Genomic DNA, 72,089 nt, shown 5'->3' with positions numbered 1-72,089 from the left:
GGATATGGTCGCCTTTTCGATGTGCTATATATAGCTGATGCAGCTCGCTCCAATGTTCATATATGTATACCAACATGAAAACCTTCTCTCTAGCATCATCGTTCTTCCTGGTTTTAATTTTATTCGTTTCAGTTGGTAAGCTTATTTCTTTGCTATTTGCTTGTGTAATTTAGTAATAAGTTGCCTCATTATATGAGACCTCTTGGTTTCCTCGTTTAACACTCATACGCTACCAGACTCAATAACCTTTCACATTAAACCTTATTTTTCATCTGTTTAGGTAGGTCATTTTTCTCTTGGGAACGGTTGGTCGGGTCAGGTCAGGTTAGGTCAGGTCAGTTACGGTTTGCATATTATGCGGGCTCAATCAGACCGGGTTAGATTGTGCCAACCCTAATATGTATGAGACCAGTAGTGTATAAGTAACTTGGAGAATTTGTGTGTGAAAACAAATTATAAACTCAGTTTGATGAACTTCAATGAAATATCCTTGACTGATATTTTTTTTTTTTTTTTTTTTTTTTTTTTTTTTTTTTTTTTTTTTGCGATTTCTAAAAGGGATAAAGAGAGGTGAAGCACAATACCAAGTATGCTCATACGGAACAGTGGAAATGGAGAGATGCTCAATATCCGAATGTATGTCACAATGCCATGACAAAGTTCCGCGCTCAACTGGCAAATGCATCGCTATTGACACTTGCTGTTGTGTTACTAGAGGCCCTAAATTACGTCACTGATTCTCGTTGTTTTTTCTCATATCAGCAACTTACTTCTTTGTATTGATGTAATGCCGTGGCCCAAAGTTGAAGAGACTGAATAAATGATTTACCCTTCTGTTTTTCTTTTTCATGTCATTAGTATCCTGTGTTTTCGGTTCCTGTTAAGAGACGAGAAGTCGAGAATGTACTGCTACAACCTGACTTGCGCCATGGTCTTGTGCCTGCATGTCTGCAATTATGCCAAAGAGGCAACAAACTTGCATTAATTTGGTTTTATTTTTACCAATTTTACGGTCAAGCTATACCGTGGGCGGTCAGCCTTAGGTTTGAGGCAAAATTTTTGACGGACTTTCGAGGCAAAACTAAGAATTTGAATTAATCATAAACATAAGTGTGTACCTTATAAAACTCATTTTGTTAGTGTTAGTCATAAAATTATGATGTAGGGTAATATGGTACACCGATTACATTTACCAATCCTACAATTCTTTTCTCATATCACACACATAAAAAGAAATTTATTCCCCGTTTAGATAAGGTTGAGGATTCTCTCTGATACCTTAAAGAGTGATTTTATTCCAAAAAAATCTAGGAAATTGAGATTCCAAATCAAATCTTAATCCACCTACAGTATAGGTAGGTACTCACTTCGTCCAAGTCATCTGTAGGTTTGGCACAAATACTTGTTTTTAGTTGATAAGTGGATCATAATGTTTATAGATGATCAAATTGTCCTAGAAATTATTCAAGTTAATAGATATCTGAGATACCACAGAGTAATAACAGTATAGTTTAACGAATAACCGGGAGTCCGGGACGAGAGGAGCACCTTTTTAAATATTTTTCTTTTAGTTAACTGTTAAAAGAACCGATGGTCTCTCTCAAAAGTCAAGACAGATCCGTCATAAAATTAAAATGGATCAAGTCGGTCTCTCTCAAAAGTCAAGACAAATCCGTCATAAAATTAAAATGGATCAAGTCGGGTGGGCTCGGGCTCGGCTCGAATTTTTTAGCTCGAACTCGGCTCGGGAAAAGCTCGAGCTCAGCTCGAGTTCTAATCAAGCTCATTTTGTCATTATATATTTTCACTTTCTCACCTTTTAAATCTAACTGATGGGGCATATTCTGCACCCGCTGACCAAGTCAACATATTGAGCAAGGTCAAAGATATCCACAGCAAGTCAACGACTTAGACAGCCTAACCGACGCAGCCCGTCGGCCTGTCACTTGGGCCTCGGCTGGGACAACTAGCCAGCCGGGGCACATATCCGCGAACTCATATCCAAGACCCCTCGGCGGCGAGTCAACAGGGCCCGCCGGCCTGCCATGGGTCCCTCGGCCGAGGGTAGAACAGTCTTTCCACCTGCTAGCCACTTGGCCACTTGGCCACTACGTGACAAAAGGTGAAAGTCTATAAATACTCCTCAACCCTCATTGAGGAAAGGATCCGAAAAATAACCTAAACATCTCATAATCTGGTAATATCTTCCTTATCTCTCTACAATACATACTTCGCCAAGTAACACATAACTTAATCCTTTTAAGTTTACTGACTTGAGCGTCGGAGTGAGTTCGCTCGGTACAAAGCCGAGCCCTCGTTTGTTCAATGTTTCAGGAGACCGAAAGGGGGATTCAATCAAAGACGTCATTCAACAAGCACGGGTGGTAACAAGTAACTGCTCTGGAATTACACCCGGAACAATTGGCGCCGTCTGTGGGGAAAGATACTAGAAGCTAGTCACATTCATTCCCAAACAAAAAAAAACACACAAAACAAAAACCCACCCAAAAAGCTAAGAAGATGTCGAAACAACAAGAAGTATTCGTGACCGACGAAACCGACCTCGCCAAGATGATACCGTCCACAATTGAGTTGTGAACCCCCACCTACGCCGAGTAACCCAACCGAGTACGGATGCCAATAATACCGAGATCGCCACGCCGCCCCCGCGACCAAGTCACCATCATGGGACATGTGGTTGGTGCAAAAATAAACCGAAACTACTCCCGGACCTAATAGGTAGCACGCCGCTCACACCGTCACTCGACAAGAGCGGCGGCACCCGTCCAGGAGACCAGGGCCCAGAATGTGACTCCGAGAGACTTGAACGGAGCATTGGAGGAAGCCGCCCTGTCAAGACGCCGGGAGCCCAGTGCTAGTGGTAGACCTGAGTCCTTCCCGCACTCGCGGGAGGACGCCGTCGCCGCAGCACCGACGAGGCATGTCCCAGAGGAGTGAAAGAAGTCCGACTCACCAGAGTGGAAGAAGGAGTCCGACTCACCAGAGTCGGAGAAGTAGCCCGACTCACCAGAGTCGGAGAAGAAGCCCCTCCCTCCACGGGGAGAGGAGCCGGACTAGGGATGCGAGGAGCCGATCGCCGCGTGTCATTCGACACGTGGTCAGACAGCCCCTCAACCCCTACGTCCTAGAGGTCCCGGTGCCGACTAAGCTAAAGTTGCCACCCATATCATACAAAGGAGAAAGCGACCCAACCGACCATGCTGAGGCTTTCGAGTCTTACATGTCGGTGTGGGAACAGCCGGATGAGATTTGGTGCCGAGTCTTCCCAACAACCCTGCATGGGATGGCACAAAGCTGGTACAAGGGACTACCCAATGGGTCGATATACTGCTACGGCGACCTAAGGGACATATTTTTGGCCCAGTATTCTTGCAACAAGAGGAGAGCCGTCGAGACATCGGATCTCCTAACTATCAAGCAGGAGGGAGGCGAGTCTCTCCGAAGTTATGTGAAGAGGTTCGACGCCAAGGTTCAGCAGATTCGTGAGCCGAACAATGAGCCGGCGCCTTCGCGATGAAAGGCCTCCCAAGAGGGGACTTAAAAAACGAGCTCATCAAGTGCGGAGGCCTGAATTTAGACTCCGCCAGGAAGATGGCAAACCAAGCCATAAAGGTGGAGGACTACCACAAAACCTGGGTAGGCCCCAGCGAGGCCGGGCACACAGAGAGTAAGAGCGCCGGAGGACAACCCGGATGAAAGACGCCGTGACAATAATAGGTCACGGTCGACGATCCGCCAGAAACGAACTCGGTGGGTGCCGGGGGGGGTTCGGGATCGTACTACCAAAAGCGGTACAATGATCACACACCCCTGGTCGTATCTGCCGCCGAGGTTTTTGCCCCGAGCAAGAACGAGGTCGAGAAGTGGGAAAGGCCCTCCGTGCCAAGGGGGACGGTGACACGAGCCAAGATCTTGAGAGTACCACGCCACACACCGGTCACCTAATCGACAACCGCCGCATCTCGAAGAATGCCATTGAAGAGCGATCCGAAGGGGAGCCTCGGCAAGTATGTTGCCAAAGGCCAAAAAACCGATGCCGGCGGTTCAAATAAGAAATCCGTCTTTGAACGGATAGGAGTGATCCATGTTGTCATCGGGGCAACGAGAACGGTGGGTCCGCTCATGGGCACAAACGGCACTGAACGAGCTATATCAGGCCATCAACTTTGTGCCCAAAACAGCGATCCCCGCTTCCAACATCCCCGATATGACTATTGGGAAGAAGGACTACGAGGGAGTCATCGCCCCTCACAACGACCCACTCGTAGTCCACTTGGACATAGCCAACCACCTGGTCAAGAGGTGCCGATTGACACAGCGCCTACACGAACATCATGTTCAGAGAGTGCTTTCTCAACCTCGGTTTGAAGGTTGAGGACTTGAGCCCCCGCACCAATCCGTTGTACGCTTTTTCCGGGGCCGGCCTGGTACCCCAGGGTAAATCAGATCAGGTGATGTTCGGCGAAGGGAATGCGGCTAAGAATGTCCTAGCTGAGTTCGTGGTCATTGACGGCTCGTCCGCCTACAACGTTCTCATAGGCCGAGTCACTCGAGCGAGGCCGATGCGAAGAATGTCCATCCGGGCCCGACACCGATGTATGTCTCGGACCGAGGGGAAGCGCATAAGCTCGTCTCAAAGGACGAGAAGGACGAGGTGGTCAACGTCCCGGATATCCGCCGAGAGGGTGCAACATGCAATCCCTTAAAGTGGCAAAGAAGTCCGAGAAGGGGAAGAGCCCATCCTTACAACGGGAGGGCGACCACATGGATGCAATCGTCGGCATGGTCGAGGGAGCCGAGATTGAAGAGGTGGAAATTGACCCAGGGCGCACCGTAACTATTGGTGTCAACCTGGAGCCAAAATTCGGGGCCGCTCTCCTGACTGGCCGAGGAGGAACAAAGACGTCTTCGCCTACTCGGCCGAGATGCCGGGCGTGGCCGGGAGGTAATTGTTCACAAGTGAACGTACTCCCCACCGCCGCCCTGTCAAGCAAAGGATGAGGAACTCCTCGACCGAGAAGGATGAGGCCATCAAAGCCGAGGTAGATAAATTACTAGCGGCGGGCTTTATCATGCCTTGTACTTATCCTGAGTGGTTAGCTAATGTTGTAATGGTGAGGAAGTCATCGGGGGCGTGGAGGATGTGTGTAGATTTTACCAATCTTAATAAAGCGTGCCCCAAAGATTGTTATCCCTTGCCTCGAATAGATAGTTTAATCGACGCGACGGCAGCTACACTATCTTGAGCTGCTGGACGCCTTCTCGAGTATCATCGGTATTCATGACCGAGGAAGACATGCCTAAATGCACATTCATCACTGCTAACGGCACATACATGTATAAAATGATGCCGTTTGGTTTGAAGAACGTCGGCGCAACTTACACAAGACTGGTGGACAAAGTGTTCCAAAATCAAAAAGGGCGAAACATTGAGGCTTACGTCGACGATGCTATTGTAAAAAGCAAGTCTGACAGCGAGCACTTGGCCGATTTACACGAGACATTTTGTTCACTAAGGAAATACAAGATGAAGCTCAACCCAATGAAATGCAACTTCGGTGTCCGGGCAGGTAAGTTCCTCGGCGTACTTGTCAGCGCCAGGGGAATTGATGCCAATCCGGACAAAGTCCAAGCAATCCCGGACTGCCGGAGCCGAGGAATCGAAAAGAGGTTATGATGTTGACCGGGAGGATGGCGGCTCTAGCCCGTTTCATCTCTCGGTCAACCGACAAGAGCACCCCATTCTTCAAAGTGTTGAAGGGGAATAAGGACTTCACCGGGGGGAGGAGCGAGCACGCTTTCAAGCAACCGAAAGCTCATCTTGACTCTCCCAACCCCGTCCGTGCCGATCTTTGGGGAGACGCTATATCTCAGTACATAGCGATTACCTCGGCCACGGTCGATCCGTGATCATCGGGGAAGAAGACAAACAAGAACACCCAATCTACTTTGTCACCATACGTTGTTGCCCGCCGAGAAAATTACCCGCTTATTGAAAAAGCGCCTTTCTTTGTCGTCGCGCGCAAGGAAACAAACCCTACTTCGACGCACATCCCGTGACGGTCTTAACCGACCAACCATTGGAGAAAGCATTGGAAAAATTTGAGCAATCCGGCTCATCAAATGGGCGAGAGAGCTATCCTGGCCGGCATTCAATACAAGCCGAGGCCCTCGATAAAGGGGCGAGCACTTGCGACTTCCTTGCCGAGTGCACTTACCAAGAAGAATCACACCCCGGGGTATGGGAAGTATACACCGACGGGTCCTCCACGGCGAACAGCTCAGGAGCCGGCATCCTTATCATCAGCCCAAACGGGGATGAGTTTGAGTATGCCTTGAAATTTACCTTCTCGGCCTCAAACAACGAATCCGAGTACGAGGCGGTGTGATAGGCTTTATCGCGTACCTATGCAAAGATAATATTTATACCCTAGGCAACAAATTAATGTAGTACTTAGGGGTCGAACCCAAAGGAGACGGGAGTTATTGATTAATTGTTATGGAGCGAATTTTATCTTTAGTCGATGCGGTTGATTGATTGATTGGTTGATTATGCAAATAAAATGAAAACAACAATAAAAAGAAATTGTCTAGGGAGGTCGGGTCACACATGCTAATTACGTAAATGTTTATGTCAAGTTAGGAAGTTGATTTTGCGGTAAATGTTTAGGCTTAGAGATACCCACCTTACGGCATTAGTATCAACCATAGACCGGGTCCTAGAGAAACTCTCGTCCATGACTAGGTCGTCCTACTACAAATGCTTAGTCTAATTCGATTCCGTGCCTCTCGACTTTAGAACGAACGAACAAACTTAATCAATGAATAAGGCCTTTAATCATAGATTAAACATTAAGGTGCAAACATGTGATAGAAACAATTTATCAATTTAACTTAGCCTCATTTCAACATTTACAATTTACTTAGTCATGCATGGTTTCCCTTACTCCTTAGACAAAAGTAACTACTCAAACATAATGAAAATGTAAACTATACTAATGATAATTAAAATGATATATAACATAGTGCAAATAAGAAATAGAATTACCTTGAATGGAAATAGAAATGAAGAACAAATGCAAATGGAAATAACTTGAAATAAAGCTTGAATATAACTTGAACTTGATAATAGAAATGTTGTAACAAACTAATATAAACTAAAACTAAACTAAACTAAACTACCTACTAAGATTTAGAGAGAATTTAGATGGAAAAATATATGTAAGAGATTGTAAGAGATGCCCAAGAAGTGTCGACCAAAGCACCTATTTATAGGAGTGAAGGGAGTAACGGAAATAATCTACAGGGGGCTAACCCCGATCGGGGCCACCCAACCCCGATCGGGGCCATGGTGTTTCTCAAATTCCACTTAATTCCGTGCTTGATTGCGTGAGGGATCTCTATGCTTCTTTCGGTAGTGCTCAATTCCTAGCATCCTAAGCTCTTCTTGGCATCCTATGCTTTCATGGCATCCTAAGCTTGACCTTAATATGGACCTTGAAGTTGGGCTTGACTTTGATTGTTGGCAATATTTGTAATTCTCATTTCAATCCAACAATTCTTCATGCAAACACCCAATCCAATGCTCCATGCTTAGTCCAATGCTTGGCTTTGTTTAGCTTAGTGAACTTGGTGTACAAAATCATAGGAAAAAGCCTCTAAATGCTTAGATTCCTACAAAACCGTAACAAACACAACAATACACCTAGAACACAAAATTAGCTCAAAAGTATACTAATTAAAGTATGATAATCAATAGAAACCGAGCTAAAATGAGGGGTAAAAGTGTATATAAAATGAACATATCAAACTCCCCCAAGCTAAACCCTTGCTTGTCCTCAAGCAAGAAACCAAATCCATCAAATGCTATATCCTAAACAAGCTAAGCATAACGATTTAAAAACCCGAAACAACATGGGCAAGGAATAAAGCAAGACATGGTTGAGATTTATACGACGGCGTAGCATAGAAAATTTTGAATGAACCTTTGAGCTCTTGAATGATCTTTTGACTTTTGGACTCTCACGGGGCACTCAACTCTTTTTATGTGAAAGGACAATTTTGTGAATAAACACTCGACTATCCTCGACCTATAATAATGTGCCCGCAATCTAATATGGTAAACATGTCAAAACTAGTAAGCAAGGATAATCATATGTAAGCATGATAAAGAAGCCAAATGGGTAGGAAGAAGGCAATAATGTAATGGGTAAGAAGGGGGAACAAATGAATTATGGTAATGTGGAGCTAAGTCAAGCTAGCAACTACCAAATTGTAAAGGTGCTCAAACCTATTTCTAACCCAATTTTGCAATGCAAACCATGAGAAAATCCTCCAAAATATATGAATAATGCATGAGAATTTCTCACATCAACTTCTTCTTCTCTTTTTTCTATTTTTTTTTCTTTTTCAATTTATTCATCTCTTTTTTTTCATTTTCTTTCATGTTTATTAATTTCTTTTTCTTCTTGATTTTTTCAATTCAATTCATCATCACTTTTTCTTCTTTTCTTTCTTGAGCATTAAGACCAAGCTTACATGATTGTCCAAACTTTGAAATAAATCCCAATTGAGCACCCGAACAAGGACAAACAAAGCTACTAGCTCAACAAGGGTAGGCAATTTATAATGTAGCTAGGGAAAATTGTTTGTGAAAGGAAAATTCTCCAAAATGCTATAACAAATGAATGAATGCTTACCAAGAGATGACATGAGAACCATACTTGTGCGTTTTGATAAAACACATATCATAAGGAGACCTACACTCACCTAAGAGAGACCGGATATGGATGCATCGGTCAAAAAGAGGTTCTACCTTACCATTTTGTAGCTTGCCAAAAGTCAAGACCAAGCCCATTCGATTCATTCTATATCTCCCGCCTACTATGTCAAGACATCCCCATGTAGCTAATATCCCATCATTATAGAATAAATCATTAGCAACAAGCTATTAATAGGATAAGCAAAGAGGAAAGTAGGCTAAGCAAAGAATTAGAGCAAAAACAACACAAATTTTTCAAAAATTCTCACTAAATCTACGAAAAACTAAAAGCAAACCAACACAAATTGAAAAAATGTTGATTTTTTCAATTTATTTGAAAGCAATAAAATAACTAGACACACTAAATCCCTCCCCCAAGCTAGAACATCACATTGTCCTCAATGTAAAAAACGGGGTTGACCACAAAAGAAAGACAAGTAAAGCCAACAAGGGGAGACGGAAATGACACATGCGGAAAATAAAGAAAATAAATGCATACTAAATTTTAGAAGCCTCCCCCAAGTTAGCTTGAGAAAGGGCTTGGGAAGAAAGGACTTTTGTTTCTTAAAAATCTTGTCAAAGCCCTTAGAAGTTGATCATATTCCTGCGCATGAGCAATACACAAGCATATGTAAGCAATTGATAAGATATAAGCATGAAAGATCAAAGGAAAGAAAGGATTAATCTTATCAAATTGCTCATGAGAGATTTCATATAGAACCACCGTACTCCCCTCGTCAGCAAGAGTAGGAGCATCATGCTTAAGACCATAAAAATAATCGTTAGTGCACAAATTATAATTATAATCGGTCTCAAATTGGTGGTATGAAAACTCTAAGTGGTAGGACTCGTCAAAAATGGGGGGTTCATCCCACTTAACCTTTATATTAGCATCACTAAGTCCTTCACCAACCTTAAAAAGGTCAACCACATCCTCCACGAAAGGATTTTCAAAGGGGTCTAAGGTCTCGTGTAAAACCTCATCCTTTTCATTACATTGGGGCCCAACATCGTCCATGGTGAGTGTCTTATCTACTACAAGGACAATGTCGAAAACATGAGTCTCTAAATTATCAATAGGAATGACATTAGGGGGACTTTTAGAAGAAAAAGTCGGACTATCATCATCGTCATCTAATAATTCAAAATCATTAGGTTTAAAAGACTCACATTGGGGAGGTAAAAAGGCAAAATGAGAAAAGATAGGCTCACGTGGTCTCGGTTTCTCTTGAGAATTTTTTTCCAAACAAGCCTGTAACACTTTAAGCTCCTCTTCGATACGCCAATAATGAAATTGGCGTGATACCTCCCGCAATTGACTTTGGCTAGCCATGAAATCAAAGAAATTCCAAAGTTCTAACCCCATCATGTAGTAGACACTCCCATTACTCAAGTTTAGAGCTATTTCTCGGTTCTCAAAATTCATGCCATTAAGAGCGAATTGAACCATGTAATCCCCATCAAGGACATGTCCAAGAGAGAGGAGACTATCGCAAAAATGGTTGAATCGGGCAAGATAGTCATGAAAAGGCTCATCTTTGAGTTGTGGGACGAATTCGTAATTCATTATGAAAGGCCAATAGCTTTATCACCTACAAAAATAGGCACTAAAACTGCAAAGAAACCGTGAGAAGATCCCAAGGAACAAGTGTTCCTTGAGACAAAATAAAATAAGATAAAATTCAACAACTAATTAGCAAACAAAACCGTCTCCCCGGCAACGGCGCCAAAATTTGATAGGCTTTATCGCGTACCTATGCAAAGATAATATTTATACCCTAGGCAACAAATTAATGTAGTACTTAGGGGTCGAACCCAAAGGAGACGGGAGTTATTGATTAATTGTTATGGAGCGAATTTTATCTTTAGTCGATGCGGTTGATTGATTGATTGGTTGATTATGCAAATAAAATGAAAACAACAATAAAAAGAAATTGTCTAGGGAGGTCGGGTCACACATGCTAATTACGTAAATGTTTATGTCAAGTTAGGAAGTTGATTTTGCGGTAAATGTTTAGGCTTAGAGATACCCACCTTACGGCATTAGTATCAACCATAGACCGGGTCCTAGAGAAACTCTCGTCCATGACTAGGTCGTCCTACTACAAATGCTTAGTCTAATTCGATTCCGTGCCTCTCGACTTTAGAACGAACGAACAAACTTAATCAATGAATAAGGCCTTTAATCATAGATTAAACATTAAGGTGCAAACATGTGATAGAAACAATTTATCAATTTAACTTAGCCTCATTTCAACATTTACAATTTACTTAGTCATGCATGGTTTCCCTTACTCCTTAGACAAAAGTAACTACTCAAACATAATGAAAATGTAAACTATACTAATGATAATTAAAATGATATATAACATAGTGCAAATAAGAAATAGAATTACCTTGAATGGAAATAGAAATGAAGAACAAATGCAAATGGAAATAACTTGAAATAAAGCTTGAATATAACTTGAACTTGATAATAGAAATGTTGTAACAAACTAATATAAACTAAAACTAAACTAAACTAAACTACCTACTAAGATTTAGAGAGAATTTAGATGGAAAAATATATGTAAGAGATTGTAAGAGATGCCCAAGAAGTGTCGACCAAAGCACCTATTTATAGGAGTGAAGGGAGTAACGGAAATAATCTACAGGGGGCTAACCCCGATCGGGGCCACCCAACCCCGATCGGGGCCATGGTGTTTCTCAAATTCCACTTAATTCCGTGCTTGATTGCGTGAGGGATCTCTATGCTTCTTTCGGTAGTGCTCAATTCCTAGCATCCTAAGCTCTTCTTGGCATCCTATGCTTTCATGGCATCCTAAGCTTGACCTTAATATGGACCTTGAAGTTGGGCTTGACTTTGATTGTTGGCAATATTTGTAATTCTCATTTCAATCCAACAATTCTTCATGCAAACACCCAATCCAATGCTCCATGCTTAGTCCAATGCTTGGCTTTGTTTAGCTTAGTGAACTTGGTGTACAAAATCATAGGAAAAAGCCTCTAAATGCTTAGATTCCTACAAAACCGTAACAAACACAACAATACACCTAGAACACAAAATTAGCTCAAAAGTATACTAATTAAAGTATGATAATCAATAGAAACCGAGCTAAAATGAGGGGTAAAAGTGTATATAAAATGAACATATCACGGTGATAACCGGAGTCGAGCTAGCTAGGGCTGCCGGGGCGGAGCACATCATTTTGAGAACAGATTCACTTTTAGTGACTAATCAAATCAGGGGAGAGTACGAGACTCGAGACGACGGAATGGTAAGATACCTGGAAAGGGTAAAAGCTGACACCTCAAAGTTGAAATCTTTTCAGATACAATGCATTCCCAGGTCTGAGAACAACCGAGTCGACGCTCTCTCAAAGCTTGCCAGTTCAACCATCAAGAATGTCACCAAACCGTCTTTGGTGGACATCGGAATGCCAAGAGCATTACTGAGGCCGTCGGCATGGTGGGTAACATAGAGACCGAGACGACGTGGATGACTCCGATAATGAAATACAAATTGACAAATGAATTACCGGAGGACCGCAGCTCTCGCGAGAAGATAAAGAGGATCGCAAAGAAAGGTACTTGGTGTTTGAAGGGGAATTGTACGGAGGTCCGTGATAAGGCCACTCTTGAAATGTGTCGGCCCGGTAGACGCGAGCTAATCTTGTGACAAATTCACGAAGGCATCTGCGGCCATCACATGGGGGCAAGAACACTAGCCCACAAAGCTCTCCGAGCCGGCTACTTCTGGCCCACCATGCTTGCGGATTCAAGAGCCAAAACCAAAAAGTGCAACAACTGTCAAATGCATGCTCCGGTGATACATGCACCTTCCCGAGACTCCGCAGCCGTGATACTTAGTCCCCTTCCTTTTGCACAATGGGGGGATGGATCTACTAGGGCCATTTCCAACGGCATCCGGAGTAAGAAAGTACTTGATTGTCGCCGTTGACTATTTCACCAAATGGGTTGAAGTCGTAGCAAGATGCAATGAAGACGACAAAGAAAGTAAGTAAGAAAGGTAATCTGGGAAAATGTCATAACTCGTTTTGGGTTACCCCAAGTCATGGTATTTGACCACGACCGAGAGTTTTGGAGCGACACAATAATGAACTGGTTGGAGGAACTTGGCATCAAATTTGCATACTCTTCCGTCTCGCCACCCACGAGCAACGGACAAAGTGAGAGCGACCAATAAAACAATCCTCAACGGTTTGAAGAAGACAGTTGAAGACCTAAAGGGAAGATGGGCCGATGAACTACCCGGCGTCCTGGTCGAAGAAAGTCGAAATACAGCACGCCTCAACTTAGCAGTATATCAAAACCGAATGAGAAGAGCCTACAACCGAAGAGTCCACAAAAGGGACTTAAAAGTAGGAGATCTAGTCCTAAGAAAGTCGGCCGCCACCAACAAAGGAAACATTCATGGTAAATTGACGGCCAACTGGGAGGGTCCCTACAAAGTGGTTGAAAAAATGAGGCCGGGTACATACCGGCTGACAGACATGGAGGGTATGCCTTTGATGAGCCATTGGAACACTGATAATCTCAGGAAATACTTTGTATAGCGGCGGAGGTGTCCAAAACAATTGTTGGCACCCCAACGCGTTTATTTCTAATTAAGAATCATCCAAGTTTTCCATCAAAGTGTGTATCCCCCTTCATAGTCATATCGAGGTAGACGCCACGGCCCAAGCCGGCAATCCACAAGAAGCGACGCCACGGCGATCACTACCAGCGATTGGTACTCGCGAAAGCGACCAACATGCCTTAGGAACGTATAAGTACACTTGAGACGCAATTCTAGCCGCCTCGGCCAACCGAAGGCCTCAGAGCGGAGGAAGCGATCAATATATCTACAGATACGAACGCTGTCGAGCCGTAACCTCTAGCCGCCTCGGCCAACCGAAGGTCTGGCAGAGGACACAACGGTCGATACGCTAACATGTTCACAGCGGCGGTTGGGAAGCGCAATTCCGACGCCTCGGCTATACCGAGAGTGAAAGAGGAAGCGACCAACATGCCAACATGTTTAAAAAGACGTTAAACACAGTTGAGTTATGCATTCTAACTGCCTCGGCCAGGCCGAAGGTAAAAACGAAAAAGCGCTCAATTAATAACGCAAGAAGACAAGTGAAGGATTGTGATCAAAGCCCCGGCCAAAGCCGAGGGCCCAAAAAGATAACAAGTTTTATTAAAAATGATTACAAGTGAGGAGAATACATACGACGGCCGTCCCCATAGGGATAAGCCAAAACACAACCTACCAAAGTTTTACAAAAAACAAGGAAAAGAAGAGCAAAAGGTTACAGACATATCATTTAAGCGCCAAAAGATGGCGGGGAGGAAAGGCTTAATAATTGGCCCCGAACAGTGAAGCTATCCGAGATGCCGGGGAACCCGGTGACAACCGCCCGTCTCCCTATGCTCGTCTGTTGCCGTTGCTCGCCATCGCGACGTTAGCGAATCATCCTTGGTAGGCGACCCAGAAGCCGTCTTGGAAGCTTCAGCCTCAGCTGCCTTCAGTCTCTCAGCCTCCTCCTTGGTCGCCTTCGCAATTTCAGCACGGGCCGCCTTCTCCGCGGCCACCTCTTCCTCCTTCTTCACCCTTGCCTCCTCCTTGACCTTCTCCTCCGCGGCCTTCTCCTTAGCTTCGAGCTTGTCATCAAGCAGCTCGTCAAATCTTTGCCACGGAAAGGAGCCATGAAGAGGAAAGAGCTCCCCAATCACTTCCCCGGCGGCTTCTTCGGCCAGTCCCGTGTTGGGCGCACATGTTAGGGAGGATAACGGTTTGGAGCGTCTCAATGTCCTCCTCCCTTTGGGCGATGATAGCATCCTTATTCCGAACCACCTTCCCCGGGACCGAAACATGCCCCTCCATTCGTCCCTCGCTTAGCATGAAAGTCGGCGACTTTCGAAGGTGGTCACGCCCCTCCGGCGCCTTAGCGGCTTCAGCCGCAGCCTCGGCCTTGGCTCTCTCGGCGAGACTTCCTTTTCAGCGTCCTCCCTAAGTTTTCTCTCGACGGACGCCTCTTCACCTCAACCTTGGCCCTCTCGGCTTCCTTGTTCGCAGCGTCGAGTTCAAGCCTGAGCCGCTCGAGCTGTAGGGCAGCTTCAGCAATGGCCTTCTCTTGCTCCACAATAAGAGCACCGGCCGTATCAGCCCACTTCGACTGCAACTTAGCCAAACTTAGGCCCTCCGACTTAATCTTGAAGGGGGTAGGCTTCGGGAAGGAGGTGACGACGGTGTCATTATTACCACCTGCCTGCGCAGATCGCTTCTCAGGACGCCGTTCAACATTGTGTCCGGTAGACGGCAGCGGTTGATCTACAAAAAATTCAATCAAAGCATCCGTGTCAACATACATGGACATACCAGAGAGCCTGTCATCAGGGACACCTAATGAACCGGCTAAGTCTGAGCCACAGGATAGATCTGTACCATGCTTGGCCTTCTTGGTCGGAGGACGCATTTCCTTGCCGGCAGCGAGTAGAGCGAGAGAGAAAGCGAAGCATCGGCGGCGGCGAGGCTCTTTCCTCTTACGGAAGAGAGGAGTTTCCATCGCCAAGGTGACCACCTCCTCGGCGGTAATATCAACGACCTCCACCGTCTCTTTTCGGGTCGAAGGGATGGGAGGTGGAACCGATGTCGACGCCGTCGCCGCCGAAGACTTTGTTTTCCGCGTTCGGCGCGGCATGTTACCAAAACCTTCGCCTGGGCCGCCTCCACATTTAAGCCCTTCACCGCCGATCCATGAGATCATTCGGCGCCATTCTGCGATCACGGGTCTGAGCCTTAGGGTGCATATCAACAACTGTCTTGTCCTTGGCAAGCCCTATTCTCCGGAGGATATCTTCTGACAGATCTGGGCCAAAATGGCCTGCAAAGGAAACGAAGCAAGAGTTAAGTGAAAGAAATAAATCAAAATTCAAAAAACGGAAACATTGAGAGCAGAGATGGGCCTCACACCGACCCCACTCACCCTGTGTTAGGGCCGGTATGAGGCCGACATGGCGAGCTCATCCTCGAAGAATGATCTGCGTCGGGGGAATCCATCTCTTCGGCAACCCATTCTTCTCCGCCTCAAAAAGCCTCATCGCCAGCTTCTCATCCGCATTAAGAGGGACCTTGCTGGCATCCATCGTAAGCTTACTCCGGGTGACCCATTTGTCATGCTCTGCCTTACTCTCGCACCGCAAATTAACTTGGTCTTTGGAAGGACCGGCGGCGGATAATCCTCCGGAACCTCAACGTACACCCACCGATCTTTCCAGGTCCTTGCGGAAGAAAGCTTATCAACGGAGACGTAACCCGGCTCCGTCTGCACGCTATACCACCCGACGCGACCAGGAAACGACGGCCGAAGGTGGTGAAGCCGACGGAATAAATTAACCGTTGGGACCTCCCCCTTGAAGAGACAGAGCCAGACAAAGCCGACTATGGTCCTAATAGCCAACGGATGCAGTTGGGCCACGGCGACGTTCATGGCTCTAATGATGGCCATAACGTATTCATTCGGCGGAAACCGGAGCCCGTACTCCAGTGTGGGATGTATACGCCGGTGCAACCCGGGGAGGGCAACAGACGGCTGACCCTCCTCGGGGATAACAATTTCGTATCCCTTGCCGAAGTAGAAATGGCCCTCGAAAAGTGTTTCGCCGAACAACGGCGAACTTATGGGTCCAAGCACGGTCGGGCGGACCTTACAGCGCGCCGTGATCCATGATGTACTGCCTCCCCTCATTAGGACGAGTCCTTCCAACATCATCATCGTCATCATCACCGTCATCATCAACATCATCATCATCCTCCCAATCCTCCAAAGCTTTTGGATCAACTTCGGGAGAAGGAGACCTAGGGCCCCCAGACCTTATCGGGACGGCGTCTAGTATCTCCTCCTCATCAAGACGCGACGGGGAACCCCCCGGCGCACGGTTACTAGGACCGGCATCAGTAGAAGACATGTTCACAACAAAAACTTAAAAGTTAAAAGTTGAAAAATTTGTTTGTTTACCTTGAAGAAAAGTGCTGCGCCGAAGTAACAATTCGATAACTAGAGAGAAGTTTTCACAAAGAGGGCTAGAAAGAAGAAATTTTTTGAGAAAATGAATTTGGAAGGCCAAATTCAAGGGCTAACTCTCCTATTTATAGGGCAAAGCCCACTCAATCCGACCAATCAGGGCAAAGCCCATGAAGCGTCAACCAATCAGCAACGGGACACATGTCAAGCATGCAGCCATGGAAGGTCAATCGACAAACAGTTACAAAACTTCTTCAACACGCTCCTTTACAGAATGTCAATCGACGTATCTTCTTCAACACACCCCTTGGTATCTACTTGCCAAACGGCCCGCTGATTCAACCAAGCTTGGCAGCACCGGCTGGGGGCAATCAAAAGCACACGGCACTCACAACCTCGGTCTCGGCCAGCGCCACTTTCTTTTCCACATCTGATGTCCATTACACATCCATGTGGAGGGGGGATATGGTACGGCCTAAGCAGAACCAAGCCGAGGTAGAAGAAGCCGGGCGAAAAAATTTTTACTTGCGCAGAATACGCTCAACACTCATCGAAGGTCCATACCACGGCATAGACTACGGCGGGGCAAATTGATGGGGCATATTCTCGCACCCGCCGACCAAGTCAACATATTGAGCAAGGTCAAAGATATCCACAAAGAAGTCAACGACTTAGACAAATTAACCGACGCAGCCCGTCGGCTGTCACTGGGCCTCGAGTACTGGGACAACTAGCCATCCGGGGCACATATCCGCGAACTCATATCCAAGACCCCTCGGCAAGTCAACAGGGCCCGCCGGCTGGGGTCCCTCGGCCGAGGGTAGAACAGTCTTTCCACCTGCTAGCCACTTGGCCACTTGGCCACTACGTGACAAAAGGTGAAAGTCTATAAATACTCCTCAACCCTCATTGAGGAAAGGATCCGAAAAATAACCTAAACATCTCATAATCTGGTAATATCTTCCTTATCTCTCTACAATACATACTTCGCCAAGTAACACATAACTTAATCCTTTTAAGTTTACTGACTTGAGCGTCGGAGTGAGTTCGCTCGGTACAAAGCCGAGCCCTCAGTTTGTTCAATGTTTCAGGAGACCGAAAGGGGGATTCAATCAAAGACGTCATTCAACAAGCACGGGTGGTAACAAGTAACTGCTCTGGAATTACACCCGGAACACTAACTAAATATATATTTTTAAAAAACAAATAAAATTATAAAATACTAAAAAAAATTATATTATAACATGCTTATATAAATGCCTAAATAAAATATAATTTGAAATAATAATAATATTACAATATAAATATTATACAAAAAAATTATAAACGAGCCCAAACGAGCTTTCGAGCAGAGCCTTGCTGAGCTCGGGTTTGGCTCGTATTTAACCGAGCTCGAGCTCGGTTTGACCGAGCACGAGCCGAGCTTTGACCGAACCGAATCCGAGGGCTCGACAAGTCGGGTCATATCATTAACAGCCCTAAATATAATGCAACGCCTCACTTCAATAGATGAAAACAATTTTTTTTTTATTAGGACTCATTTTAAGCTTAAAACCGATAATGTGGTTTTAAACCGAATTTTGCACAAAACTATAAAGAAAGTAGAGTTCATAAAATCACTCGAGTAGAGTTCGCCGGAGCAAACTGTTTTATGCTAATCACTTCCTTCTCCATCTCTCTCAAATACCAATCCAAGATATTGTTATGATTGTTAAAATCTCAAATTAGGGTTCCATAACTCAATTACACTGCCATTTTTCATCACATTTGCTAGAAAAACCCCAAATTATCTTTTGTTTTCTGTAAAAAGATGAGATTTTGAGAGATACCCAGTTCAATTAAGCAGGTTTTCTAAAATGGGTCGACCTCCAAGCAATGGTGCTCCTTCCTTTCGGTTCTATCCAGCTGAGGTCTCTTGTTTTCCCTCTTTTTATTACTTTGATTTGATTTATTTGATGAAATTGACTTTGTTGGATTTGATTGTTTCGTAACGAAGAATTTAAAGTTTATTAATAAAAAAAAAGCATTAATTAGTTCGGGTTTGCATGCAAAATGGTGATCAGTGGCGGAATTAAGGGGCTAGCAGGCAAAATGGTGATCAGTGGCGGAACTAAGGGGTTAGCAGGGGCGCTAGGCGATAAAAAGTTTGAAATTTTTAGTTTGATTTTTGATTTTTTTTTTCTGGTTTAAACTGTTGCATTAGTAATTCGTCGTTCTGATTATAAATCCCGGTTCCGCCACTGATGCCAATCTGAGAAGGTTTTGATATGTTTGAACTTGGACTGTATGAATTGTTGAATTATATTTGCTCTTGGTTGGGAATGTAGGATTGAATGCAAATTTATGATGAGTTGGTTCATTGATTGGCGAATTGGATTTCCGTCACTGTTCTTTGATTTATCATGTCATTTCTATTTTTTGTGTTTTAGCGGAGTTGGTTATGATTAATTGACTGTTTATGGTCAATTCTAGTGTTACTGACTCAGGGTTTATCTCATTGGAGTTCTTCTGATTTCAACATCTTTTTTCATGCTTGTTTGATCAACTATGGGACTCGGAATCTTTAATCTAATGTTTATACTGTAGTAGCATCGAAGCCAACAACTTGGTTGTGAATTCTCTTATAGGGACCGGACACTTTACTTTCTTAGAGCTCGCACACAACCTATGACTATTTATACGGTTGTTTTGGCATCCTTTAGCTGTGAGGTTTGAATTTATTCCCTTTTTTCTATGCTCTCTAAGGGAAACATTGTCCGTCCTACCATATATGTCGTAGTTATTGTAAAAAAAGTATTATGCTTGGTGGTGAGACACTTAGCTTTTAGCATTTTGAGAATATATGTTATGAATCTTGAGACTTGAGTACTTGTTTGTACGTGTTGCGGTGTATTCATGGGTTTTTTCTCCACTTCTCAGGTTGGGAGAGAGTTCGGAGGTATGACTAATACGAGTGCTATCCTTTCTGTCTCTCTTTTTTAGGTTGCTCAAATGGATGCCATTTTACAAAAACATGAAGGTCACGTGCCACCTCGTGATTTTCTTGTGGCTTTGGCTCACAGATTCAGGTTTGTTTCCAATGTTAACTTAGATAAGCTGTTGTACCCACTTTTGATGAGTATCAAACTCACCTTGAGTTAATTTGTGACTCTAGTCAATCGCCAGAGCGAGCTGGGAAAATAGATGTGCAAATGAAGCAGGTAGCTTGAGCCTTTAGGTCTAAACATCTTTAATTCCTATAATCTTAAAAAATGTGATAAATCTCTTTGAGCTTCTTCTTGTTGTTAGGTTTGGAACTGGTTCCAAAATAGAAGGTATGCATTGAGGGCAAAATTGGTGAAGTCACCTGTAAAGCATAGCGCTTCATTTGTTACTCGAAATGAAGTTACTCCATTGAGAAATTTAAATCTTGGTCCCCAACAGATGTCTACTTCTTCAGGTAGGGTCAGTTATGCTCGTCAAGCATTCCTGTTATTGTTTCCCTGGTGTCAAATATTTGTGTCGGTTTAATATGATTATATACTCCTTTTTTTCTTTGTATGTATTTGTCGTTTTTTTGTCTTTGACTCTTGCACCTTTTTGTGTACATTATGAATATGCCTTCTGACAGCTTAGTACAATGACAACAATCTAACTGAATATTTTACACCAAACATCTAGAACACTAGAACTAGACTTGTAGAGAATCTTTACTTATCTTTTGATGTGTGAGCTATGAAGTCGATTTCAGAAAGTTATTAGGATTGTCTGTGCATGAAGGTAATGTATGAGTGTATGGCTGTATGAGGGAGTCCGTACGTAGACGTAATAGGTCCTATCACAATTGGAATCATAAAGTCACAGACTCTTTGCCCCTTTCTCTCTTCCTTAGCCATGGTTGAATTGACTAAATCAAGTTAAGACGGTATACTATCTGTATCATCTTTGCCGATAATAATGTGTTGATTTATGAGACGACAAGTTGGAGGCAAAACTTGAAAGATGGAGGCTTCAGGTTTAAAAAAAAATTAAGACTAAAGAGTTATTGTGTAATTTTGATGAAGTGGAGACAGTGAGGCAAAAACAGTCATCTTAGCTGTGACGATGTTCAGGATTCCTACGTTTTTGGGTTATTTAACATCTACTTTATATTAGCTAAGGAAATGCAGCTTATAGAATAAAATCTAGTTAATTGAACTGAAAGAGGGTATTGCAAATTCTATGTGATTCGGGTGTGCTTCTTAGAGTTTGAATAAAGGTAAACTATACTGTTTGATAATCAAGTGTGCACTGTTATATAGGCAGTGAAACAGTGGCATGTCAAAAAGACGTGACTGGTATGTGGATGCTGAGGTGAGGTGAATGTGGAAATACAGAAAAAAAAAAAAAAAAAAAAAAAAAAAAAAAAAAAAAAAAAAGTAGATTGAAATAAGAGGTGACTAGAGAGAAACTATGAGTCATGCCTATTAAAGATAATATGATGGACAATCTGAATTGGCAGATCGAATTGTGTGGACTTGTAAAGGTGTGATGTCTGCCTTTGTTGTTAAAGTTCGACGTTGTATGAAATTTTGTTGGTCCAATTTTTTCTTCCATGCTTCTCAATTGCATGCTTAGATATTGCTCCATCGTCATACTTTCATGATGTACTCGTCTGTAATTGTTTTTGCTGATGAGCATGTCCCTATATTGTTTGATTATGTAGAGCTTTGGCCTTTGTTTGTATGGAACAAAAGGGAGGAAAATTAATATCCTTCCATTATACAAAAGATTTGGAGCGAAATCACCTTTGTTCCATTCTCTCTCCCCTTCCCTCCTCCTCTTTTCATTCCCCTCCCTTCCCTTTCCCTCCTACATTTGTATTTAAACGAAGTATTAATCTGTTTCCCGCTCTGTTTTTGGAGTAGCACTTTCTGTTCTGACATGACTGACATGCATTCCTAGTTTTCACATTTGTGTCAATTGTGTTAATGAGTCTGATCATTCAATGTTAGGTCCTCATAGTCTTAGAAATGCATCCGCACTTCCTTCAATGGAATTTGAAGCCAAATCTGCTAGGGATGGTGCATGGTAAATAACTTCTGCTACTCAGCTTATGTTATCTTTATTCTGTTGGTAATGTTATAATAGTATAAATTCTTCATTTAATTTTCATCTTCAGTTGTTTGTTTATTGTCGTTCTTTTTTCAGGTATGATGTTCATGAATTTCTTTCCCATAGATATATTGACACTGGTAATCCGGTGAGTGTCATAGTGACTATTGTTCTTTCTTTCGCCTAAAAAAAATGCTTCTTTTACCGAATCGTTCTGGTAGTCAAAGACTCAGAGGTGATTTTTGGTCCTTTCGGCAATCTTTAACTTGTCTTGATTTCAATAGACCTTTTCATAACTATTATTTCTGTCCTGCTCTCCCTTCACTAGTTCACTCAATTAAAGCGGACTTGCAATAAAAGTTGTCCTGGTATTACTGTTTTTTTTGTTAAGGTAAGAAAACTAGATTGATCCTCTAGGATAGGACCAACCTATCTCACCCTTTCGAATCATCATGGTATTTTTTCATACACAAATGTTTTTAAATCGCCGCTTTGTCTCTTTTAACTTTTTCAATTAATTATGTAATGTTTTTATAACAGAAGGTCTCACTTGTGACCGTCACAAGCTCTCCCACTTGCAGCTTGTGAGAGGTCACAAGCTTGTGACGAAAAGTGCCCGTCACAAATCTGCTGGTTTACTTTGCTCCTTTACTTTTCAGGATATTTTGTACTTCTGCCGTTTTTAGCTACTTATATCTTTAACCACCATCCTTTGGTACGACAGTCTGACTTGTATCATTTTGCAAATTCATGATATTTCAGGAAGTTCTAGTGTGTTTTGCTGGATTCAGTCCAGGTGAGGATGAGTGGGTTAACATTCGCAAGCATGTCAGACAACGATCTCTCCCGTGCGAAACATCAGAGTGTATTGTGGTGCTTCCTGGGGATCTCATACTCTGCTTTCAGGTTGAAGTTGCTCATTCTCAAGTTTTGTAGCTTTTAGATAAGAATCAAGTGACGGACTTAAAAATCACATTATATATTGCATTGGATGCTTTCGTCTGTCTAAACTTCACGCTCATACTCCTTTCCATGAGTTTCTTCCATTGACATAAAATGCACTCCAATTGGGTATTACTGCCGTAAATTTATCCTTACACTCAACATGTGTGTATATATATATAATCAGGAAGGTAAAGAGCAAGCTCTATACTTTGATGCCCATGTCCTGGATGCTCAAAGGAGGACACATGATATAAGAGGCTGTCGATGTCGGTTTCTGGTCCGTTTTGATCATGACCAGTCTGAGGTACCCCGTACCCCCACCTCCGCTTTTCTTCTACTTAATTTTTTTTTTTTTTTTTTTTAAACAACGTCTTCTACTTAATTGTTTCCATATTTCCAATGGAGCCAAAGACTCATTACTCTTTGGTTATGGATTATAATGGAATAAATCAAAATGGCTCAATAAAGTGGCCACGCTTCTTTCTTTTGTGAAGTAGCGGTCCTTCGATGCAGTTCTCGGCGCAATTTTCATCACGGGTCATTCAGAAACAGCTTCTTTGTGTTGCTAACACAAGGGTAAGGCTGCGTAAATCCGACCCCCTTACCCCGCAATTTGCGGGAGCCATTGAGGCACTGGTGTAATGTTGTTGTTGTAACGTCTTCTACTTCATTATAATATCAAAGACAAGTTCTAAAGCCACTAATCCTAGACCTTATATGCATTAACTTCTGTAATAAAGTAATTTTATTGCTCGCAAATTCTTATGTCAGACGTCTTATGATTAGCTTCTCACTCAGAAATTGACCCTTTTACGGGCCTGACTTGTAGGAAATAGTACCGCTAAGAAAAATATGTCGAAGACCAGAGACAGATTACAGGCTACAACAGCTGCATGCTACAAATGAAGCATCTACATCTGTGACCGTGCAGCGTCCTATACCTGTAGTTGACCTCACTGATGGCAGCCCTGTCGAGCTGACAACTTCTGATCCCTGTACTGCTGCTACTACTACTACTACTGTTTCTCCGCCCCCAGTTGTCATTGCTGGGCCTCAAGCTCCAATTCCACCTCCACCCGGTTATTCAACTCCGTCCCCAATTGGGTTTCCAGACCCAAAGTCAACACCAATTCCACCTCCACCCGGTTATTCAACTCCGTCCCCAATTGGGGTTCCAGGCCCACCAATTCCACCTCCACCCGGTTTTTCAACTCCGTCCCCAATTGGGTTTCCAGGCTCAAAGTCAACATCAATTCCACCTCCACCCGGTTTTTCAACTCCGTCCCCAATTGGGTTTCCAGGCCCACCAATTCCACCTCCACCCGGTTTTTCAACTACGTCCCCAATTGGGTTTCCAGGCCCAAAGTCAACTCCAGTTCCTGAACAACAGAATCTAGTGTCTCCACTGAAGGTTGAGAATGACAACCCGGCAAAAATTCCAGATCCAGTAACTGATTCAAACAAGAATGAGACTGACAACTCACATTTAGTACCGGGACTTGATAAGGTTGCATCAAATAGTCCAGATCCAGTCTCAGTTCCAATCAAGGTTGAGAACGAGAATTCCGACCCAGTTCCCAAACCAAACAATGTTGAAAGCATCAATTCCGGAATATCAGATGGCTTTGCTGGTGCACAGGCAAATTTTACTGTGCCTGTTGAAGCAATCAAGGTGAAGGCCGAGAGGATGGAAAGCAGTGTCGCAGAAACAGTTGCATTGACAGGAAGCAGCGCTTCCCATGTTGATTCTGCAAAGACCCAACCCAGATGACCCGTTTACCAGCCTAGTGATTTAGCAAATATGGAGTAATCTGTAGCAATCTGTGATAGTACTCGGTAGTTATTAACTAATGATTAACCGATATTTGTAGTCAATCTCGTGTAGTTATAGTTGTACTAATATGAATTAGCAGCAAAATTAGCAACTAATTAGTGATGGACTTACAGGTGAATGGTTTTTTTTTTTTTTTTTAACAAATACCGAACAGGTTGGTTCAAGTGAGAAAGACATTCTGAATGTAATCGATCGCATGTTCAAATCCGTGTCCGAGCTTATTAAAACTCGTGAGTATACCTTTTTTCGAGTTAAAACCGTTACAATTATTAGAATTGACCTATTATTTCTACTTTGTAAGCTATTCCATATGCTCATCATATTCACATTTATCTCCTCCATTGTTGCCAATTATCATTTCCACAGCCTTATTCACTTGTAAGTTGTACCTAATACACAAAACTATATGAAAGGCGTGTGTATTCCACGCGCCTCTTACAAAACTCCACGCATTAGCCACACAGCCATAACATTGTATTGGCCCTTTATAAAGGGTACTGATAATGCCACTCGAAAATCAACCACGCTCCTCAACATATGTGAAACTAGGATTTAGTAACTTCAATTTTCAATGGAGAAATAGAGTGACAACAACTTTGCTAGTTGCGTTATGTATACTTGTTAATACTCCGTAAGTTAGGTTTAAGAAAATAAATCTCCTCATATTTGGGAATTGATATGAATAACCTAACTTACTCAACATTTCTTTACTAGTAAAATATACTCAACGATATAATAACGCGCATTACAGAGGCTTATTGTAAGCAAAGCGTCTTGTAACCATTTTACCTAAAAATGTAACCATTTTACCTAAAAAGTTACCAAACAATTTCCCAAGTTATACTCCCTCCTATTCTAAATAACTGTCTATTTGTCATTTTCGTCTATTCACATAACTGTCCCATTTGTCATATTTAGACATGATTTTTTACTTTCCTACCCTTGACTTTTTTCTTTATTTACCACCTCAACCACCCCTAACCCATCATATTCAATACTTTTCATTATTTAACTCCTATATTCTTACCCCTATACAATAATTTTCATTATTTTAACTATATTCCTTAATTTTCGTGTCATTGGCCAAATGAGACACTTATTCGGAATAGAAGGGAGTAATAATTTGTCACATTTTATCATTAAAATGGTGACATTTAGCCTGTCTTCAGCTTGTAACGAAACTGCAAGAAAGATTTTTATAACTACCTTTGCCAACTAACTAGTTGGTTGCACGGCGCGCGATGCGCGCCGTCCCCCAAGTTAGTTTAATCGTTTATTTTCAAATGCGTAGTATCGAGTCTTGATTTCGTTTAATTTTTTTGTTTGTTCGAATAGATTGCAAACAAGATCACATTCGTAAATATTTGCTATCTAACTTTGTTGGTAACATCAATATACGATTTGGTTCGGTTGACTCTACATGTTGAGTGTTGATCACAATGAAACTCTTGTTGTTATGTTATTTTGATGGCTGAATCAATTGCAAACAAAATTATAACCATTCGTAAGTATTTAACTTTGATGGTAACATGAATATCCGAATATAACTACACTTTTTCCTTAGATAGTTTAATTGTTAAAGAACACGATTACATGGAATACATAAGACATTAGTATTATATTGTACTTTGTTGCGAAGTAACGTAAACATCACATCTCCTCCTCCCCTTCCTTCTCATAGTAATCGCTCCTCCCCTTAGCCCTCCTTACTCCTCCACTCCCTTCTCCTTTTCCCCAACCTTCCTCACCCACTACTTCGTCATCCTCTTTATCTCCCTCTTTTCTCTTCAACACTGTCGCATCCTAAACCACCTTCTCTTCTTCAACTTTGTAATCCTACTTCCCTTTCCCCTTTTTGTCCTTGTCCTTCCCTATACCTTCTTTGTTCTCTATCATCTTCTTATATATTCTTTATTTTCCTTTCTCCTCCACTTGCTCTCATATTATTTCTCCCATTTTTCCAAGTACTCCTCCATATCTTTCACTTACTCCTCTCCTTTCCTTCCTCTTTCCCTTTTTTCTTATCGTCCGTATTCTTTCATTTACCCCTCTCTACCTCCTCTTCTTTACCCTTACTCTCTTTCTCGACCTTCATCCCTTCCCCCTGCCTCCTCTTTTATACCTTCCATTTTCCCTCCTCTTCTACTTGCTCTCATATTATTACTCTCCAATTAGCACAAGTATTACTCCTCCTCCCTCATCCCTCTTATCGTCCACATTCTTCCATTTTCCTCTCCTTGACTCCTATTAACTTATAGGTCTTTCTTATGAGTTTTTTTAAGTTAAGACCTCTCACAATCCTCTTGTCATGTTTAACATTATTTAAATAGGTTGTGAGTGTCTTCTTAAATTTAAGAGTGTCTTAAATAAGAATTTGTGTTAAAGCAATGGTAGCTCCAAAACAAATTGTAGTTAATCCATTTAAGCACGTTTTTACATAGAATTAAATCCCAAACCATCATAGATAAAAGCAAATCCCAAGGCTTACACTAACATGTACAGAAGGATGGTCATCATTTCGTATCTCTTGGCAAGCTACATTGCGTCCCTGCCTATAATGACAATTAAGTGCCTGTGCAAAAGGGTATACCAATTTCCTGCTTAAACCTTTACAATATTAGTTGCTACAACACTAAACTTCCTTACTAAACACATCTTCTATTGATGCATTAACGTAAACTACCCTCGAGTCCTGTAAGAGTATGATTCTGAGTAAGAGTACGATTCTATATAATATCAATAAATAGAGTCATTGCTATTAATCTTTCACAAAATAAATCAACGACAACCACTATGATCTTCCATTCCTAAACCTATGGAAGATAAAAAGCTGGATGTATGACGTACGGGTGCAGCGATCCATGTTATAACATCAATCTGCAATAAAACATAAAGGGAAAAAAAACAATAAAAATGTAAGCAAGGTAGAAACCAGGTATACACTATGATAAAGCCACAATACTTTCTTAATCACGATGCTCTACCAGCTCCTCACTCAGAAGCTTGCAAATAGAGCAATAAGCCAGTAACAAATTTGAAGGCTATAGTAGGCTAGTAGCCTTAGCACGTGACTTATACACAAAATACACACAGTTTTTGATTTCGATCTTAGTAACAGGTTTGACATTTTCCCACTTCTTCCCTCATTCCTTACCTAAAGAAACCAAACATAGAGTCTCATCTCCTCCTCTCCCTCTCAATCTTAGCTAAACCAAGCATAAACTCTTTTTTGCCTCTATCGTTCTCCCCCTTCCTTCTCCTCTCCTCCCTCCTCGCATAAGTTTGACACTAAATTACAAATTTCGTGAATCTAAATGATTTAGGCAAGACGATATCTAAGTTTTTCAAAAGGGAATTAAAAATACCAACATAAACGATACCAATCTCTGCAAAAACAGAGGTCCCTAACACGACGTTGGAACATGGAAGTTAAATATCAAAGAGACAATCGCCGTATCCTATTGCATTTTTCTAAATAGGTTCATCCTTGTCGACTATATATTAACTCTTAACATGAACATCACTCTTTAAATAAGGGTATGAAGCTTGTCCTATATAAGCACGTCATTTCGTTGTTATGATAGATATGCAGGTAGTCCTATATAAAGTAGAATCAATTATGGATACATCACACATGTGAAGGCAATCTATTCTTGATAAGCATGCAGCTAGTTGCAATTTAAGCAAGAATCAATACGGGTACACCACATGCGGAGATGGTGTGAAAAGCATATTTGCTCACCAGCCCTCTACTTCCCTCCCTCTCAATGCTCTCATCTCTCCTTCACCATCTAAACAAAACCAAACACCAATTTTTTTCCCCCTTCCCATATACCTCTTAATCCAAGAAAAAATAAACACTAACTGTTATTCCATCCATCTTTCTCCTACTCACTTCATCTCTCCTCCCCCCTCCCTCCTCCCTCCATCCTCGAACCCTCGCTCTCCCCCTCCGTCATATGGTCATGTCGCAAAAGTGCGAATTACATGAATCAATATGATTTGAGGAAGGCAAGATTCCAATTGTACCCAAAGCGAAGAAATATATCTCACATATAAATACCAACACTAACAGTAACAATAAACTGAGGATCCTAACATGACCTAGAAAGTCATAGATCAAAGTGATAACTACCATACTAATGGAAGCTTAGTTTTAAAAATGCAAATATAAAACTCTTGAAATGGATAGCTTTTGCTATAACAAAAAATAGAGAAAACAAAGTAACACACACTGGTTTGTCGAAAGATGGTCTGTAAAAAAAGAATGCAGAGTTATCATTTGTTGTCATCCAAAAGAAAGGATGTTCATGTCCTGCAAGACATACCAAACATAAAATTAGTCGTACGAGAGGAAGAGAAAGGAGATTACACTAACATTCCATAATCATCCAACAACAGACCCAAATTAAAACAAAAATCATAATATTTGACAAAAAGTCCACAACTATATACTCGCTCCCATCCAGACCTATGGTAACATGGACCCACTTTATGTGAGGTGAAAAGTGGGTTCATGTTACCTCTGGTCTGGATGAGAGGGAGTGTGAGAATTACGATTGATATGCATATGCTTAACGTGGACTTTGCTAGTGAATTGTTAAAGGTTGAAAAGCAAAAAAAAATCCATTTGCAGGTCGTGCAACAACTGTTTACTCAACAACTACAACACTATCCCATTCCCTGGAAGGCTCCCGCAAATTGCGGGATCGAGTGGTTGGATGTAAACAACATTCTCCTTGTGTTAGCAACGTAGAGTGCCTGTCTCATGATGCCCAAAAATGAAAATAAGCACGAGAATAGCATCCAAGTGCATCGAGAAAAGTTTATTCAACCTTACCCTATTCCAACTTCTGATAAGAGCAAGCAATAATTCGATTTAGATCAAAATAAGTTCCATCAAATTTTCATAGATATGCAGAGATATCCAATAAATGAATCTTTTAATTCCTTAAAATATCAACAAACAAACAAACAAACAATACAATACCTAAAACACAAATTTGAAGCTCCAGTGCCCAAAAACACCTTTTATTTTGTAGAAATTGGTTAAAGTGAGTTCTCCTTGACTTTTGTTTGTTAATATATGCATTCCTTTCCTTCATATATGACTCCCTCCCCCTCCCTCCTTCCTCGAGTTCCATCCTTCTCTCTCTTTTGCTTTTGTTTACATTCACTCATTATGAAAGTATGGTCTCTGAAATTGTAAAATCAAAGTACAAATAAGAGGTACAAGCTCTGAGGAGATATAAGGAAAAAAGAAGGGGGAACATGATGATCACAAGATATATAAGGGAAAACACACAACAATTCATTACTAATATACTAATAAATCATACTTGAGTGGGTCCGCAAACTGATCTACTTTCAATATGCTGGAACTCATATATCAATTTACTGATCTTCATTTCTCGCAGATCAAGTTGAACAGAAATACTCGAGACTATCTAGGGCAATATGGAGTATAGTAAAATGGTTTCCCAACTTCAGGCGAAAATTTAGGTCCAGCTCCCTCTGAACGTTTGACATCCTTATAATCCCATAATAAAGGCTTGAATCGAATTTTAGGGACACTAAAACGACCTGACAACCTGAGCATGGTTCTAGCATGACCCACAACATTTTATCTCTAACTAATACGGAGTCACTCGCACTATCTCCCACGCCCTTTTTATTCCACAAAAATGGATCTCAGAACTTTCAAGAGCTTGGTCTCTTTAGTTAATGAATTACATGTTTTTCATGAGTTGGGGAGAAACTTTAGGTCTAACTATCACATCTAACATTCCGCAACTCAGATTCAACCCAGCGCAACTTTAATAAAAACTAAACTACCAGACAAACTGAACATGGTCTTATCCAATGACCCATTTCCCATCCCAGTAATTTTATATCTTAATATCTTCCGGCCTCCTTCCTTTTTAGTTCCACAAATCCGGATCTAAGAACTTTCAAGATCTTGGTATCACAGTGAAGGAAGGATCCTTTAATCGTGTCTTTCAAGGAGTATAGGAATTCATTAAAGGTCAACCAACCCGAGAAGAATCCGATACTATTAGTCTTTTCTCAATTCTAAGCCCTTATAAGGTCCAAATTCCAGGCCAACACACAACAATGAATATGGGATTTCACATGTCAGAATGCATGCGTGGGGATGGTTAATAAAGCAAGATTATAAACTAATTTCCTTTTTTTTGTCATTTACCTGGCTGCATTATTTATGTTAATTAACAAGAAAGATGATTATTGAAATAAAGCAAGGTTAGACTAATTGAGATCAACCTATTTGTCATTTAGCAAAAAGAAAGTTGATAGTATAATAATGTCATTTAGTCGATTATGCCTAAACAATTTAACATGAACAAAAAGCAAGTTACATCCAAAACCACATACCAACCTCGGATAAAATAGGTCACAAGTTCCCTAGACTATGGCCCAATATCTTGTTATTTGACCCGACGTTTCAGGGTGACTCCATTCAATCCAATGAAAATTAACAAACTGAATAGTAGAAGAGAGTAGAGACTGATTAAGGCAAAAGAAAAAAACACACCTGACCAACCATCTCAGCAACCCTTTCCAAGTAAGAATAAGCATGCTCCAATATTTAGCATCCTGCCCAACAACCTCCTCCTAAGTCCGCTGAGACTTGCGTCAACCTGCATATTTCACAACAACTAAGTAAGAAAAACACGAAAAGGTAGACACAATTTTGGAAATACCGACTCTCACTTCTTCAGTAGCACGAGCTAAAAAGGATGATACCACTCAATTCAGTTCTGTTGCTAGCAAATATATCCTGTTTGTATGTGAGTCATGTAAATAATAGGTGTGAAAGATGACTTATATTCTTTTGAGTTACAGTGTTCAGAGAGAGATTCGTCTTATCAAGCCAAGGTCCCCCAAGATAATAGGTGTGAAGATCTCTTTTATATTTACATGAACCTCTAACCATATAAAAAGTTAATTAGCTTTTTAGGCCACAATCACCAATTATGAGAATATGTACCATTAACCATAATTGGTCCAATGACATTGATTGCAAAATTAATGGGATTAGTCTAATTAGAAAGACATCTAGAAATATGATCTGATCATGATACTCCTTCTCCCCTGTTTTTTAAGGATTCAAAGTTGGAATCATTGCTCACCATTATGCACTTTAAATTTCTTAAAGCATGCTCTTAATGACACCCCCATTAGGCCATTATCATGAGTCTCCCTCATTTCTTAATATACACATAGGTCCATGGTATTAAATAAGGGTCGACGACACTGCATTAAAAGGCTTATTGAAATTTGAGTACCAAAAATTTCCACTTAAGGGTTTTTTTTTCACAGGTATGATGCTCTTAAGATACAAACAACAATTAGATCAACAAACGAAACCAGGACTCTGAAACCCAAAAAGGTATTAAGAACAGCGGCAGGAAACAAACTAAGACTACATGACATAACTAACTTACCATAAGGGCAGCAGAACGACAAAATGCTGCTCCGTTGCCATTTGTATCAGCATACTCATTATATTCAGCTTCCAATAAAATGTCTTTCAGCTTTCGCCATTCAAATCTAATGGTGTACCAGAAACTGTCCACTGACTGTTGTCACCAACAAACAAGATATTGAGAATTAGGATATTAAAACAAGCTAATATTGCTAATTTAATCTCCAACAATGTAAAATACGGAAGACACTGAGCGAAATTGTAACAAAAGACAACATAAGAGATACTTGGGGGTAAAAAAACACACAGATAACCTGATATATAGGGGTCATGCCATTTTGCGGAAATTATCAGGGCTCTCTTCCATATGACTCCATGTTTACAGTAAAAGGCTGCAGAAACAACATTAAAAACAATAACATTAAGCATACAAATCACAGTAGAAGCGAACCCTGGCCAAAAATAAATATATACCAAGAAGCAAACCTTGCCTAGAAACAAGAATTCATTATTCACTATTTCGGTTTGGCAACTACCAGTTATGATGGAGATAGATTAAGAGTCACAGCCGAAGATGTCCGAGTTGGATAAGAAGCTTGGGCATTGATGGCACAAACACCATGTGGTAAGTTGGTGTTCCTTCTTATGTACATTTAGCCGTCCATCCCCCAGTCGGAACCCCACGAGTTCTTTACTATCCAGTAATCTTTGCCGCCTTCAGAGTTGTAGCCTACAATTAGTACTGAATGGTCAATATCATCTGGATTGCTTGAGAATTCACCATCATACATTCCCTAAGACAAACATGTTAAATGTTCATTCAATACGCTAATAATAGCTTTTGGGTTAAACATGAAACAAAGAAGGATAAAACAACGGAACAAGACGTGAAAACGGAAGACTGAGCTAATTACTGGTTATCTTAAGGGCCGATTGTCGAAGCTAGAAGCATTTTTAGGAAAAAAGAGATCCTCATAAATTACTGATAAACAATGAGTACATATACTTATAGGGGAGACGATATAAGCAACCGTAAAGTTCATAAATCCATCGAAAATTCAAGTTATGACTGAAGGCATATCGTACTACAAGTATATAAAATTATAAGCCAAGGGCAATTAGTGATTACTCGCTCCAGTATAAAGTTGAAAGTCAATAGATGATCCATGGACACCAGCTCTAATAGGCTGGTTAACAATCGCACAAAGTAAAGCGTTTTCCGATTGTTTAATATTTTGAAATGCATACTCAGCCATTATCACATCCCATTTTGGCCTTATCACAATCTTCTAATGCTTGCTCCGAGACCCTTACAAGTTCTTTGTTGTTGATCGCAGTTATTCTTCTGATGTCCCTGACTGAAGAGAATCCGTAAGAATCAAATGCATCAATGAGTAGTTAGTGGTAAATAGGCCGGTCTCCAATAAATAACCAAGAAACCGTCTCATTTGAGAATTTAACAGAAATGCCAGATATTTAGCATGATGCAGAAGGAATGATGAGAATAACTACGACACATTGGTTATTATCGAAATAATTAAAGCCGTTGTACTTGACTCAATTGCGGAATTTCACATATGGACTTGTCGGAAAAGGGATCAAGACTAACTATGCAGTACAAGCTGGGATAAAAGAGAAACTCGGTGGTGATTACTTAATGCATCCGATCCTTATAGCAGGGCAATGGACTATCAGTATGTCATGCTCAGAGGAACATGATCAGACTTTGATGCTTGACTCAGTCACAAGATTAGCGTGGTTAGCGTGGTGTCTTAGGAATACTAATACAGGACGGCATGAAGGACGTATCAGCAATAATAAAAACACACATTGATAGTCCTATAAAACCTACAGAACCACTTCAGCACAGACTGTTAAACGTGTACTATCAAGGCATTAGGCGCTATGATTTTTGGTCGTGTTGATCTGTAATGATGACAACATATTGCCGATTTATAAAGATTTTGAAGACTATCAACAACCAGTTATCGTAAAACGGAATTTTCCTCATGAGTGACCATGCCCAAAAAAAATAATATACTCCCTTCGTCCCAATCATTTGTTTACTTTTATCTTACACCTCAAAATCTCAAATGAGACAGAGGGATTACTTTCCATCTTTGTGAATTGCTACTACTAATTATTCAACGTTATTCAACGGTGAGTGCCAAGTGGGTCAGTTAGCCAAACAGAAATGTATGTCTACGATCTCCCCTATGAGATTGCTTGTAAAAATCACATTTGTTTAGTTATCAAACTGCAATAAATAACAAACAATAATGCAACAACTTGAGATGATAATCACAGAATGTCAATTTTGTTTGAAGTTATACTATTCTGATCTATGAATGTATGAAGATAAACTCAAACTACCCAGATAACTTAGCCAAACCCACCATCATTAGTAAGTAAAAATGAAAACTTGAATCAATTTACAAAAGAAGAAAGAACGAATTACCATTTGCAGTCGGGAATGACATGGGTGACTGTGATGCTCGGGGAAATCTGAATTAAATGAAGATCAATACATCAATACAAACTATTACAAAAATCAAATCATGAATGACAGGTTAAATAAAGGGGTACCTGAGACAAAACAAATGGCCATTATTAATAAAGCAAATTCTTTGCTTGTGATTTGTTGATGGAAAAAGCAGCTGGTGTCTCATCAAAAGCGATGGTGAAGGAAGGAGCAGGATGAAACAGGAGGTTTTGAGAGAGAAAATAATTGAGGTGAACGAACGGCAGGGAGGAAAATGAGGAAAATAATTGTGAGCAAATGCTAAAAGGCCATGAACTCGCAAATCAAGTGGTAGTATTCAATGGTCAACCCAATGCAGCACACCAAAAAAACAAGGCCCAATCACACCACATCACTCAGTCCAACCCAAAAAAGTGGTACTATTCATTGTTGGAGTTACTATTCATTACAATGAATAGTAACTTGGAGCATACACATTTAAGGTAAGGTGTAGATACAATTATATTTGAAATCCGTTTTATATCATCTTTGTGTGAAACCGTCTTACGCGAGACTAACCAAACTACTCAACTTTTCAATTGTTGGTTGTAACTCGCAAGTACTTCACTTTGCGGACACTACTACATACACGTCGACCTCCCCTCGTTGCTCGCAAATCCGCCATTAAAGCTCCTTCTTCATTTCTCTCTCTACAACCTCCACGTTTTCCATAATCACATGCACTAAACCGCAAATCTTCATTCTTCATCCCTCAATCATCATCTTACTCAAATTCATACTCCAATTACAACAATAATGCGGTTTATTAAATCATTGCATGGCGTCAGATTGAACAAATTCTCCCCTAATTCAATTTCTCCGTCGAACAACGTCGATTTAGGGTTAAGGTTAGAGTTAGGGTTTAGTACTGGAAATTGCGATTATCATCATTATAGGAGTATTGTGACGAGCTGTAGAGCGGTTTTGTTGCCTCGTTTTGGCGGTCCGGAAGTTCTTGAGCTTCGTGATAATGTCAGTGTTCCTGATCTTAAGTCTAATGAGGTCTTGATTCGTGCGCGCGCTGTTTCCGTTAACCCTCTTGACCTTCGTGTATGTCTCTCGCTTTCGTTTTTGTCGATTAATTTATTGCGTTTGTGAATTGAATCAATTTGTAGTATTATTTGATGTCGAAATGTGATTGATTAGGTTTGATTGAATGAATGTGAAAATTGTGAATTGTCCGGTAGTTGATTGTTATGTGGAAATGTGATAGACTGAAATAAAGCTGATAAATTTGAGTGAATATTTCGTAGTGTTTGATGTCGAAATGAGATTGATTAGGTTTGATTGAATGAACGCGAAATTGTGAATTATTTCAGTAGTTGATTGTTCTATGGAAAGATTGAAAGGAGATTGATTAGGTTTGATTGAATGAAAGAAAGTGAAATTGTGAATTGATCAGTAGTTTATTGTTGTGTGGAAATGTGATGAATGTGATAGAGTGAAGGAAAGCTGGTGATTATTGCGGGAATTTTGAAATAATGTTTGGAATGGAAAGTTAAGAATGTGAATTGTTCGGTTTGTAGTATCGTTTGATGTCGAAATGTGATTGAGTAGGTTTGATTGAATGAATGTGAAGTTGTGAATTGATCAGTAGTTCATTGTTATGTGGAAATGTGATAGACGGAAGGAAAGCTGGTGATTGTTGCGTGAATTTTGTAATAATGTTTGGATTGGAGAGGTAGGAAATTGTGTTAATCGAAATTCTATGTTGAGACTTGAGAGTTGAGACTTTATCTTCCGTAAGTTTGCGCGAATTTGTGGTGGTTTTCGTTTCGTAGTTGTTGAGCGGAAGCTATACTGAAGAAAAGGTGGTGTTTGTTGCATGAATTTTGTAATAATGTTTGGAACAGAAAGGGAGGGAATTGTGGTAATGGAGATTATGTGTAATGACTGTATCTTCTGTCGCCTACGCCTTTCCAATAATAGTGTATCTTAGTTCACTTGGATTTGAGGTGGTTTTTCATTTCTAGGTTATTTAGTTTGCTTGAGTTGTGGTTGAAAGGAAGTTACGCTGAATTTTTGAAGCATGTAACATAACTCGCCTTTCATTAGACTGTCTTGTGTATGAAGCTACCAAAAGTAGCTTATAGTCGTTAAACCTCAATTGCGGATCCTGTTCAATGTGCAAATGTGTCCTGCAGATTATTTTTCTAGGATTTTGCAGGTTTCAGATTTGTGATTTGAGAATGAGTTGTATCTTCTGAAGATAATTGTACCATTTACTATAAACTCATCGTTGTAATCAGTACTTGCATAACTCCAACTGAAATTGGAATATACTAGTCGTCGTAGAATAGGTGATACAGTTGTAAAACCGCGTAGCAGTGTGAGTCTATGTTATTTATTTGATTCACTTTTTGCTACGAGTTTAAAACCAATAATCATCCTGATGCTGCTGCTGCTGCATCGGGAGTTCGGCACTGCCTATCGTTGCAACCCCATGCCCACCTAAATTAAATAGGAGCTAATACTTTCTGCAAATCAGATGATGAGAGTTCATGATGGTTGGAGCTGGAAACCACACGAGCTCTCTGTGATTCTATATGCTAGTAACCACATAATAACTGAGGATTTGAATGTAGTATACTTTTACTTCTGAAGTTATGAATTACTACATTTGGAACGGTCAAGTAACTCTCTTAGTTAACATTTAATAGGATCTAGGAACAATCTTGTTTATTAAGGAATAAGGATTTAATATTTCACTCCTGTTGTTGGCGAACTAGTATAGATCCCGCGCGAATGCGCGGTTTTTAGATAGAAATATTAGAGAAAATACGAAGTAACAATTATAAAACCTAGTATTTAACTCAATTTGATATTTAATTGTAAAATTTATTATTATTAATGTTTTGTATTAATCGGTGGAAAAGGGAAAGTTCTGTATAATTCAGTTGTAGGTATAATATAATGAAAGTCCAATTACTTATATGATATAATAAAAGCCCAATTATAGATATGATATAAAGAAAGCCCAATTATAGCCAAATTCATTTAGGCGGGAAAATTTGGAGATTTTTTATTCTTTTAGTTTTACTTCCGTTTTTGGGAAAATTTCGAATCTAATGTTACATTTTATCAATAGTCTTCGTAAAAGTTCTTGTTTCATACTCCCTCCTAGTCTGAGTGTTGGTTCCCTTTCTTTTGGGCACCAAAATTATGGAAATGAATTTGGACCACACAAAACACTCTACCCCACATGGAATTGAATTTGGACCACACAAAACTTACCAAAAAAGGAAAGAGGAACCAACACCCGACTAGCATGGAAATGGAAAGAGGAACCAACACTCAGACTAGGAGGGAGTATTAGTTTTACTTCCGTTTTTGGGTTAATCCCGCTTCTTGTCACCAAAAAAATTATTCCTCCTAAAAATTGAGTTCTTTGTGCTCGAACTTTTTGTTAGTTGTATCGCCTTTAAGTTGTTTTATGTACCAAGTGTTTCACTATGAAGTAATGATGTACTCTGTAACCTTTATTTCATGATTCCTTCTTAATTGCTACATACTTTCAGATGCGAGCAGGCTATGGGAGATCATTGTTTAAGCCTCTTCTCCCCCTCATTCTGGGCCGCGATGTTAGTGGAGAAGTAGCAGCTGTTGGAAATTCAGTTCGGTCATTCAGTATCGGGGAAAAAGTATTTGGAGCCCTGCATCCAACAGCTGTCAGAGGCACATACACTGACTATGCTATCCTCTCATCCGAAGAAGTCGCAAAATTGCCAGCTAACATGTCCCATGTGGTAAATCCTGATGAATCTGGATGTCGTCAGTTTTTTTCTCAGATGCCGAGCCTTGTCTAGTTGTCTGTACTCTGTACAAACAAATCTGTTATCTTTCCTGCTGCTCTCATTTCGTTTGTTTAGGTAGCATTAGGGAATTGTTAATGTTCTGTGTTTCAAAAGAAGAACCCATGCTCACAATGCATATGCGATGAGGAAACCTTGCCATCCGGGCCAAGGATCCATGATGAATTTTGTCGTGGATGGCTATGTTCTTTTAGAGTAGATTGAGAAACACTACTTATTACTCCGTAATACATATATACCACTTTTTCAGAGAACTCGAACTTGTAAAAAAAAAATTCCAAAATTTCTCCTTTTTTATAAAATTTCAAGCCTCCTAAATCACTCTTTGGCAAAAAAAAAAAGAAAAAGAAAAAGAAAAAAAAAAAGTATTTCTGGCAAATATCAATCATGAGTGATCTTTGTTTGCCTGCAAGTGACTTTCGGTAGGAGGGAGGACTATTCATGATTGATAGGCGCCAAAAAAAGGGCCTTTAGTTTGGTTTAAATTGACTTCTAGTCAGACATTAGAAGGAAATGTTCATATAAAGGTAGGATTTTCTGAAGAAAAATTATTTTATGTAAGAGTTTTAAACGTAATGTATATTAATAGGCACTAATAATCAATTTACTCTTTCTTTTATGACTATTTACTTGTCACTTTCACTCAATATTAGATTTTTGTTCAATTGTGCAGGATGCGTGTGCTATTCCGTTTGCTGCGCTTACTGCCTGGCGTGCTCTTAGAAGTACTGCAAGGATAACCTCAGGGTATGTTAGTTGAAGATTTATTATTCAACTGGTTAAGTGGTAAAGCTTAGTTTGCTGTTGGATGATTGGTGAACGGGAAAAAATATTATGGGGTAAATGTTGATAAGCACATAAAGTGAAGGTTTAAACATAAAAAGTACAATTCGTTTATTCCTTGTTTTATGTTTACAAGATAATATAGATTATAGAACAGTAGAATATAAATGATATACTAGTTCCATTAATAGGTATTTTTTTGACTTTTCGGCACTAAAAACTCAAGAACTGACACCAGAACTGATTAAACAGGTAAGACTGGTTTCAGAATCTCGCTGGTTTATACTGGTTCACGGCCCAATATCGGAAAACCCACACAGTGTACTCGTGTTTCTGTGCTATACTTAATATTTTGCTGAATGGAAAATTTGCTCCAACATTGTCTTTAAATTTGTTTTCTTAAGAGTATTTTTTGCTGATTGGATAATAGATACAATATACAATTGATACAAATGACATGATTACCAATATGATATTTCTATTTGATTAAAGAATGACTCTGTCTGATGCGGCCACCTAGGATTCTCTTTTACCAGAAAATAGTGATTATATATACCTGAAAAGTATGAAGCCGGAACCCGAAAAAATTTGGTTACATATCTATAACTGAAAGCTAAATTAAGTGGTTTATCTTGAATAGCTTTGGCTAATATTATGCCAGCTTTGTCTCCTGTCTCTCATAGTTGTTTGTTTTCTCGTATTTCACAGGCAAAGAGTGTTAATAATCGGTGGTGGAGGGGCGGTTGGCTTTTCTGCCATTCAACTTTCTGTAGCAGTAGGTTGCCATGTGACAACTACTGTTGGCAGGGTCACCATTGAACGGGTTTTGGCAGCTGGTGCCGAGAAAGCTATCGATTATGAAAATGAGGTACTGGAGTAGTTCAAATTTTCTGTGCATGTTTTCCATAGGCATGTTCATACTTTGTATAATTAAAAATACGTCATCTGACTGACTCGCAGGATGCTGAAGTAGCAATTAAGGGTCATTTCGATGCTGTTTTGGATACCATTGGTGTTCCAGAGACTGAAAGATTAGGCGTCAATGTGTTGAGGCGAGGTGGACATTACATGACTCTACAGGTAATGACGAAGCTTGTTGTTAGCCTAGTCTCCCTGGAAACTTGTTTCGTTTTTTAAATTGGTGAGTAATGTTCAATTGAAGTCCATTTTTCTTGGTTTGTAGGGAGAGGCAGCATCATTGTCTGATCATTATGGTTTAGCTATTGGTCTTCCTATGGCTTCAGCCCTTCTGTTGAAGAAACAAATTCAATATCGATCTTCTCATGGAATAGGTATGGTGAATCACCAAATTTATATTAAACTCATCTTAGGAAAGTTGAGCGTTCAGTTAAAATTTTGATGTTTCTAAACTGGTATTTCTAGTAGTTACCTTATTCATTGCCGCTGTTATGTGTTTGTCCTTTGTAGTACTAGGAATAAGTTTGTGCAGTTGTGCTACATGCTAGTACCTGTGATGCAGAAGTACCTCCTAGGACTCAAATTGTCGAGTTGTCCAATGCCACTTCTTGAACTGCTTCAGACTTCAGTCATAGTTTTGTTGTACACTTGTTTAAGTCGTGGGGTTCCTCAGTGAGCTCTCATGCTTAATAAAATTGAGAATTGCTCCTATGCTTCAGAAGAAGCTTGGAGTTATGTTCTACTACAATTCTCTGATATCATGATTTTTGGTGGGGCCTTTTCTGTGTTTCAGACGGGTACAATTCCGTACAAAGGGCCTGCTTAGGTCTATTGTGATACTTAGTTGGGTATTCAATCAGAATTTCAGATAGATAACAACCTGTTAAAGTTCACTTATGTAGTGACCTCTAATGCAGTTAGCATCCCTTACTGATCCTGTTTGGAACAAATATGTTGGTCGTCCATACTAACATATGGCATCTTATCTTACAAACATTGACTGTAATTTTGGATGTTAATAACTGTTATAAATGGCTTGGTATTTTTTATGGTGAAGGGAGCATCAAGAGCCATTTTGAAATTTTTTATGTTAGACGGAATTCATTATTGCCACCAGCCCATCACTCAATGCCTATTAGTTAAGCTTATAGATATCTTAGTATGTGTTATATCTCTATGATGCCCCTGATTCTTTTGTGAGTTCTATGTATAGTGTGTACTTAAGCATTTGCCATCTACTTTATTTTTGTAAGATCACCGTAATGGACTAGTGGCAAATATGGGGTCACTTTATCATCTTAAAACCTCCTCTTTTAATTGAATGAACATAGAAGTAAAGTTATGCGTACCCAACCCCTTTGATCCCATCATAGGCAAGAGCCTTGGAGGTTGTGGGCAAAGTTGTATCATCGGGGCAAAAATGATCGATTGTGGGATCACTTCATAGTTATCTCACCACATGGTTGTAGCCGTGAGCTCGTGACCAACTGACCATAGTGCCAAATTTAGGCTACGACACCAAATTGCAACCAGGTTGACTAGATTTCGAAAGTCACCACAACCTGGTTGCAGTTATGCCAAAAACAAGTGAGATTAGGTCATTACAACTGATGTCTTTTCTTTTTGTCGCAGAGTATTGGTGGACATATATGAGAGCTGATTCCGAAGGTTTACATGAGATCCAAAGACTTGTTGAACTCGGAAAGCTTAAAGTACCAGTAGAGAAGACATTTCCGTTTGTACAAGTGAGAGAAGCTCATGAGGCAAAAGACAAAAGGATCATCCCTGGTAAAGTAGTCCTGGAATTCGACTAAACGAAACCTGTCTATCAACCCTTCTACTTTCTGCCGCTTCTGTGTAGTTTTACGCAGTCAGTTGAGTGAGTCACTGGTTAACGCCTCAGAGCCTAAATAAAACCATCTCTCTCAACATGGTGACAATCGCGAACTTTTCTTTCTTTTTTTTCATTTTTCTGGGTTAATTTATAGCGACATATACTCTGTAAGTTATCAAATTACCCTAATTTTTATTAGGAAAAATTAATGTAAATAATCCAACCTATAGACCATATTCCACTATTAATCCCAATTTTAATTAATCCCACAATAATTGATCCCAATTTTATTGGCGGATTAATTAAAATTGCGATACCACAAATTAATCAAAATTAAATTCAAGAAACAGATTTAAAACAACTTTCATCATTCCATTAGAATCAAGACGATTCAAATTACATCATAACACAAACATAAACATAAACCCTAATATTAATCCCCTAGAAATTAAAACCTAAGCCCTTTCACCCCTAATCCTCCTAGCAAGCTGAATATCCTTAGGCATAATAGTAACCCTCTTAGCATGAATAGCACAAAGATTAGTATCCTCAAACAACCCAACCAAATACGCTTCCGCCGCCTCTTGCAGCGCAGCAACAGCCGAGCTCTGGAACCGTAAATCGGTCTTGAAATCTTGAGCAATCTCTCTCACTAGTCTCTGGAATGGCAGCTTCCTGATCAACAGCTCAGTACTCTTTTGGTACTTCCTGATTTCACGCAATGCCACGGTTCCCGGTCTGAACCGGTGAGGTTTCTTCACTCCTCCGGTTGCTGGGGCGGATTTGCGAGCGGCTTTGGTAGCGAGTTGCTTTCTTGGAGCTTTTCCTCCGGTGGATTTTCTAGCGGTTTGTTTTGTTCGTGCCATTTCAGGTTTTTTGGGTATCGGTTTGAAATCGGGAATTTAAAAGTTGAGAGTGGAGGATGAGTTGTGGTGTGGGAAATGAAGGGAGTGTTGAGGGGTTTATATAGGAAATGAAGCGGTGTGAGGAGAAATGTGGGACGTTGGATTGAGAGTTGATCGTACGGTTGAGATTTGATTTGAGAGGGTTTTGCACGGATTGTGGGGTGCGGATCGGTGACGTGGAGGAGGGAGATGCTAAACGTTGTTTTAAGAGTTAATCGTACGGTTGAGATTAGATTTAAGAGGGTTTGGCACGGATTGAGGGGTGAGGATCGGTGACGTGGAGAGGGGATATGTGTTGCGTTGGCGCGGAGTAGTTTTGGGGGATTTTGAAAATTGGGAAGTTAGGCGGGTAGGTGAAATCATGTGAAAAGTTGAAAACATAATACGGAGCACTTGTTAACTAGGATGAAATTTGTTTAAAATGGTAGTTATAAATTACGCCAACTCTTCAATGAGACGCTTTTTTAATAACGTTTATTTTTATTTTTATTTTATTTTTGATTAATTTTTAGTGTAGCTATTTACATATACGGTATGTTTTACACATAACGAAAAATTAATAGTATGACCTCGTATTGATAAAAGATACGAGTAAATGTTAAATTATGAACATAGATGTGAAAATTTCAACTAGTTTTATACTCGTGTAAAAAATGCACGGATTACTTTTAGAATTTTAATTATCAAAATATGTTCAATTAATGCGAATATAATCATACGTAACATTCGCATATAATAATGAATAAATAATACAGTTTGTCATAATATATTATGTGTCCCAAGTTGTCGGAGCTTGCGTTGCTGCTCAAATTTTTACCCGGATTAGTTTTGTTATTGCGAAAGGAATGGAGAGTAACTCAGCTACCCACTAATATCTTGTAAATTATTTTGAGCTTAATAAAAGTTGCATGATAATAATAATAATAAAAAATAAAAAATAACAATAATTTTAATTCTAAGAATAGTAATATCAATGATTCTTGCGTAATAATATTTGTACCCGTATGATAGTTGTACTCGTATTTTTCGAGAAAAAATGATCATTTTCTGGTAAGTAATGACCACTTTAAAAATAATGGTGATTTATAAAATGGTCGACAATCGTAGAGTAATTTTTGCGTAATAATATTTTCAATTCATTTCAATAGAAGGCCAATTTGCCAATTTACCAATTTAATATATCTACATGTTTTATTCAATTGTATTAAGCCCAACGAATTATTCTAATTTCGCCCTCTTGATGATCTATCATCTCCTTCACAACCACAGTCCACAACCTTCTTTCAACAAAAACCACCACTAAGGCACTACCTCCGATCCTCCGCTCTCCACGTCTCATGCCTCCAAAGTTCCCCTTTCTCCCTCTCACCTTACTAACTCTAAATTAATACACCTTTATTAATAGTAAAGCACATAGTTTTTCATTTTTTGGTAAGATAAGAGATCTAATTTTGTTTCAATATTTTTTTTAAGATTGTCAGATCTAGTAATTTCTAATATTGTAATGTTTTTTAATATTAACTAGTTTTGTAACCCGTGAATTTCACGGGTTGTTCTGTTTCTAGTGTCATACTTTAGTGATTTAATACAATAACATACTACGATCAATTCAATTTACGGTTTTCATGTTTTAAGGGTTGTATAAATTCTATTAGTCTTTTATACAACACTTTATCAGAAATTAAAATTTCATACATTAGATATGCTAAGATACCCCTGTCAAAACTAAAGTAACTCAATGCAAGCTAAAATGAATTAATAATATAAGTATTCATATAATCAAATTAGACAAAACTATATTATCAAACAAAGATCCCAAAGATAGAGCACCCTCACAAATTAGATATCAAAATTTCATCAACAATTCTGAAAATAACATAAAACACACAATTAGAAATGTTATGACAAAACTAACATTTCATACCCCCATAAAATTGAAGCTAATACAATAATAAATTGCGGAACTAAAAATTTTAAAGCAGCAACAACTTGAACAACAATTGGATCATTATTGCCGAATACTTCTCCTATTAAACAATATTATACAAAAAATGCTATGTCATCCCCTCAAATTTTCCACCTTTTAGCCATATATTTCAACAGTAGGTCTCATGAGAGATCGTCTTCCTCTAATTTAGTGATGGGAGACATAATAGGGAAAAAAGAAATTCAGTGGGTCCCTCATCCCATCATGTGAGAGGTCTCTCAATAACGCTATTGAGAGACCGTCTCTCCGGAGTTTTTGTGATATTTCAAAATATATATAATAAATGCTCAAAAAAATATTAATCATCCACGATTCCACATTGATGTCACCAATCTTTAGTTAGTATGTAAAATATAGTTGTTTAAGCAATCTCAGTATTTCACTTAAAATGCTACCCTAACATGACAAATAAACGCCACATAGACAAAGCCACATAGGATCCAAAAAGCCACCTAGATTAAAATTTAATGTGACGTGGCATATTTAAATGTGATGTTGCATATTTTTAATGTGACATGACGAATTAATGTGACATGGATTATCAATTTATTACTACATGACATTAATTTAAATCATTTATCTATAAATTAGCTTAATGCACTTATATCTATAAATCTATAATGTTAAAGGATATTATCATTATTCTTAAATTAATTTTGTATAGTAAATATATTGTCTTCCAAATTTATATAACCCTTGCAAATTTACATCAAATTTCATAATTTATAATTAATACTGACATTTTAATTGAATTTTTTGTAATAAAACATGTTAATAAATTTCATAATTTATAATTAAATTTGAAATTTTTGTAATAAACATGTTAAAATCATACCTATTAAAAAAAGTAACACAATAATAGTGGAATTTGTTTTATGCAATATTATCGTTATTAACATAGTTTCACCTTAAGTAATGAAAAAAAGAGGGAATGGTAATCAAATCGTATAGATGTAAGTATATTTACCTTGAAAGAGCTTAACACAATACATAATCTTGATAGCACCTAAATGGGAACAAAACAAACACATACGCGAAATTGAAAATGTGATGAACACTTCATAACCCAATAAAACTTCCAATAAAAAATGAAAAAAATTAGTTAATAATATCGGTGACACATACCATTCTACTAACGATAGAGATAAGAAATTTTTTGCTTACAAATTTTGTCTTCCATAAAAAATATATAAACAATTGAGGATGCGTTTTTAGGCTATTAAATATTATTTTTTCATTATTATCAAATTTAATATAGGTATAAATAAAGATCAAGTTCATGACTTTTGAGCATCCATTTTTCATTATTATGAAGTTTAATATAAACATAAATATGGGAAAATGAGAAATGGTATGTAAAAGGTTTGCATCATCATCATCATCATCATCATCATCATCTCATCATCATCATCATCATCATCATTATTATTATTATTATTAATAGTTTTTTTTCTTACAAACTCCATTTTGCATTAAAGTCGTTTAAAAGGTTATCTTGTATATGTAATTAAAATATGACATGTTGATGATGATAGATATTTTGATTTTCCTTTTAATTATATTTATAAATTTGTGGATAATACGAGTAGTAGCTTTATAATCCAAATTATTAATTTTTTTATTTACTACATATCAAACCTTTTAGCTACTATCTTTATGGTTAAGGAGGAGTTAGATGAACATATTGAATGATTTAAATGATGAGAGTAAATTCTTAATTTATTTTTATAATTTAAATCATGATCTTATGGTTTCCACACAAAAATAAATATTACTAAACTTTATAATGAGTTTTAATAATTTTATTAAAGTAGCCTTAATATTAACAATATAAATTAATAGAATTTAATTATGATAATCCTACATGGCAAAAATTAAATGTATTAAGTTGCCTTTTAACTATATAGTTAAAATATGACATATTGATGATGATAGATATTTTGATTTTCCTTTTAATTATATTTATAAATTTGTAGATATTAGTAGCTTTATAATCCAAATTATTAAATTTTTTATTTACTACATATAAGACCTTTTAGCTACTATATTTATGGTTAAGGAGGAGTTAGATGAACAAATTGAATGATTTAAATGATGAGACTAAATTCTTAATTTATTTTTATAAATTAAATCATGATCTTATGGTTTCCACACAAAAAAATATTACTAAACCTTATAATGAATTTTAATAAATTTATTAAAGTAGCCTTAATATTAACAATATAAATTAATAGAATTTAATTATGATAATCCTACATGGCAAAAAATTAAATGTATTAAGTTGCCTTTTAACTATATAGTATAGATAGATTATATAGATTTATAGATGTGGCATTCGTAATGCACGCGTGGCTTTTTCTTCGCATATGTGGCTTTGTCTACGTGGCCTTTTAAAGTTACCCTTTTAATATAGTTTTATAGATATTGTAATGTTTTTTTAATATTGTCGATTTCTTTTATGAGATAAATTCTTTGTTTTATAACCAAATTTAAACTTTATTGTTATTGAAAGAATTTTAAAATTTTCAAATCACATAAAATATTTTTTTATTCCCTTAAAAAGTTAGGTTTTAAATTCTGATAATTATTATTGTTGACATTGTTATTTTTAAACGAATATATCAATGCTTTAAAAAGAAATTAAAATTATATTGTTATTAAGATGATTTGTTATTTTTGATTTTTATATGATGTTTTTTTTAAAAAAAAATTACTTATTCATTACGATATTTGTAATTATGTGGCTGCCTATATTTTACGATTTTTTAATTTTTTTTTCCTTTTGATTTAAAATTTATATGGGTGAATTTTACTTCACTAATTTAATAATGGTTTTTTTTCCTAGTTAACAGACTTTTAAACTGAAAATAATTTTATTCAGGTTCTAGTTATCAAAGTTTATTTTTCTGTTCTTGTATAATTTTTGTAAGGATCCAAGTTTTTATTTTAATTTTAATTTTTATGGAGGTTGGAATGTAAATTGAAGGAGTACTACTTAACATTTTATGAAAATTGGAAGTTTTTACATATGCTTTCAGAGACTGAGACACTGAGGGTATGTTTGGATATCAAAAGTGGAGGGAAAGGGAGGGGAGGGTGATGGTATCAAGCTATACCTCGCAAGTGCACGATTTTATCGTTGTACACTATTAAGGGTCGATCCCACAAGGAGTTGAAAAGATTACTAATTGTTCTAATTCTATCGTTTAGCTAAGTCGGCAATAAGGGATGAATTGTTATACTAAAGCTACCCAAGACAAAATGAAAATCAAACTAAACAAGAAAGAGGAATGTAAATGAACAAGAAGAAAGGATAAGTTGTAAATCAAATGATTAAAAAAAAAACCTAAGACTCGGTTCTTCCCAAAAATTCGTAACTCCACACAATCAAATCTCTAAGCCAATCATAAGGGTAGCTAGGTGAGGAGGTGACGGCTCTAATTCGCCTAAGACCCCCCTCTCGGGTTCGAAATAGGACACTAGCACTACCCACCAACCCCCCTCTCGGGTTCGAAGGTCGGAATCCCTAACTCAATACCCGACTACCCCAAAAACATGCATTTTCCCAAGGTAGTCCAATATTTGCTAAGGTCATTAAGCCCCATCAATTCCCGGGTCATCCCACTTCCTCTCTCGAGGGTCGATTTCAAACGCTAGTTTAGAGGTGTCCTACCCCGGTTCTCCATTTCGGTCTCAACCAAGTGTGGACAGCGGGCCGCCCACGGGGGCGTTTGATGAGAAGGTCGAAAACAAGCGTTTGCATTTTGTATGGAGTCGCCACCAATTTTTATGGGAAATGGGAACCGTTCGAATACCTCGTGTCATGTCAAGACACAAAGTAGTGACATGAACACTAAGCAATCGTTACCCTTAGCATTCTATGTCTAGAATGACTCTCGTGGATGCCAATGAACACGGGTGCTCACGGAGATCTGGAGTAAAGGGTGAGGGTACGTATTAGGAAGCTCTTTTGATCGAACACCTAATCCCGCCCGCCTCGATAGCGGCCTCTACTAATGATTAGGGAAGTTATTCATACTTGATATATCGTCGGCTATATGCATGCAATGCAACATCCAATAAATTAATCCTAACATGTGAGAATAAACTAAGTCGGTGAAACAATTAATTAAGCATACAATTGGGGTCGAAGTAGGATTTAAGTTCAATTACATGTGAAAACATACAAAGAATAAAAGAAATACAATAATTACGAATTACAATAATGAAAATTACAATAATTACATTGGAATAGGCGATTTATGTCGAAAATACCTTTAAAACGGATAATTTGAGAAAAAGAATAAAAGAATAAAAGAAATTAACGAACATGAATTAGGTGATATTACGGATAATAGTTGATTATACGTAAACTAATTAAACTAAGTCAAAGCAACAACGGAGTTCAGAGACAGAAATCATCCTGGAACAGTAAAGAAGAGCTGCGCCTCTGAAGAGGCGCAAAGCGCGGCGATTCTTTGCGTCTTCCAAGGGTGAGTTCTGGTTGTGAAGCCGGAACTGCAAATCGTTAATGTTAATTGTTAATTTTAAGGATTGATTAGATTATTTGACTCGGATGGAAGTGATTAACAGGTTATTTAACATATGAATGGGTCGTAAAAACAGTAAAACATGGGTGAGACGGATGCAAATGAATTAATTACACGATGAAATAATGATAGGAGTGAAAGATATTAATGAGTCCTCTATTGAAATCAATTAACTAGCATTAGATATGATGGATTAATGACGAACATGCGATGAACATGACAAAGGACAGATGAAAACTATATCAAGGACGAATTCCAGAAACCCAATATGGATGAATTGAATCTCTACAACCCAGAATTGAATTTAATGACGAAAACCCGCAAATATTGGATTAATTGGGATTTAAGTCGAATTTATGATGATTAAAACATATTAATGAATGATGAATTATATACATGTGATTATTAAACTATTGTACCGGAGAATTAAAGAAAACAAGTGAAAACAAATAATCAAAGACGAATTACAGAGGACGAAGGAAGAAGAAAAGAAGCGAGAATCTGCGCGGCCCTCACGAAGAGGCGCGGCGAAACTACGCTCCTTCGAAGAGGCGCGGCGATTCTTTGCGTCTTTTCTCGATCGTCGATCTTAAAAAAATCCGTAAAAAGAGGTTTTAAAGACGGTTTTAGAAATCGGTTTTAATGAGGCATTTTCGACGTAAACCTTACAATAATGGTACGATAAATAAATACAATAAATAGATAAGGATTATACACCCTCAGACTTACATGTTGACGAAACGAGAAGGACTAAGATATCGATTAGTGATGCTCGACGCGAATGCAAGGAAAGTGCCCTCGTAAGAGGAAAACGATTGAAATAAATTGATTATTGGTGTAGTTGGTCAAATTGGTCGGTCATGCAAACGGAGAGGCTAGTACTCAGAAAGATCCGAGCTTACGTGGTCGAAAGTTCAAGCACGTAGGCGCCAATTAGTAAGAACAAAGTCTAGAATGCAAAGGGAGAAGAGAAGGGCGGACACTCGCGTGAGAAATATGAGGAACGAAGGCTCCTATTTATATTAATCACGGGACGGAATTATGGTAAGACTAGGATACGGAAGGAAAGATCCGGAAATAACCGACTTAGGTTAAACGCGGAAACTTGGACAAAAAGAAAACCCTGGAAAAGGCGCAGCAGTGCTGCGTCTCTTGGAAGAAGAGGCGCAAAGACTGCCGCGTCCTTTCCCGGGTAGGTTCCTCTGCGCGTAGAAAACGCGTTTGACAGCCTGTCGAATTTTAGGCATAACTTTCTCTACAAGACTCGGATTAAGGTGATTTCGGTGGCGTTGGAAAGCTAAGAAAGAGATCTAGAACTTTCTGTGAAATAGGCCTGACCCAAAAAAGTCGTTATGACCTCGTAAAACGGGCCTAAAGCTCGGGTTGTCAATTTAACTAAATGAAATGCACATTTTGTAATGTAAACTTTTAGTTTAGCCTAATGAAGTGACACGAGACTCAAAATGAGATATAATCTCAACATTTTATGACATTCTAACCTTAGGTAGACAAGCACATTGCTTTGACTCGGGATTTGACGGTTTTAGGAAATGAAGACGGTTTTTGACCCAGACTCCAAATGTACTCTAATTACTGTCAAAACGACCGTATCGGCGCGTAGATGACAACTAAGAGGTAGACATTAATATTTGAGCAATCACTTGACGATAATCTTACGAACTGTCACAAATCGTTCCGCGTACCAAACATGCGGCTCAATCATCACCGGGTGGTTTGCGGGAGGTGCAGAAACGAGGTATCTACAGAGCCCCCACTTTGACTGAGGCTTGGACAAGGCGAAAGTCAAAGTATAGCCATCAGGTCAATCGAAGATTACAACCTGACGACTACGCGAGGCGGCTCAAGGGGTCTGAACCAAGGACCTGTCGTCGGGAACATTTTAGAGTCTGTCGACTATCGGGGAGGGTCGTTTAAAGTCCATTAGACTACGTAAGGAAGCTCGCCAACCATAAGAAGAGACCATACCTGAGACTTCTTTCTCGAGATGCTTCCGGAGGTGCATAGGAGCTAAGGTTAAGCGTAGGAGCTAAGGGTAAGACCTAAAAGATATATAAAGATTGTGCTAGGGTATGGGGCCCTAAAGGAAAGCATCGTCGGGAAGGAGGTCAAATATAAGTTCAACTTAAGGGGTAATCAAAGGTGAAGTCTAGGAACTCTAAGGAAGTATGATTCTAAAGGAATATGATCCTAAAAGGAAAAGGTGATCCTAAAGGAATATGATCCTAAGGGGTGTAAGTATGTGAACTCTAGCTTAGGGAGTTTGGGAACTTAAAAGAAGCTAGGTGTGTGAACCTGGGTATATGAACCTAAAAGGACGGCCGGTATGGGAACTTAAAGGCTTATGAACCTAAGAGGAATGGGGATCCTAGGGTTAAGTTTAGGAACTACTGGGTTACTATTTCTTGTTTTAAACCCGTGCACTTAAGCTTTCTGAGGTATGAGAACTCCAAAAGGATTTATGGGTTTATGAACCTAAAGACGTTGGTATGGGAGCTTAAAGGTTTATGAACCTAAAAGAAGCCATTTTGGGATCTAAGAATCTAGGGGTAAGAATCCTAACTTCGGGTCTACGAACCTGAGGAAGGAGGCTCTGGTTTGGGAACTTCTGGAGAACGACACCTTTGCCGAACTCCGCGTGGAAACAATAATGTTGGGGGTAGCAGGACGTCGGTAGAAACTGCTGGGGAATCTTCTTGGGTCGGTCTCAAGCGAACTCTGGCAAAAACTTGAGGTTGAATCTGGTTGCGTCGGTCTCAAGCGAACTCTTGTTGGGGAATATATTGACGATTAGGAACATCTTGATCGCCATGGAAGAAATCTTGAGTGAGCAATACTGCAAAATCTTCGCTGCTTTGGGACAAATATTTTGACGACTAGGAACATCTTGATCGTCATGGAAGAAATCTTGAGTGAGCAATACTGCAAAATACTGCTACGCTGGGGAGAATGAAGACTTGGGTGAAGCCCCTAGTCGGAGCGAGCACTGCTTCTGATACTTACCTGTATGGTTAGTAGCCACACAAGAATGCAATCTAGTATATGCACGTAAGCGGTTATCACATGGACCTCGAATGAGGAAACACATAGGTTTTGCAAAAGGCGTTTCTTTATAAAAGTTGTTTAAAACTTGTGTAAAGGAAATTTGTCGTTTGTAATGCGTTATGCATATTCAAATGGCCTTAGACATAGGACTTGACATGACACAAACCTTATGCAGACGTGACGCGAAATGTAGACTTAGGTTGGACTGATGCGACACTAACTTAGATTTGACGCGACACAGGGATGACTTTGACAGACTTTGTTTAAGTATGCGCAACCCCTAGCCAAGTGTGGGTGACAATGCGTATCAATTCCAAAGGTAGAATAATTGAGAGAATGATGACGTCATATAAAGGCAAGGCATGAGCCATGGATCAGCTGTCTACTTGGATGTTTTCTGCCGCCGCTTGCTGTAAAAGAGACCCCTCTTGAGGCACGATGACTTGGAGAATTGATCTAAGATCTTTGTCATTGTCTGGACCGAGCACTAGCTAGACTTAGAATAAGATAGGAATAAAGGAAGGGTGGCTTCTTGGAAGAGAAGCCCCCAAGATGAGAAGATGACTCTGGACTTTGGTAAAAAAAGGCTGGGCGACAATAAGGAGCCCCCAGTATAGAGGTGTTGGTTATAGAAGGGATGTTAATTTGAAAATTGGGATGGTTGATAATTGAGGTTGGAAGTTGATGGTTGAGATTGAAAGTTGGAAGTGGGGATGGTTGTGTCCTTGAGGACTGCCTACGTATTCACGTGAAGTGAAATCAAACCAGATCGTAGTTCTGAGATTTGGTTAATTTTGTTTGGGTGTTGCGGTTGTATCCTTCTTGTGTAAGAAAGGACTGCCTACGTATCCACCTGAGTAGGTGAAATCAAACCAGATCGTAGTTCAAGTGTGTGCCTAAGCTATGTTGTTAGGACCTTAAAGTATAGGGGTCACAAGGGAGTGTATTCCTTTGGTGACTCAAAGAATCGATTTGAGATAACTCCCTCTGATCATAGACCAAAGAGGTATAATTAAGTTTGTAAAAATTTCCTTGTCGTGTGAGCACATTTAGTGGACCCTAAGGATGATATGGGTATGTCCCGTTCTAGGTAGCAAAGTATTCGAAGACTCCGTGTATGGGTCAAGGTGAAACTGGATTGGATATTTGGAATGTGGAGCTCGGTAATAAGAGGCTTTGATGAACAAATCTCTGGAGCTTGATTTTGTGGAGTTAAGGCTTGATGGGATTATGGCTTGTAATGTGGCTTGGAAATGGAGTCTCCTGGCTTGATGTAGCCTGAGCACATAAAGGTAGGTTAAAATGATGTGGGTTCGAGTTTCCATGTCTTGGCCCTAAAGGATGGGTATACTTGACGAGCTTGAGAGGATTCTCAAAATTCCTAACTATCTCCCTGTAACGGTCTCGAGAAGGACTTAGGGTATGTGATGTGCGAAAGGCTAAGTGAGGGTGCTAGATGACCATCTTCATTGATGTCTTGATTGTATAGACTTCAGCAGTATTCTATATAGCATTTGATTTCATACTCGTTCTTGATTCAGACTCAGATTCTTGGTCTGGAATATATTTCGGATTTTTGCTCGGATTTTTTATCCGGGTTTTTTTGAAGGATAACGTTGTCTTTGGATATTGCCATTGGCTTGCTTGATTGAGCCTTGTTCTTTTGACTCTTTTGTCTTGGATTACGGGCATAACTACGGCCTTGGATATTGATCTCAGTTTTCTCTTGATTGAGCCTTTGTCTTTGATCATGGCTCGTATTGTCTTGGATTTTCTTGCTACCATGGATTTGGGTCAGACTAGCACCTTTAGTGTGAAACAGGGTTGATCTTTTAGTAACACGGGTTGTTTATTGTGGGGAATGGGCTTGCCTTCCGTCATGGATCGCTAACAAGGGAGATGGTCTGGATTCGTCCTAGAATCTCTAGAGATATGCTCGTCTACACTGGGTTATATCGTGGTTTCTATTGCCAGACATGGAATAGGTAAGAAAAGAACACGGAGTTTCGGGTCCTCTACAACATAGAACGGAACATTATCTAAGTGCACTCATATTGACTTGGAACGTGTTGTTGTTCGTTTAAAAAATGTCTCAAATCAATTCTTGTTGTCACAGGAAATGGTAAAGGAGAGATATGATAGAATATGTGGATGGAAAATTGTATTTTTATTGAAATGAATAATGAACGTATTTAACATAGACTCGAGGAGACACGTGACTATTGGGACAGCCCCCAGATTGTCACTAGGAATGAAAATGGACACGAAGAAAGATGCTAGAGCAATTATGGGAAAGAAAGCCTAAGACTCGGACTCGGACTCGGACTTTGACGCGATCTTAGACCTAGACTCGTAGTCATCGGCCCACGCTTGAACATTTTCTCTTCCAGCAACTGGCTTCGGCATCTGACTTTGAGCATTCATCCATTTGAGCTCCTCATCCTCATCATTGGGAACACTGGAAGGGTAAAAGTCAAGAAGGGTTTCTTGATAAGCAGTATATCCATGAGGATTGCCTAAGCTACCTTGTGGGTTAAAGGTTGAGAGGGACAACCTCCCGCTTTCGATCATATCCTGAATGACATGTTTTAATTTGTAACATTTCTCGGTGTCATGCCCCTTTCCTCTATGGTACTGACAATACGAATTGCCATCCCAAAATTTAGACTTCCTTTCCGGATCTAGGGTGGGCCCTATTGGTTGAAGAAGACCTAGAGAGGATAATTTGTTTAAGGCTAGGGCGTACGGTATGCCTAGACTTGTGAATGACCTGGGAGAGTTCTTTGACAAAGGCTCTATGAGGTTGACTTTGTTGATTTTGATGCTTGGATTGGAAGAACTAGAGATAAGTGTCTCGTTTGTTGCTTTAGGACTGTCAGGTTGAGGGTTTGTCTGGACACTTTTCATTTTGGCATCAAGCTTCTTACCCATTTCAACAAACTGGTTCTCCATGTTGGAAAGTCGAGAGTTTAGGCTATCAATAGTCCCCTCCATTTTGGCAAATCTATTGTTGAAGGCAATGGAAAGCATGAGCATTCCATTTTGGATATCATCGTCTTCAAGCATGTTGACATCTCCGTTGTCATAAGGATCGAGGAGATGAGAACAGTCTAGAGATGATTCTTCGTCATGTTTAATGATATTAGACCCAAGAGGGTCGATTTTCTTGGATTTCTTTGCGGACGGTGGCACAGGAAGCTTGCCCTCTTCAATCATGTCTTGGATAATATGCTTTAAACAAAAGCATTCCTCCGTATCGTGTCCCCTACCTCTATGGTACTGACAATATGAATCGCCCTTCCATCTAGGGAATATCTTTTCAGGGTCTGGGGTTGGACCGATTGGATGAAGTTTTCCCTGGGAAACAAGTCTTCGTAGAGCTACTTCATATGTGGTTCTGAGGTCAATGAATTCCCTATAAGCTCGTCCCGGCCTTCTGGGTGGAGTTTGCAAGAGGTTAACTCCCTTGTCTTCATTGGCCTTTTTAGATGGGTGAATCGTGTTGAAGCTATGCCCTGGCCTTAGGGTATGAGAAGATGGTAAAGGTTTCATCATGCCTATCTTGTCTTCCATATTAATGACACGAGCGCTCAAGTCTTTTATGGTGGCCTGGAGCTTAATAACTGCAGTACTTAGTCCCTCGACGACGACAGATAAACGTTCTTGAACACTTTCATTGGAAATTGCAGAATTCCTACCGAGAAGAAAATGATGCGCATTACAACTTGATTTGACACGGGATCACGCATACTAAGGCAACAAACAAAGGATACATGACGAGACGAGATGACTAGACTCTTGACTTGTGAATCCAGGAGATGTCGTGAGTGACCTCTCGTGTTTGGATTCACGGTGCTTGACTTTAATTTAGACTCGAGTGTTGACTTTGACGGAGTGACCCTTATATGATTGACCTTATTGACGGGATTGATGACACATGTTGATTCTAGACTCGAGGTTTGCTTATAGGTGTTAAGAAGACTATTGTAGTTTAGACTCAAATACGAGGCCCATTGAGACTCGTGTGTTGAGCCTCAAAACGTGTGATTCGATGTGTCGAAAATGCTTAGATCCTAACTGAATTGGGGTAGGGAGTCCAAAATAATGGCGTGACGCCTTAGGACTTGACTTGAATTTGAAAAGACACAAAATGTAAAGGAAGACGGGTTCATGACTCGACGGAGTTCCGACTAGGACATAGTCGGTTTGAACTTTGACTCTAACTTAGCCCAATTGAATTTACATATTTACATTTACATGATTTGAAAAGTATTTTGGTTTTTTTTTTTTTTTTTTTTTTTTTTTTTTAAAAACGTTTTTTTTTTTGTTTTTTTTTGGATTTTTTTTTCGTTTTTTTATTTGGTTTTGAAATGGGTTTTAGGCCCGAAGTTTGACTCGACATATGGACAGAGTTTTGACTGGTTTTGCCTTTTTCGAAAATTTATATTTTAAAAGAGGTTTTGATTTTTTTATAAAATTCGTCATGGTTTTGTTTAGAAATGGTGATCACGTAAGGTTTACACATTTATACAAGCATTATAACGGGATGCTGAGTGTATTTAGAAGGGTTTTGGTTTAAAGGGTGGGTTGCCATACCGAACCATCAAACCCGAAGTCTGTGGAGAGGCTCGTGCCAAACAAGAGTAAGGCCGATTCCTAGTCCATTTTCTCGAGTAGTGAAGGCCCTTGATACAAACAAGAGTAAGCATCATGGTATAGATGACGTCAATCGCTATCCATCCTTAGGCCCAAATAAGAATTAGGACCGTTTAGACTGGACGATTGGTCGAACGGGTTGGGTTGGGCCTAGGAAGGCCGAATGAAACGATCTAGGAAGACCGAGTTATGAAAACCGACAATTGTCTTGTACAAACTTATTCCCTAACCTTGTTCGAGTTTCACCCTTGCTACACGTAAGTGTATTTATCCCCAGCGGAGTCGCCAAACTGTGGACAGCGGGCCGCCCACGGGGGCGCTTGGTGAGAAGGTCGAAAACAAGCGTTTGCATTTTGTATGGAGTCGCCACCAATTTTTATGGGAAATGGGAACCGTTCGAATACCTCGTGTCATGTCAAGACACAAAGTAGTGACATGAACACTAAGCAATCGTTACCCTTAGCATTTTATGTCTAGAATGACTCTCGTGGATGCCAATGAACACGGGTGCTCACGGAGATCTGGAGTAAGGGGTGAGGGTACGTATTAAGAAGCTCTTTTGATCGAACACCTAATCCCGCCCGCCTCGATAGCGGCCTCTACTAATGATTAGGGAAGTTATTCATACTTGATATATCGTCGGCTATATGCATGCAATGCAACATCCAATAAATTAATCCTAACATGTGAGAATAAACTAAGTCGGTGAAACAATTAATTAAGCATACAATTGGGGTCGAAGTAGGATTTAAGTTCAATTACATGTGAAAACATACAAAGAATAAAAGAAATACAATAATTACGAATTACAATAATGAAAATTACAATAATTACATTGGAATAGGCGATTTATGTCGAAAATACCTTTAAAACGGATAATTTGAGAAAAAGAATAAAAGAAATTAACGAACATGAATTAGGTGATATTACGGATAATAGTTGATTATACGTAAACTAATTAAACTAAGTCAAAGCAACAACGGAGTTCAGAGACAGAAATCATCCTGGAACAGGCGCAGCAGAGCTGCGCCCTCTGGAAGAGGCGCGGCGATTCTTTGCGTCTTCCAAGGGTGAGTTCTCAGTTGTGGCCGAACCGCAAATCGTTAATGTTAATTGTTAATTTTAAGGATTGATTAGATTATTTGACTCGGATGGAAGTGATTAACAGGTTATTTAACATATGAATGGGTCGTAAAAACAGTAAAACATGGGTGAGACGGATGCAAATGAATTAATTACACGATGAAATAATGATAGGAGTGAAAGATATTAATGAGTCCTCTATTGAAATCAATTAACTAGCATTAGATATGATGGATTAATGACGAACATGCGATGAACATGACAAAGGACAGATGAAAACTATATCAAGGACGAATTCCAGAAACCCAATATGGATGAATTGAATCTCTACAACCCGGAATTGAATTTAATGACGAAAACCCGCAAATATTGGATTAATTGGGATTTAAGTCGAATTTATGATGATTAAAACATATTAATGAATGATGAATTATATACATGTGATTATTAAACTATTGTACCGGAGAATTAAAGAAAACAAGTGAAAACAAATAATCAAAGACGAATTACAGAGGACGAAGGAAGAAGAAAAGAAGCGAGAATCTGCGGCGGCCTCAAGAGGCGCGGCGAGAATCTAACGCTCCTTCAAGAGGCGCAGCGATTCTTTGCGTCTTTTCTCGATCGTCGATCTTAAAAAATCCGTAAAAAGAGGTTTTAAAGACGGTTTTAGAAATCGGTTTTAATGAGGCATTTTCGACGTAAACCTTACAATAATGGTACGATAAATAAATACAATAAATAGATAAGGATTATACACCCTCAGACTTACATGTTGACGAAACGAGAAGGACTAAGATATCGATTAGTGATGCTCGACGCGAATGCAAGGAAAGTGCCCTCGTAAGAGGAAAACGATTGAAATAAATTGATTATTGGTGTAGTTGGTCAAATTGGTCGGTCATGCAAACGGAGAGGCTAGTATTCAGAAAGATCCGAGCTTACGTGGTCGAAAGTTCAAGCACGTAGGCGCCAATTAGTAAGAACAAAGTCAAGAATGCAAAGGGAGAAGAGAAGGGCGGACACTCGCGTGAGAAATATGAGGAACGAAGGCTCCTATTTATACTAATCACGGGACGAAATTATGGTAAGACTAGGATACGGAAGGAAAGATCCGGAAATAACCGACTTAGGTTAAACGCGGAAACTTGGACAAAAAGAAAACCCTGGGAAAAGGCGCAGCAGGTGCTGCGTCCCTTGGAAGAGGCGCGACTGCTGCGTCCCTTTCCCGGTAGGTTCCTCTGCGCGTAGAAAACGCGTTTGACAGCCTGTCGTATTTTAGGCATAACTTTCTCTACAAGACTCGGATTAAGGTGATTTCGGTGGCGTTGGAAAGCTAAGAAAGAGATCTAGAACTTTCTGTGAAATAGGCCTGACCCAAAAAAGTCGTTATGACGTCGTAAAACGGGCCTAAAGCTCGGGTTGTCAATTTAACTAAATGAAATGCACATTTTGTAATGTAAACTTTTAGTTTAGCCTAATGAAGTGACACGAGACTCAAAATGAGATATAATCTCAACATTTTATGACATTCTAACCTTAGGTAGACAAGCACATTGCTTTGACTCGGGATTTGACGATTTTAGGAAATGAAGACGGTTTTTGACCCAGACTCCAAATGTACTCTAATTACTGTCAAAACGACCGTATCGGCGCGTAGATGACAACTAAGAGGTAGACATTAATATTTGAGCAATCACTTGACGATAATCTTACGAACTGTCACAAATCGTTCCGCGTACCAAACATGCGGCCCAATCATCACCGGGTGGTTTGCGGGAGGTGCAGAAACGAGGTATCTAAACCAAGGTTAACAATAGGGTCAAAACCCGGGTATCCAAATCACAACCTAACCAACTCTCGTTGGTGGACAAGGGTTATAAATCGACACTACCCAAAATCAACCCATAAACCAAATCAACCCTCCAAACTACCCTCACCAATTTCCCCAAATAATTAGCCTTTATGAGATTCAATTAGTGAAATTACTCATGTTGGGTCAAACCGAGCCCTAGTAGAAGACTACTCACTAATCATGGTCCTAATTGCAAAATAAACAATAAAGATGGAAACCTTGGTCATAAACATGGTGAGAAGATAAATCTTACTACTAAACATGCAACAATCCAACAATAGTTGTAAAGGAAGATAATTTAATCTAATAACAAGGTTGGTTAAGCTAAAAGACACAATCTTTAACCCAATCAACTCAAAGATTAAGTCTTTGAGGACAACTATCAAAAGATGAACAAATGAAAGAGAAACAAGGGAAAGATGAACAATGAAAAGATGAACAATGATGAAAACACCAACTACAAACAAACAACAACAATTTTAACATAAACAATCAAACAAACATGAAGGAAGAACAAAATGTAAACAAATGAAAATAGGGAGAGAATTAATACCAACTCAATAGCAAAAGAGAAATTTGGATAAAAATAATAAAGAAGGAGAACCTTCAATCTTCTTACAAACCCAAATTCAATTACTAATTAATTGAAGAACTTCTCTAATTAAGGAAAGATTAACAAAGAGATTAACAAAGTTTTAAACTTGAAAGGGTAAATATTCTGAATCTAGGGTTGTGTGTACAAAAGGGTTTAAGAGGGGGTATTTATAGGTTCCACAAGGATTAGGATAGAATTTGGAATGGGCTTTTGAAACACGTATTCGCACTCCCGGCCGGTCAACCGGCCGCCGGTCCTTTGGCCGGCTGGGAGATCTCTGGAAGTTTGAACAAACTTTGGAAGTCATCAGGTAGGCACGGCCGGTCGACCGGCTGCCGGTCACTGACCGGCTGGGACGTCTTGACTTTGGACTTGACTTTTTGCCTTTGGGGGAACTCCCAGCCGGCTAGCCGGCTGCCGGTCATTTGACCGGCTGGGAGATTCCTGTAACTTCCTTCAATTCTTGTGTTTTTCAGCTCATGCGTTTTCCCAGTCGGCTGGCCGGCCGCCGGGCCACCGGCTTGGGATACTCCTTCCTTGCTTCTTTCTTCATTTCCATGTATATATGTACTCCCAGCCGGCTGGCCGGCTGCTGGCCTAACGGCTGAGAATACTCCTCAGCATCATTTCCTTCATCTTTCATGCGTAGCTTAGTAATCCCGTCTTTCTAGCTTCATTTCGCCCGTTCCCGCCTCAATTTCTGCAAGGGGGCCACAGTGTCATAGTAAAGGGAATCGGGACAAGAAACAAGAGGAAAGGGGGTACAAAACCGCCTCAAATGGAGTCGAGTATGCATGAAAATAGAGGGAAAAAGGGTGCAAAATGGTCCTATATCAACCTCCCCACACTTGAGCCTTACTCGTCCCCGAGTAAGTCCCAAAACCAATGTACAAAGCATTATTATGATAGAAATGGAGAGCGGATGCACAATATAAGCATCACTCAACTAAACTACTACTTAAGCCGATCGAGTATTAGCGCACTCAACGCCCCTTCAACTCGCAATTTGACACCCATGAGGGGAGAGTGCCCTATTGCAAGGCAAGTTGGGTCTTGCTACAAAACTTTCGACACATTCATCATGAAAGCACGTAATCAACAAATAGAATGCATCTAACAAAATGATCCACTTTCCTCATCTAAGTGGCCGAATTTTTCAAATAACAAAACACGGTCTTGGTTGGGAGTACCGTCTCAGAAGTGCCAATTGAGGTGCCAACCCCCTAAGCGTGACTAAAGCAACCCATGCGTGACCAATGCTCAAGAAACAAATTCAAGAGCGGGGAAAGGGAAGAATGGACAAGACCGCCGAGAATTACAAAGCCGACACAAGATTCAACCAAAGGACCCATGACTAAGGGGACCAAGGCAACGACATCCTCACGGTTTCACTCGTCACTCAATGAAGAACAAGGTGATTTTTGTGACAAACAGTAACCAAAATCACTCAACTAACTCAACTAGCGAAAATGTGCCCGCAATCTAATGTGTAAGATCGTCCTATGTCCTATGAAATGCAACAATGGAAGAATGCACACGAAATGAAGCAAGGGTTAAAACGGGGCTAAGGAGAAGGTCGAAACGGGATTGGTGCAAGCACCATTTGGACAATTGGGGCTCAAACCAAGAATCGTCGACACATCACATCCCATCTCTTATTGCAACACATGAGACACGTCTATGCCCTAACATAGCAATGATGACCAAAACTATGCAAAAATTGCATAAACCCAACTCAAGTAGGAAAAATTTGATAAAACTCCTTTTATTTCAACAAATGGTAACGTCTACACCGTAACAACGACTCGATTTTCCAAGCCATGCAAAAAATGTGTAAACCCGACTCATCATTGGAAAAACATCAAATTGCCCTTTTATTTTGCAACGACTTTTTCTACCCCATTTAATGATGAGGAGGGGTGTTGCTTGCCTTTTTCTTTTCTTTATGACATATATACAACATGACTCACTATTTTTTTTTTGATTTTTCACCACATTTTCACTTTTCCATTTTGCTTTTCATTACAATTTTACAACCTCTTATTTATATACAAACCAAATGCACATCGAAATCCGACCCAAGTGGACGTGCAAGCCATCCACCGTCACGACCCAAATCACCTCCTACAACACAACACAACTACAAAAACCGACCAATTCTTGATTAAGGAAGGGTGGTTATGGGAATGTAGCTATTGAGGTGGGTTTGCCAAATGAAAAGGCTAAGCTCAAATGGGGTGAATCAAAAAGGGAAACAATGTAGGGGAGAAAACAAGGCTATTTGGCTATGTGAGGCTCATAAAAACTGATTTTTGCTTCATATCATATGCACAAAAATGTAATGCAATTTCATGGTCTAAGGACGATGCGACACACTTATGCGTAATGATGTGACACGCCTCGCGAGGAGACCTACTCTCGAACCTAGATGAGGGCGGGGTATGAATTTACCCACCCTAGGAGGCTCTACCCTTACCTTTGAGTAGCTAAGTCGAGCCAAAGGTCTAGTCTACGGCCCTAGGTCTCACAAGATCGGTCCAAACTCATTGGTCAAGCCCTCCTTCCTCGGCTAACTAAGAGGCCACGGGTGCGAGTCACGAGGAGGGGAAAGGCACAATTGGGCACATTAGCTCATCATGGGGGTACTTGGTTCCCCTCCTTGACCATGTTCTTCCTTAAAAAAATTATATACAAACTTAATGCAAACCGAAGGAAAAACAACATATATTTACATGTGAACAAATGCATGCGGAAATTTAAACAAACATGAAATGAAACGTGCAACAAGTTGGCTAATCCTAGCAGCACATCAACACCAACAATCCAAACGGTCTCCCAATGAGACACCCAAGGCAACAAAATTCCCATTCTCCTTCAAAATATCCAAGATACCAAAAAGAAAGAAAAGTAAAAGGAGTAGTAGATAGGAAGGATTATACAAAGCGTTCTTCTAGCTCCTTCTGCCTCAAGTGGTCAATGCGCCATGCCAAAGGTTAGACAAAACATATACATACAATGCAAATTTTTTTTTGAATTTTTCAGAAATTTTTGAATTTTTAGGCATTTTTTCTAATTATAAGCATTTACAAATATAAACAAATATTCACAAGAGTGGATATTTCCCTCCCCACACTTGAGATGTACATTGTCCTCAATGGACAAAAGCATAGGGAGTGAATAAGAAAAAAGAAAGGAACATATTTTTTTTAATTTTTTAATTTTTTCAAAGGGAAAATGACATATTTTTTTGATTTTTGTTTTTTTGAAAAATTAAAAAGACATGTTTTTGGGTTTTTGATATAAGAACTCCCTCCCCACACTTATTTATTTACATTACTTCCAAATGGAAATAAATGTGTGGAGGGAATTCAAATGAAAAGACATGTTTTTGTTTTTTTAGGCCCTCCCCACACTTATTTATAGACATGGGAGGGCAATTTGGTGAAATAAAATAACATGTTTTGGTGGTTTTTGTTTTAGTTATTTTTCAATTTTTAGTTGGTTTTTTTTTTTTTTTTTTTTTTTTTGGAAATGCAATGCATGCTCTATTCTATATGCAAAATTTAAATGACAATGCAAGTTATGCTAAGTGGATACAATTACTAAATGTGACAATATATTACAAATTTGAAATCTAATGCAATCCTATATGAATGCAACTAAATGAATTATCAACTAAATGCATGCGAAAAATTAAACGTGAAGGAGAGAATTTGGATAAAAGGGAGAGATCGTACTTGTCATTTGGATTGAATATGGGGAGCATACCGAAGGCTTTGGATTGAAAAGGGAAGAAGAAGTGGAGCCCTCATTACTAGGCTCTACTCAAACTCGTCATCACCATCACTGTCTCCATCATCATCTCCATCATCATCATTACCATCACCATCACCTTGAATTGCCCCGAACTCGGACTCACGGATAAAATCGTCCGTGTTCAATTGGGCATCCGAGCTGAAATCCTCCATGCCCGAGCTCATGCCGACAAACATCTCCGGGTGCCCTCCGGCACCACTAGACCCGCCCTCAGTGAAGATCAAAGGGGCACTCCCGAACCACCTCATGTCATGTCCCTCCCCTTAAGTGGTAGGCGGGGTGGGGAAGACCGGGGCGCTATAGTAGTCGGGCCGCAAATTTATATCTCCGTAGCGGATGGTCCCATCTTCCGGATGTCCGCCATCCGGGAATAAATAGTAAGAGGGATGAAGCTTGGAGGGGTGTTTGTATTGGTGCCTCATCATATCATCATAGACCGGTAATTGACCAAGAGAGTGGTCATAGTGAATCCGGTCAAGCCGTTGTTGAAGCCCAAGTCGCTCACTCGCGGCGTTTGCCATATTAATCTTCATTTCCTCCATAAAGGAAATGAGGTCGGCATGGAGAGGGGGTGATTGCATTGGTTGGTGACTAGAGGAGCCCTCTTCTTGTTGGGAGGGCCCGGGAACGAATGGAGTAGATGGTGTAGCATACCGCAAGGTAGACCTCGCGGGAATGATAGGTCGGCCACGAGTATACCGAAGATTTGGGTTAATGTGTTTGGGAATAGAGGGGTCTTCAAGGTTTTCAATTTCAAGCAAATAATACTCCGAGTTAGGCACTACTTTCATCTTGTCGGGGTTGGGAAGAGGGATGGAATTTCTGTCAACACCGTCCACCCGAATTTGCCAATAGTCAAGGCCATCATTCGGGTTGGTCTTCAACCAACCGAGGTTGTGGTGGATATAATTCTTGAACAACATCGTATCACCAATCATATACCGCATCCCACTCAAGTTGACTCTTCGATTGAGTCTCTTTATCAAATGGGTGATGAGTCCACCCACGACAACCGCCGTCGATGAGGCCGGAGAGTTGCTAAGTCTTTGCAAAGTAAGGGCCAAGTGGTGGGCAATGTCAATTTTGAAGGTAGTGGGGTTGGAACGAAGATAAGAGCCGAGAATTTCCAACTCCTCCGTTCGGAAATTGTGATTTTCCTCACGGCCAAAAACAGTCCACCCCATAAACCGATGCCAAAACCGAATAGCCGCGTTATGGACAGTGTTAGCGGCTCTCTTGACCCCCGGAACATCATCTAAACCCGTAATAGCCTTCCATAAGGCCCCATGGTCAAAGGTCTCGGGTGCCTTGTGAGGAGGGCTTGTGTCAAGCCCGAAATGGGAAGCAAAGGTCGCAAGGGTCAAGGAGTAGTCCTTGTTCATCAACCGGAAATGCAAAAAGGCAACCTTTTGGGTTTGGCGATGCTTGTCAAGACGAAGGGAACTCAAAAACTCCCAAGTGAGACGGGCATAGGTTTTCTCATGTATCCCGTACATCAATTTCATTCCCACCCCCTCAAACAAGTCAAGGGTAACTTGGTCTAGCCCTAACTCCCGCATGGATTGTCTATCAATAAATCGGGTGGGGGCAATGAGGCGTCTCTTGAATAAAATAAATTTACCTTTCATTGTGATGGAAACGAATTGGACATCCGGGAAGTCGGGATCGGTGCTCATGTCGGTCGCCGCCGCCGCTACCGCCTCCGCTTGTTGAAGTGCCAAATCCCCCCTTCTCACTCTTTTCTTTGGGGCCATTTTTGTGTGATTTGATGGAGGGTTAAAGGTAGGAAAGAGGTTGTTGTGGTTTTGTGGGTGGTAGTAGGGGGTGGTGGGAGTGGTTGTTGGTGGGATTGAAGGATGGTGGTTAGGGTTAGAGTGAGAGAGGAGAGATGAGAAGTGTCGAAAAAAATGAGGAAGTTTTGGGTGACTTTGTGTTAAAAACACAATCAGAATACTCCCAGCCGGTCACCCGGCTGGGAGAACGGGTGATTTTTAAAATCCGTAAAAAAGTATCAGAATACTCCCAGCCGGTCAGAAGACCGGCCGTCGGTCACCCGGCTGGGAGGTCACCCAATCTCCAATTTCTTCATAAATGCATTCCCAGCCGGTGGACCGGTTGCCGGCCTGCCGGCTGGGACTTCTCCCAAGGCACAAAATGGCACAACTCCTAAGTATACGTACTCCCAGCCGGTGGACCGGCCGCCGGCCTGCCGGCTGAGACTACTCTTCCTTGTGAATTCGTCAAAATTCCTTTGATTTTACAAGAACTTCCCAGCCGGTCAGAAGACCGGCCGCCGGTCACCCGGCTGGGAATACGCTCCATCACATTTTCTCCAATATACCCCTATTCCATTTCCCATCATCTATTGGCCTCGATTTCCGTGTTTTCGACTTTCAAACCCGACTCGGGATGTCGGATAAAGGCCAATAAATGGTCAAACGCTTGTTCATCATACAAAAACCCCAAATCTTCAACAATTGTGACCGACAACAATCAAAATGACAAGTAGCATCCGTCCAAAATTCCTCAAATTCTACCTAAATGCATGATATTTACAAAGTTGCATGGGTTGCCTCCCATGTAGCGCCCTTGTTTTATGTCGTAGGCTCGACGGAGTTAAGAATCACAATCAATAATTTGGAAGATAGGTGGCGATGGAGCTCACATTCTTGATGATAGGGGTTCCGGCAACATAGTGCTTGAGCCTTTGCCCGTTCACCTTGAAGGATTGATCTCCATCGGATATTTCAATAGCGCCATGTGGAAATACTCGGACCACGGTGAAGGGTCCCGACCACTTAGACTTGAGCTTCCCTGCAAACAACTTGAACCTTGAGTTAAAGAGGAGAACTAACTCTCCCTCCTTGAACTCTCTCCGAATTATGGCCTTGTCATGGAATCGTTTGGTCCTCTCTTTATACAATCTAGAGCTCTCATAGGCCTCTAGCCTAAACTCTTCAAGCTCATTGATGTCAAGTAGTCGCTTCTCTCCGGCGCTCTTCAAGTCAAAGTTAAGGAGCCGGATTGCCCAATGCGCCTTGTGCTCCAACTCGACCGGCAAATGACAAGGCTTCCCGTACACCAACCGGAACGGTGAAGTTCCTATTGGTGTTTTGAAAGCGGTCCGGTAAGCCCACAATGCATCATTGAGCTTGGTTGACCAATATTTCCGTGACCGGCTCACGGTCTTCTCAAGGATCATCTTGATCTCGCGGTTAGAGATTTCGGCTTGGCCGTTAGCTTGTGGGTGGTAGGCGAGACTACGCCTATGTTGCACCCCATGTTTCTTAAGTAGAGCATCAAGAGTCCTTTCCCGAAAATGAGTTCCACGATCACTAATCACAATTCGTGGAACTCCAAACCGCGGGAATATGATCGTCTCCATGAGTTTGGTCACCGACTTTGCATCACAAGTCTTTGTCGGGATAGCTTCAACCCATTTGCTCACGTAGTCCACCGCTACAAGGATGTATATTCCCATTTGATGAGGGGAAAGGGCCTTGATAGTCAATGCCCCATACATCGAATACCTCCACTTCAAGTATGTAGTTCATTGGCATTTCATGCCTCTTTGAAATGTTACCACTTCTTTGGCATTTGTCACACCCCTTGACGTAGGTCGCCACATCATGAAAGAGGGAAGGCCAAAAGAAACCACATTGGAGTACCCTTGCGGCGGTTTTTCGTGAACTACCATGCCCTCCACTTGGCATGTCATGGCAATGAGAGATTATGGGTTTTACCTCTTCATTCGGGATGCATCTTCTAATTATCCCATCCGCACAAGACTTGTAAAGGCATGGTTCCTCCCAAAAATATTGCTTAAGATCGTGAAAGAATTTCTTCTTCTTATGGGAGTCATAACCATGTGGGATGACCCCGGATACCAAGTAATTGACATAATCCGCGTACCAAGGGACATCCATCAAAGCAAGTGCGAATAATTGATCATCCGGCAAGGAGTCATCAATAGGCAATCCATCCTTACCCTTGACATGGAGTAGCCGAGAAAGATGATCGGCTACCACATTTTCCACACCCTTCTTGTCTCTAATTTCAATATCAAACTCTTGTAGCAAAAGTATCCACCGAATCAAGCGTGGTTTTGACTCCTTCTTGATTAGCAAGTGCCTCAATGCCGTGTGATCGGTGTGTACAATTACCTTAGAGCCCACCAAGTAAGAACGAAACTTGTTCATGGCATATATGACCGCCAAAAGCTCCTTTTCGGTGGTGGTATAGTGCGATTGAGCTTCATCCAAGGTTTTGCTTGCATAATATATGGCATGAAGTTTACCATTCTTCTTTTGTCCAAGCACCGCTCCCACCGCTACATCACTAGCATCGCACATCAACTCAAAAGGTTCTCCCCAAGTGGGAGGTTGCATAATTGGAGCGGTGATGAGAGCTTCTTTCAACCTATTAAAAGAATCCAAACACTCATTAGTAAATTCAAATGGCACATCTTTTCCAAGCAACAATGTTAAAGGTCGGGCAATCAAAGAAAAATCCTTGATAAATCTCCTGAAAAACCGGCATGCCCAAGAAAACTTCTAACTCCTTTGACATTAGTGGGAGGGGGCAAAGTTTTAATCACTTCAATCTTGGCTTGATCAACTTCTAAGCCTTTACTTGACACTACATGATCCAAAACAACCCCGGATGTCACCATGAAGTGACATTTCTCCCAATTCAAGACTAGACCGCTCTCTTGACATCTTTTCAATACCTTACCCAAATTAGCTAGACATCCATCAAATGAGGTCCCTACGACGGAGAAATCGTCCATAAACACCTCCATGATATTCTCAACATATTCGGAAAATATAGCTAACATGCATCTTTGAAATGTGGCCGGCGCATTGCAAAGCCCAAAGGGCATGCGCCTATAAGCAAAGGTGCCAAACGGGCACGTGAAGGTGGTCTTTTCTTGGTCATTAGGGTGAATCGGGATTTGGAAAAATCCCGAAAACCCATCAAGGTAGCAAAAATGAGAGTGTTGGGCAAGTCTTTCCAACATTTGGTCAAGGAAAGGGAGGGGGAAATGGTCTTTCCTAGTTGCCTTGTTGAGGCGTCTATAGTCTATACACATTCTCCACCCGGTTGTGACCCTTGTTGGAATTAGCTCATTCTTGTCATTGGTGACTACCGTGACCCCGCCCTTCTTTGGCACAACATGCACCGGGCTCACCCATGCACTATCGGAGATAGGGTAAATTATGCTTGCATCATAGAGCTTCAACACCTCCTTCCTAACCACTTATTTCATAGCGGGGTTAAGGCGGCGTTGAGGCTCAATGGAAGATGCACTCTCATCCTCCAAATGAATGCGATGGGTGCAAAAAGAAGGGCTAATCCCCTTGATATCATCAATTGAGTACCCAATGACATCTTTGTATTTTCTCACAACATCAAGTAACTTTTGAAGTTCGGTGTCATTGAGTGCACTATTGACAATAATAGGGTAGGTGTCATTAGGGCCAAGGAAAGTATGTTTAAGAGTAGAGGGAAGAGGTTTCAACTCCACTTGAGGAGGCGTAGATCTCTCCTCCTTTTTACCATCTCCTCTCAAGCTTTCAAATTCTTTGTCCGGGTCTTCTTCAACCGTTGCTTCCATAGCTAAAGCATACTCCCGGTGCTCCTTGCAATCTTTTACCTTGCCCTCAAGGAACCCTTGCAAACCCTTGTCTTCATCAAATTTCTTCATATCAACCCATTCTTCTACCACATCAATCATATAACAAGACTTTTCTTCCGAAGGTTCTTTCATAGCCTTGTTCAAGGAGAATTCAACCTTATCTTCACCCACTTGCAAAGAAAGCTTCTCATTCTTCACATCAATCATGGCACCCCCCGTAGCAAGGCATGGGCGCCCCAATATGATGGGAATATTCGAGTCTTCGGGGATGTCCATAACATAGAAATCACATGGGAATGCAAGTTTTCCCACCTTGAGCGGGACATCCTCCACAAGACCAATTGGGTATCTTATCGACCTATCCGCAAGTTGGAGAGAAACCCTTGTTGGTGAAAGCTCATAACCTTTCAACTTCTTGAAAATTTTGAGGGGCATAAGACTAATGCTTGCCCCCCAAATCACACAAAGCCCTCTCAATGTGCACGGTCCCAATCTTACAAGGTATGGAAAAGCTCCCCGGGTCTTCAAGCTTTTGAGGAGCCTCATTCATGAGAATTGCACTACACTCCTTGGATAAGTTCACCGTAGTTGTCGGGCTCAAAGAGTTTTTGTTTGAGATGAGCTCCTTCAAAAACTTTCCATAGCTTGGAATCTCCTTTACGGCATCAATGAAAGGCATAGTGATGTTGATACCCTTCATCATGTCCATGAACTTCCCATACTTTTGTTCAAGTTTGGCTCTTGCCAACCTTTGTGGAAAAGGAATTGGTGGCACATAAGTTCTTACAACTTGTTGTTGAGGCTCTTCAACCACCTTTGTTGTTTCATCAATCACTCTTGGAGTTTCCACAACAACTTCCACGAGTTCATCTTCTCCCTCCTTTTCTTCAATTACCTTAGGAGGTTCAACCACAACTTGAGGTTCAATGACATTACCCGGTCTACTACTCTTCCTTTTCTTGACAAATTCCCGGTCTTCCAAATCTCTACCACTCCTCAAGTGGATAGCATTCATGATTTTCGGATTTTCCTCGGTTTTACCCTGGAATTTCCCTTGGGAGGCTTGTAGTTGGCTCATTTGGGTGGCCAATTGGGAGATTTGGTTGTCCGTCATCCTTTGAGAAGCTTGCATTTGGGTCCTAAGTTGGTTGATGGATGAGGTTGTCTCGTCATGTTTTTGAGTGGAATGGTTGATGAATTGTGTTTGAGTATTGACAAGTTGGTTTTGGGAAGTCATCAATTGTTCCATCATGAGTTCCAAGCTTGACTTTGGTTGGGTGTTTTGTTGGAAAGGTTGGGTGTTTTGTTGGAAAGGTTGGGTGGTTGGTGGGTTAAGTGATTGGAATTGTTGTCTTGGTTGGAAGGTTCTTCCTTGGAAACCCGGTGGACCTTGATTGAATGTTGTGTTTTGTTTTGGAGCTTGAAAGTTTGGTTGTTGTGATTTTTGTTGGAAGGTTGGGTTTTGGACATTTTGAGAGCCATAGGAGAAGTTTGGGTGGGCTCTCATTCCGGGGTGATATTGGTTGTTGTTAAATGCTTGCTTGGCCGGACTAGACTCCCATATCCCATTCACTTGCTCCATACAATTGTCATCTCCAACCACCAAAGGACACTCATTGGGTGGGTGTCCTTGGTCTCCACAAAGCTCACAATTATAGACTTGGTTCCTCATAGAAGAATTGCTAGATGTTTTGCTTGAGCTCATCAAGGCAACTTGTTGCTTAAGCTCTTCTATCATCTCCTTCACTTCCACATTGTTGGCCGATTCGACCGTTGACTTCCCTTTCCTCTTGTGCCTATCATTGTTCCAATGAAAGGTACGAGAAGCCATTTCTTCAATAAGTTCTTTCGCCGTCTTGTGATCTATCTTATCCAAAGCTCCCTTCCCCGAGCCGGAATCAAGGTTCATCTTCATCTCATTGTTTAACCCTTCATAGAAATTGTTGATGAGTTCATCATCCCCAA

General features: G+C 40.3%; 3 protein-coding genes, 1 long non-coding RNA gene and 1 other non-coding gene across 5 annotated transcripts in view; 3 read left to right on the top strand and 2 right to left on the bottom strand.

The window, feature by feature from the left end:
* The first annotated feature begins 18,298 nt into the window (after nucleotides 1-18,298).
* Nucleotides 18,299-24,778, top strand: LOC141647000 (protein SAWADEE HOMEODOMAIN HOMOLOG 2-like). Its single transcript, XM_074455027.1, has 9 exons — nucleotides 18,299-18,722; nucleotides 19,795-19,880; nucleotides 19,967-20,012; nucleotides 20,101-20,251; nucleotides 21,786-21,861; nucleotides 21,982-22,033; nucleotides 22,648-22,791; nucleotides 23,015-23,134; nucleotides 23,660-24,778. The coding sequence occupies exons 1-9, from the start codon at nucleotides 18,669-18,671 to the stop codon at nucleotides 24,599-24,601; spliced, it is 1,671 nt and encodes a 556-aa protein (XP_074311128.1). The 5' UTR covers nucleotides 18,299-18,668; the 3' UTR covers nucleotides 24,602-24,778.
* An 8,229-nt stretch (nucleotides 24,779-33,007) lies between these two features.
* On the bottom strand, nucleotides 33,008-35,017 carry LOC141646999 (uncharacterized). Its single transcript, XR_012545658.1, has 3 exons — nucleotides 34,698-35,017; nucleotides 34,570-34,616; nucleotides 33,008-33,469 (listed from the first exon to the last, which is right to left on the bottom strand). It is a non-coding gene; the product is annotated as an uncharacterized LOC141646999 (long non-coding RNA).
* A 156-nt stretch (nucleotides 35,018-35,173) lies between these two features.
* Nucleotides 35,174-42,206, top strand: LOC141646996 (uncharacterized). Its single transcript, XM_074455024.1, has 7 exons — nucleotides 35,174-35,682; nucleotides 38,151-38,378; nucleotides 39,118-39,191; nucleotides 39,936-40,095; nucleotides 40,188-40,307; nucleotides 40,411-40,519; nucleotides 41,778-42,206. The coding sequence occupies exons 1-7, from the start codon at nucleotides 35,389-35,391 to the stop codon at nucleotides 41,957-41,959; spliced, it is 1,167 nt and encodes a 388-aa protein (XP_074311125.1). The 5' UTR covers nucleotides 35,174-35,388; the 3' UTR covers nucleotides 41,960-42,206.
* A 124-nt stretch (nucleotides 42,207-42,330) lies between these two features.
* Nucleotides 42,331-42,931, bottom strand: LOC141646997 (histone H3.2). Its single transcript, XM_074455025.1, has one exon. It carries the CDS (start codon nucleotides 42,843-42,845, stop codon nucleotides 42,435-42,437), a length of 411 nt encoding a protein of 136 aa, XP_074311126.1. The 5' UTR covers nucleotides 42,846-42,931; the 3' UTR covers nucleotides 42,331-42,434.
* A 29,157-nt stretch (nucleotides 42,932-72,088) lies between these two features.
* LOC141650744 (small nucleolar RNA R71) overlaps nucleotide 72,089 on the top strand; it is a 107-nt gene continuing 106 nt past the window's right edge. The window contains exon 1 of the small nucleolar RNA XR_012546761.1: nucleotide 72,089. This exon is cut by the window's right edge and continues 106 nt beyond it. This is a non-coding gene — a small nucleolar RNA (small nucleolar RNA R71).

The sequence above is a fragment of the Silene latifolia genome, chromosome 3 (genome assembly GCF_048544455.1).
Source record: "Silene latifolia isolate original U9 population chromosome 3, ASM4854445v1, whole genome shotgun sequence".
NCBI lineage: Eukaryota > Viridiplantae > Streptophyta > Magnoliopsida > Caryophyllales > Caryophyllaceae > Silene > Silene latifolia.
Note: the sequence above shows the minus strand (reverse complement) of the source record. Positions and strands in the feature narration are given on the sequence as shown.

Excerpts from the sequence above, each read along its gene's own strand:
- LOC141647000 (XM_074455027.1), top strand. The coding sequence starts at position 18,669 with ATGGGTCGACCTCCAAGCAATGGTGCTCCTTCCTTTCGGTTCTATCCA. Across the intron at positions 18,723-19,794 it reads TTCGGTTCTATCCAGCTGAG|GTTGCTCAAATGGATGCCAT; the intron begins GTCTCTTGTTTT and ends TCTCTTTTTTAG. Across the intron at positions 22,034-22,647 it reads ATATTGACACTGGTAATCCG|GAAGTTCTAGTGTGTTTTGC; the intron begins GTGAGTGTCATA and ends ATGATATTTCAG.
- LOC141646996 (XM_074455024.1), top strand. The coding sequence starts at position 35,389 with ATGCGGTTTATTAAATCATTGCATGGCGTCAGATTGAACAAATTCTCC. Across the intron at positions 38,379-39,117 it reads CAGCTAACATGTCCCATGTG|GATGCGTGTGCTATTCCGTT; the intron begins GTAAATCCTGAT and ends TCAATTGTGCAG. Across the intron at positions 39,192-39,935 it reads ACTGCAAGGATAACCTCAGG|GCAAAGAGTGTTAATAATCG; the intron begins GTATGTTAGTTG and ends CGTATTTCACAG.
- LOC141646997 (XM_074455025.1), bottom strand. The coding sequence starts at position 42,845 with ATGGCACGAACAAAACAAACCGCTAGAAAATCCACCGGAGGAAAAGCT.